Source organism: Dermacentor andersoni, chromosome 2 (assembly GCF_023375885.2).
Source record: "Dermacentor andersoni chromosome 2, qqDerAnde1_hic_scaffold, whole genome shotgun sequence".
Lineage (NCBI taxonomy): Eukaryota > Metazoa > Arthropoda > Arachnida > Ixodida > Ixodidae > Dermacentor > Dermacentor andersoni.
In genome coordinates, this window is record NC_092815.1 from 146454650 (window position 1) to 146522915 (window position 68266).

A 68266-nucleotide genomic window follows, 5' to 3' on the forward strand; every position below is an offset into this window, starting at 1 on the left:
CCAAAGTTTAAAATAAGAAGGAATGCGCAGCTGTCGGCTATAGTCACAATGGTGTGAGGAACTGCAACTGTGCGTAGGAGGAGAACAATGACATTAGGGGTCAGAGCATAGCCATCGTCAGGGACAGATGGGAAGCATGTCAAAAGTATATTCATGGCGGCTTGAGGCGGCAACCTACGAAGTCTGCAGAACATAAACGAGGCTCAGCCTCTTTTGGAGGACAGCAGTGACTAGGCAGCTCAAGTTGGAGGAGGCCAGCACTACAGTCAATTAGTGCTGAATATTGCGATAAAAAGTCGAGGCTGAAGAACAAGTCATGGGAATACTGCTGAAGAACAGCAAATAAAACGGAAATGTTGAAACCAGCATCAGTTATTGGGGCAGTACACATGCCAAGGATAATGGACATTGCTACATCGGCGACTCTGACAACACGGGATGGGGCACCTGTAAGGACTTACTTCAGGCGGCAAAGAAAATTGTTGCTCTTTACCGAGAGATATTAACGGGATATTGGCGCTGGAACATATACACCGTGAATTTCTAGATCGACTATATTGCGTATGGTCGGCAGGGTGAGACGTCGACAAGGCAGCGTCACTTCCAGGAGCTGTATCATTTAGTTTTCCGGAGGTACGCGCCCAGGTCGGAAAGACGGTGACAGGCGACAGGACTGGCGTGACCTGGACGACGGGCGACGACCTTGCGGCGCACGGGACTGGTGACTGCTCGGCACCGGTGAATGACGGCGCCATGTGGTCGTGCCGTCCGTGGCGTGCAGGTGCGGCTCGTATTGCGGCTGGAAATAGCGAAAGCTACCGCCTGGATTAGGGCTGTTCGAGAACGGCATCTAGGACCAGTGGTTGCGAGAGTACCGGATGACATAACCAACGCGGTAACAACTGAAGCAAATAGGTGGGTCATCCGGTGTTCGCCACTCTACCATGTTGCGAGAACCTCCAGGGACCCATTGATCTTGGGTATGCACGAGCGGAAGATGTTCGGTTGGCCGGGAACTGGTTACGGTGCGAATTGATAGAAAGCTGCCATTGGCGAGTTCTTGGCGCACAATAGCCTGAACAAGGGGAACCATGGGAGCGCATGTATCGTTGACAGGTGGGTACAGCGCCGCGGGACACATAGTTTTCAGCTCACGGCACACAATCTTCATCAGCTGCTCTGAAGGCTGTTGCTGCCGCGCAGGAGATTCCTGTTGGTCTTGACAAGACGATGTTGCAGGCATATTGGAAAGCTGTGCAAATAGCTTGTAGAAACGACGACTTTTCACCTGCTCGAAATGCTTGCACTCCGTGATAATGGGATTAACCGATGTACAGTTCTTACAAATCAGTAGAATGAAAGCGTCGTTGGCGATACCTTTTAAGACATGCCTGACTTTGTCAGACTCAGGCATTTCAGTGTCGGCCTTGCGGCACAGTGCCAGCACGTCTTGTGTATAGGCGACGTAACTATTGGTGGACGTTTGAACTCGTGATACCAACTCATTCTTGACGATGACTTTCCGACTCAACGGTTTTCGGAAGAGATATCGCCACTTCTTGCAGGTCTCCCAGTCACTGAGGTCTGGTGCGTGGGTTTGAAACCATACTCGCTCTGTTCCCGCGAAGTAAAAAAAAATGTTCGCCATCGTCACCTATGCTTTTCAACCTGGCCATGTCAAAAGTGGCAAAGGGATTAAAAGGGATAGCGGGCATTCACTTTACCATTTATGCAGACGATGTGACAATATGGACCGCTGAAGGAAGTATGGGACATGCGGAAAGCAGACTTCAGAAGAGCATCTATGAGGTAGAGTCTATTTTAGAAGACATGGGACTCAAATGCTCTGCTAATAAGTCTGAACTCCTTGTACTCAAGAACAGAAGAAGGAGTAGAAAACCGAGGGGATACGTTCCCGTGGAAGAACCCAGGTTAGTACTAACCACGAAGGCAGGCGAATCTATTAAGCAAGTAGAATCCATTAGAGTTTTAGGGTTATTCCTCGAGGCAAACGGGGCAAACGGAAGAACAATACGACACATCACAAGCAAGTCTGTGGAGGTAATAAGACTGCTAAGGAGAATCACTAACAGACACAGAGGGCTGGGAGAGGAGAGGGCCATGAGACTGGTCCACGCTTTCGCCTTGTGTCACTTTTCATATGTAGCTGGGATGCTCAGTTGGACACAGGCAGAACTAAACAAGTTGAACAGATTAATTAAAAGGCTAGTCAAAACAACAGTGGGGTTACCGATTAACACGCCGAATAACAAATTAATGAAACTGTGGCTCCACAACACAATAGCCGAGATAATTGAAGCTCAGCAAATTGCCCACAGAGAGAGGCTCTCTGGAACAAGACCAGGTAGAGCGATACTAGAAGAGGTAGGGTGGTGCCCAACCGAATCCAAAATTTCAGGTGAAGGCACAGTAGAACTAAAAGATAGCATAAGAGAGATAATCAATACGACTCCTTTCCCCAGAAATATGCACCCGGTGCACAGCCTGGAAAGACGAAAGGCAAGGGCCAAAGCTGTCCTGCAAGAGATAGGACACGACAGAGAACATGCGGCTTTTGTAGATGCTGCGTGGGTCAGAGGAAAGAAAGCCTTTACGGCAGTAGTAGATGCAGATGGTCTCACTCGGGATGCTATTACAATCATGACTAAAAACACGACAGTCGCGGAACAAGTAGCGATAGCATTGGCTTTAAGGAATAATAGGTGGACGAAGATTTACAGTGACTCTAAGATGGCTATTAGACACTTTACCAATGGCTTTGTAACCAAAAGGGCTGCACAGCTGATTGGTGAGTTGGACAGCCAAGAGATCGAAATCCGCTGGTTCCCTGCGCACATGGGGTCTGTCGATCCATCTCGGAAGAATTTAAACGAGATGGCTAAAGCAGCTGCACGAGGACGTACTATCCGTGCACTACGCGACCAGGACCTTAATAATATACAGGAAAAGAACAGGGATCAATTACTTACATATAATGAAATCACGAGGCATTACTACATGAACAGAAGGGAATTCCCAGTGCCACACGCTAAGCTCAATAGAGCTCGAGCGGCGACTCTGAGATTGTTGCAAACAAGAACTTACTCAAGTCCAAACTTTATAAACAAGATATATCCTGAAAAAGACATACCAATTATTTGCGAGAAGTGTGATGGCATCATTACTCTGGATCACATGCATTGGCAGTGTCCTGTGACTTTCACAGACTGTGACAAGGAGAGAGATTGGTGGCGGCGAGTCCTACACAGTGGAGTTCTTTTCGATCAAGTACAGGCCGTCCAGAAGGCCCATGATACGGCGGTAAGGTTAAACCTTACTGCCCCGACGTGGAAGCCGCCTGCGTCAACCTAAGGGTTGATCTTCAGGACATTAAATAAAGTTAATCATACCATACCATACCATACCATACCATCACTATGAGATCCCATTTGTTGTGGCTTCTCACGCGCTCATACATCTCCAGCCAGTCGTCAGCGTCGGCGCAATCGGTACCCCAGGAGGTTCCCGGATCACTCGGATGTGTGAGTACGAGAGTACGCCGGACGGTGAAACGGAGATGGACACGTGACACGAGGAACACTTGAAGCCCGTAAGCAAAAAAAATTAATAAAAAAGAATTAAAGGGGGCCGCGCGGGCATTCCTTACGTGGCTGAGGAGCGGGAAAAACGCATCTCCAGCTGTGCTCTGGAGACGGGAAGCGGCAGCTTCGAGAACCACGGACCATAATAGGGACGCTTGAGAGTTGGTCGGCGACAGCTTCAGCTCCTGAGCCCCGACGACGTCGCCATGGCAGTGCCCCACGGCCCCAGTCCGGCTCCACGCTGCCGTAACCGGCCGATTCCCAGTGCCCCGGAGGCAATCGCCTAACCACGTCAGCGGCACAACGCCCGACTGGCCCAAACAGCGTCCTATGCCATACTGGTTTTAGAAGAGTACCACAACCCCGTCGCTCGCAGGGAAGAGGAACGCCACCAGCGGCGGAGCAAAGCGGGCGCAACTCACATTGGCTGCGTGAATTTTATTTCACCATAAATGGTCTGAAACCGGTCCCCAAAGGTCAGTGAAGGTGTCCAGCAGCCGTCTTCACCTTTGTTTCCGAATTTTCCTACCGAAGTTTATGCCTGTGAGGTGCTTTTCCAACTGATGCGGCGGCCGCCGATCTAGGCCAACTTCCCGCCCAGCGTAACGAGCACCTCACCGCGACAGATGGTTAGGTTTTGGCCTAATGGCGTCTGTTCCGATCCTGTTCAGCGCTATGGAGCCGTCCGTGGAGATGGGTTGCTGTTTTCAGGGAGAAAATATCACACCAGAAGAGCTCGCATGTAACCCAGGTTGGGAGAGGGCCCTTGAAGCCCAGAAGGCTGCCTACACCAAGCTCCAACACATGGCGGCGAAAGCGCTCCCGGCGCCACCGGCCGGTTCTACCAGTAGTGCTGCCAGTTAAACCATCCTGCCGACGGCTCCACGGACTTTCGTCAAGCCAAAAGGGCACGCTCCTCTACCCAATCTGTGCAAAGTGGACCTCAAGATGATATTCAGACCCAGTGGCGGAATGTCCGTGCGACAGTGCAACGGCGGAGAGCTCCTCCTACTCGTGTGCACGGCAGCCCATATTGACCGCCCGGCAATAGGACAAACTGCGCCTGAACCCATTCAACAACTCGTTCACGGTCAGTTCCCCTGCCGAGGACCGAGCGAAGAACTACGTGGCTGTGGACTCTTTGCTACTAGGCACAGTCCGCATTTACGTGGACTGTGCCACTCCGCGTTTACGTGGCCGCCCCTGGCGGCACGGTACGTGGCGTAATTCAAATCAAACTCAAAAACAGATAATCTAAGTTTTGGTATCTATGAATAAGAGCTTCCAGTACACGATCACTGACGCAAGACCTCTAGGCAAAACCAACTCTATCTTAGTCAGCTTCATCAACGTTAAAGCGCTCCCGAAGCAGCTGAACCTCTGTGGGGCTCTATATGCCTGCCACCCTTTCAATGCCAAAGTGGAGGCATTCCACAATTGCTGGATGGCATGTCACAGAGTGTACGTGTGTCCGCACCCTAAAGGCAACCGCTGCCCGCGAGGCGGAGTGGAGTACCAAGTCATCGAACCACTCACCTATAATGCCAGGTGCATCCTTTGTGGAGAGGCTCACTTCACAGGGTCCAAAAAGGGTAAAATGTGGTTTGACCACACCGGCACTAAAAGGTGTTCACGCGACACCGGTACGTTGGCCCTAGTGACCGAGAAAAAGGTTCCCCCCGACTCCACCCAACAATGCAGCTCCCGCAGCCGCTAGAGGCTGCCCTCGGACCCCCGGGAGAAGACGGCCAGGGCCTCCCGCTCCAGGACGCAGTCCAGTACGAGGTCCAGATCCACTACAGGGCGTGGCCGGACTCGGAGCCGCTCCACCTCCTACCCTCCTCAGCCTGAGGCCGAGACTCAGTTCACTAAACAGGTGAGCTGGGGCCGTGGTCTCTGTCTTTCGAGATGGAGAAAAGAGAGCTCACTGCTCAGCTTCACAAAGAAAGTGCCGAAATCACCGAACTATGTGAACAAATTCAATTGCTGATTAAGCGCAACATGGATACGTGCAGAACAGAGTCCCCTAATTCACCAACACTCGTTAGGGCTGCCTCATGCTTTGGTAAGCTCTTCGAAGATATACTAGAAATACCCATCTCTTCCCTCACACAATGATTGGCTTTCGCGTGCATCTTTCCACGCTATACATTATGCGTGAGGTCCCTGAAGAAGTCTTGCCCCCCCCCCCCCCCCTCCCCCGGCATGCCAAACGCTCAAGAGCCATACCAGCACTCGACCTCACCAAGCCCTTTGACAATATGGAGCATACCGCAGTGCTGAACGCCTTATGCGATCTACACCTAGGCGGGAGAGCACATGCCTATGTTACAGCTTTCCTACAGACAAGGACTGCGGTCCTGGTTCGGAAAACTGACAACAAATAAGCTCTAGCTGGGTAGCAGAGGCACACCAGAAAGATCAGTACTCTCACCACTCTTCAACCTCACTCTAATTCCCATGACGAGAGGCCTGGCAAACATTCCCAACCTCTCGCACTCTTTGTATGCAGATAATATTACCTTGTGGACTACCACAGGAGGCATAGGCGACATGGAGGCTGCTTTACAAGCAGGGGCCGATGTGGTGGCAATGCGGTGGCGGATGTGGTGGCGGATGTGGTGGTGGCAAAGGCCTCGCGTGCTCCCCTACCAAGTCGGAACTTCTCTTCTCCACCCTCCAAGGAGTCGCGCAGACTCAACCCACGCCCCCGAACACCCGTATCAACATGGGGACGTGGTCCATTCGAAAGGTCACACGGCTAATTGTGCTTGGAATGGTCATGCAGAACAACGGCAAACACACGGCGGCCATAACCAAACTCACCACCCCAGTTCATCACACTATGCACCCGACCAGGCACATAGTAAATAGACACAATGGGATGATAGAGCATGACCTGAAAAGGTTAGTGCATGCCTTTGTCGTGAGTAGAGCAGTATACTCGCTCCCATACTTACATTCACCCGGGCGGAAACAGAAAAGGTGGATGGCCTTATACGTCAAGCATTTTAGACAGCGTTTTACCTCCCCAGGCACACGCCAAATGAGCGCTCCTTCGCATGGGGTTACATAACACACATCATCGGCTCACGGAAGTACACCGCACAGCCCAAATCGAGAGGCTGTCCTCTGCCACCACTGGTCGGCACATCCTGGACAAACTAGGACTAAGCCCTATCTCCGAGACAGATCTGACATGTTCCTTGCACCAGTTTGAAACATGCACCAGTTTCAGACACAAACCTTCCTCTCTCCAGCTTTTCTCGCCCTGCTTCAACCAGGCCTATATTGATAGGAATGTAGCCTCCGCGGCGCGCCTTGGGCCAACTTACGTCACATAATGTTCATATGGCCTGAGCTCCAGACACCCTCTGAGTGGCAACTCAGCGACGTCGAGGCATGGGAGACCGCGGTGGCTACCTCCGACCCAGCCGACCAAACACCACAAACTCCCGGCCATCCTAAACGCTCCTGAGACCCCTCAGAAGTAGTTGTGTAACATACGGCTCACGCACAATAAATGTTTACTGCCACCGCCACCACCACCTCACAACGGAGGTCGACGCCCACGAAGCGTCAGGACTACGCAGGCCAATGTTATAAGTTACGCTGGGCCAAAGTCCGACACGAGTGAAGCCGGTCAGAATGTTCTATTTTTAGTGACTTCTTGTTACTTCTTTAGTTGAAAGGAGCAACAATATTTATAGCCCAGCGCTAGTTTGTTAGTGATGTTTATAGCTAGTTTTATTACTTTCTCTTGCCTGTAGAGGGTTTATGCCGTGTGAGTTTAATTTGTTGTTCATTTGTTTTGGATTAATATAATTGTTTCTTGCGATAAATGTTTGATAAACTGTTTCCAATTCGTGACACTCGCAGTTGTGCCCACCGTCGTATTCTTCAGCTTCACTACAACTTGACAATATTGTTACGTAGGAAGACGCCGACGAAGAGCTATATACAATTATATTTACAAGGCAATACGCCGCACTTGGCCAAGAGGCAACAGCCCGCGCTAACCTCTAATCGTCGTCGTCTTCACCCTGCTCGCCTCTTTGTCATCGCAAATACTGTTCCGTAGCAATATTATCGTTTTTTTTCTGTCTTTCTCCCTTCTACGATGGATCAATAGGTGTTCAGAGGGCCTGTGTATTATCGCTCCGTGAAGATAACGGACGAAGGAAAGCACGGGAGTCTGCGCATTGCTTGAATGGAGAGACCTTCGTGACTTTTTTCTTGAGAGATTCGCAAGTTAGTACTGCCGGTTCAAGCGGGAGGCGTATATTGAAAATCTAGAAGGCACAATGCTATAGCAACCGCGGTTGAACGCGATTAGCTGAAATACCGATGGCGACGCTTCATGCCCTTGTAACCGCTGTGAGAGTAGGTGCGCTGCCTAATGCCTTTTACGCTAACCTAATATGACCTGTCCTAATATAACCTAACCTAACCTTGCGCTAAACTAATCTAACCTATCGTGCGCGACACGCAAAGGCAGTAATCCTCACGGCGTGACATCAGAGCGTCGCCGGCGGCGTTTCAGCCAATCGCGTTCAAATGCGGTTGCCAAGAAACAGCCTTCTAGATTTTCAATATACGTAAACGGGAGAGAGCTCTGGCCGTAGTTCCGTGCGTTGAGTACTGAACGCCATTGTACGTAATCAGCCCTCAGGGTTTGTTCGAAACAGCCTTCGTCCTCTAGCTGCAACGTCACAAAGCGCGCGGCGGAACTGAACGCGAGCTCCGAACAACGATCTCCGATCGCGCCCTAGTTGTCGTCATCCTTAGTTGTTCTGCACTTATCTGATAGCAATGGCTTCAGACTCTTTGGTACCTCTGTGCCAGGAGTTAATTTAATGTTCAATGCTCTGTAACTTCCCTCGTCGTCCATGAATTCCGTGTTTCATGTCCAAGTGTATCTTTTCTGGCACGTGCTCCCTGTGTGTAAAGGTTCAGTCTTATCTGCGCGGTAGCTAGCTCTTTCGCGGAACTTCTATTAGACGCAAAGGTTGCTACAAGGAATTAATCAAATCGGTCGCTGTAAAAAATAGAAAGCCTTATTATCAACTCTACAAGTCGAAATCGACAAGCCTCGACAATCGACCGACTCAAATTAGTTTATCCCAATTTGCCCTTGTCAGTAGAGGACGAGTGCACCTTATTTTACTCCGCTGGCTGACATACTTATCTGTACTAGCTCATAACGTTCGTTGATATTCGTGTCTGACTAGAGTGGCTACATAGGACTCGCGATACGATCGCGCAAACACAGCTGATAGAGCAGGGCGCGCATGGTACACAGGGTTCGGCTCCCGCCGGAGGCTGCTTATCTTTTCGTCAATTTTAATTTCGCTTTTCAGTAATATTTTGACGTTTCAATTAAGAAAGCGTGGTTACCTTCCCTAATGCTTTTATTGGCTTCATTGTTCAGTTGACTTTATGCGCTTGCAACAACAACAGCAAAAAAGAAAACACAACGAACACTTCGGTTTCTCGTTTAAACATGTAGTGTAGCACCACAAAATCAGTTTCGACTGGTAAAGGATGCGATAAATATTTACATTTATATCGAAAAACAACAATGTTCTATACTGTATCGGAAAAAGCATTGGCCATACTTGCCTTTAGGGAAATTGTTATTGAAACTGTTTCCATCCACGATGGCATCATACCAGCACTAGTGGCTTCGTGGCTACGGCGTTCCACGGCTAATGCACAACGGCATAGTCCTCGCGACTCTCCTCATTGTTGCACAGAACCCGCGTAAAGCAGGAAAGCGGCGCGGGCTATTCTCTCCTCATGGCGCATGAGCTGTGAGAACGGTCTATTAGCTCATCCGAGGCACGATATGTTCGCCAGCGCAAAAGGCATACGCTTTCTCGGTAGTCATCGCGCAAAAGGATTTGCTACTTATATTATGCGAATATCAATAAACAGCATAAACTTCTTTTGCAGGTTGCCAGATGCTGACCCGGGAAAGTTCATTCACGTTGATTTTCAGGAAGTCCAACGATCTAACGACATGGTTCCCAGCGTGGTCTATGTTCTCGATGTTTCAACGAGTATGGTGCGTGTGAAGTGCGGTGACTGAGCACGTGTGAAGTGTGATGACGCCAAAGACACACACACACAAACACACACACACCCAAACGGATATGACTAGAAAATATGAAGTTTTCGTGGCATTATGGTGATTAATATGAACAATAAATTGCTCCTTATGCATAAGGAAGGATAGGAACAATTATTTTTGCCACACAGTAGCTCGTGGTTACGCCAACAACTGTTAATTAGCGTAAAAAGCTGCGCTGAAAGACCAACGATTACGTAGTGCTGTCTGCAAAGACCCTAAACATCCGATGTCATTCATGCCGCGTTCGGAATTGCAGTTTCGAATCGTATTGCAGTCGAATGGCTTCTTTGTGCTCCTTGTGCTCAATCTTCTGTTCTTAGAGAAGGGAAAAAACACAGACACTATTAAAACAGACGCTTCCTTCATGTGATGTGGGTAACAGGGAAAAACACCTTAGGTTGAAATGAATATGCTGATTCACTCGCGGTGGCGAACCATGACTTTCCTGTGAGCCCTATTTTACCAACGTCGGCGTACGGCCATAAAATATGGTTAAATATCTCGCTGCTATCAATATCTCTGCTATATATTCTTTGTCGTTTTCTGAATTTCTGCACCTTAATTTTCCGCAGAACAGTGGATGCTGCCTCACTAGAAAGTTTGAAGTCTCGCTTACGAGAGTGCTTTGCCGTGTTCCACCCCGTCCATTCAATCATTATCTACAGAGGTCTGGTCTGGCTTTGTCAATGAGCCATTCCTGTATTCACAGCGTGTCGGTAGGGCATTTCTTAAATTTTCATGTTTTTTTTTCTGCTCAAGAGAAGAGACTTTTGAATGATCCTTTTAGCAAGCTAGTGCGGAACTGAATTTTTTTCGGGTGGCCTTTTTGTTTGTCGCTACATCTCAGGTGTATACCCGCGAGAAAGTTTGCGACGACATCTTCAGTTTTCTGATAGAGACAACAACTTTGCACTAAATTTACTAATTTCTCCTTTGTCAAGTTCTGTTACATTATTACTTCGCATTATTGAATGTATACAAGGTGTGTCAACCGTCATGCCCCAAGATTTAAAACAAAGAGTAATTGCGTTACTCGAACAAAACCTATTGCGTATTGTTTCCAGTACAGTGCAGTAGCCGCCATTAAATTTTCGTTACCGAGTATTATATAGGTAATTGTAATTAATTATTAAACTCGAGAAGTACTGTCCTAATTATCAAAGTGTCAATGAGGCAGTTGTAGGTACAGCCAAGGGATATCTAACTGCAATAAATTCAGCGTCGTACCAAGTGGGTGCTCATTTTTTCAGACTGATAGATAAACCGCGCCAGATAGAGAAAATACCACGTGATTTTACTCTCACCCGGATAACAAAAAGCGCCCTCGAACAGGCTCCCTTTGAGTTAGCTAGAACGAAATAAAGGAAATAAAGAGAGAAACATCGTGATCGAGCTAGTGCCTTATCTTCTATTCCCCGGCCGAAGCAACATGTCGCATTAGGTGTAAGTCGGAAGCAAGCTGTGATAGCTGTTTTTTACAGTAGATGATGTGCACGGATGGCCTTTTTTTTTGCCACAACACCTATTACTACAAAAGAGAATTGAAAGCATCAGTAATCAGATTTAAAGGTCCGTTTTGTTTCGTCAAGTCGCCATGTCTTTCTCTAGTGAGAATAAGGCAACCATGATCCTTACCTTGGGAACTGCATATGGCAACAAGTGGAAGGCCGCACTGAAATATCAGTCATGGAAGTGTGGTGGTAGAGCAAACGCATCGTCGATCATCGGAAATTATGAAAACCTGAGTGAGATCAGCATCTTCAAGGAACAGCGGCGTAAGACTCCACCTTTAAGTCCTAGCCAACGCACGGATGTTCTACCATTTATGGCCTCAAACCCTCATGCTAGCGTGCAGGACGTGGCCGCCCAGGTACCAGTTTACAAGTCATCAGTTTGGAGTATTCTAAACGACGGCCTTTCGCCTGCACCACGTTAACCAGCACCAATGCTTGAAAAATAGGGACCTGTAAAATCGTCTAGATTTCTCGAACTGGGTCCTCACAAAAGCCTATGAGTCATCGGACTTTTTGAGCAACAGCACGTCCACAGATGAAGCAAATTTTTGCAAAAACGGCCAGGTAAATTTGCAGAATGCAGAGTATTGAAGTGACTCCAATCCACACTTGGTAAAGTGCACTCGGCACCAGTACCAGTTGTCGTTCAATGTGTGGTGCGGAATTTACGCCGGAGCTATAATGGGTCCCGTCTTCTTCGATCGGGGACGAAGACGAAGTGTCTGAGAGCCAGAACGCTATTTCTCTAGCTCAACTGTCTTTTCCTTATTTCTGCGTACATCTTTGGAGAGTAGGCATGGTTCGTGGCGCGGATGCAAGTTGACGTCCCCGTGCCTCTGCCAGGAATGGCGACTTCAGCGGCGGCTGCGTCTAGGAAGCGGACCGGCCTCCAGAGCGACACCGACGGCGATGACACCAGCGTCTACTCGCTCAGCAGTGAGGACTTCTCCGATGACGCCTTCGAGCTTGTGCGGAGCCGCAAGGCGAAACGAAGACACACCACCAGGGCATCCATGTCTTCGAGCACGCCAACGGTAGGACCAACTCAGAATACCGCAGTCAGTACGATTCTATTTGTACCAGAACTCGCTACCGACAACCTGAGGCGACTCAGCAGACAGTCCGTATCGGTGCAACTTGAAGCGGTGGCGCCAAATCAGATAGCAGACGTTAGAGTCAACACACGAAAAAATGTGTTGGCTATCGACGTCACACATGAGACTGCGCTGAGAAATTTGACTACAGTTACAGAACTAGGTGGCGTTAAGCTCCGCTCGTACATCCCCCAGAACAGTGGTTCAACTACTGGTGTCATCTACGACGTGGATGTCTCCATCTCCAGCGCCGACTTGCCGATCCTAGCGAAGCCTGCCGTTGATGGCATCGCCATAACACATGTGTATCGCCTCGGCACATCCCGCTGTGTCAAAAATATATTCAAGGGCGAGACTCTCCCTTCGCACGTCAAGGTGGGCCACTTTAGACACTCTGTGCGACCATTCATCCCAAGGCCACTGCAATGCCGTAATTGTATGAGGCTGGGACACGTGAGTGCCGTGTGCGAGAACACGAGAGTTTGCTCACGCTGCAGCGAGCCCCACGCTGCAGACTCTTGTGCAGCCACGGTTCTCAAATGCACCAATTGCCTTGGGTCCCATGATGCTTCCTCGAAGGACTGCCCCAAAATTAAGAAGGAAAAAGTGATCTTGAAGCAGATGGCGAGAGACCATTCGTCTCGTCGGGAAGCTGTTGCGGCCGTTAGAAAGCGACGCTCCCGACGCAGCCGGACTTCAAAGAACGCTGATACTTCTATGAAGAGTACGCCCCATCCGACATCACCTCCTCCTCTGCCCCGTAGGCCTGGGGCAATTCCATCTAAATCGGACAAGGCCATGGCGGAGAACAATACAACTTGGTCCTCACTACTACAGCAACAGCCAAAGCCAAACCAACAGCGGAAGTCACAACCGAAGCCACAGCTGATGCCACAGCCGATGCCACAGTCGGTCGTACGGCCGATGCCACAGCCGGAGGAGATGCCACAGCCGGAGGCGATACCGCAGCCGATGCTACAACCGGAGGCGATGCCGCAGCTGATGCCACAACCGGAGCCGGAGCCACGTCAAGTGATACAGCTGCGCACGGCTGTAGAGCCAACAGCGCGAGTTCCTGACAAATTGCCTGAAGAAGACCGGCAAGTCATCATGATGCTCCGGTCTCTGATGAATACCCTTCGAATACTCTTAAATAACCTGCACACTCAGTCAGCGCGAAGTGCAATGCAAGTGCTAGATGCTCTCAATTCAGTACTTGCAACTCTTGAGTAAGCATCATGGCTCACCCGCATCATTATATTCGCACTGAAGTCAGAACGGCTGGGGTTTAGCTTAAAAAATATACTGTCACGCACTGCAACGTACTGCGGACGCCCAACGGATCCTTGGTCTTCACTGGTACCTTCAACGTGCATCACCAGCTATGAACGTATCGACGGAGCACTTGCTTTGACTTTACTGATTTCCAAGCACTTTGCTGCGTGCACAGACAGTGTTCCCTCTATCCCGCTTTCCTCTTTCTGTTCCCCCTTTCCCTTCCCCCAGTGTAGGGTAAAAAACCGGACGCTCGTCTGGTTGACCTCCCTGCCTTTCCTCTCTTTGCTATCTCTCTCTCTCTTCTTCGATCACACACTGACTGGACACCGTTACGTGGACGAAATCCTTGAATTAGTGGTGGATGAGTTTCTCAGCGAAGTCTTCCCCTTCTGTGGTATCAGCAAGATGAGGTGCCAGCACACAGCAGTCGCCTAGCACGAAGCTGGCTGGATGCGACTTTTCATGCGCGATAGATTGGAAGGCACGGGCCTGTAAATTGGCCGGCTAGGTAACCTGAGCTCTTTCCACTCGATTTCTTTCGTTGGGTTATGTAAAAGAGCGTGTTAACATGATCGAGACGGACATCAGATGAGCTCAATGCAAGGATAACGGATGTCTGCCATAGAATTACAGCGTCGGTCATCAAGAAAGCTACGAAAAATGTGACAAAGCGAACTCAGTAATGCGTAGCTGCAGAAGGAGACCTATTCGAACATGTCGTTTATAGCAGCAACTGTTGTTCAATGGCGCCTACGAATGCAATCATAATAAGGGCGCACTGAAACCTGATGTCATTATTTTTTGTGCAGACGTGCCGATTGACAATTCATTTGGAAGTGGTATATTAACTTTCTTGAACGTATCGCTTAGGGGGGGGGGGGGGGAGCATGTCCTAATGCTCAAAAACGGTGTCGTGCTAAGACTAGGGATAACAATGAAGCATTTCATATCCCCGTCGACGGCATATGAGTGGTTTTCCAAAAGCTTCGCTGGCCATCCACTTTCGCAGGGTAGGGATGGCGAATGAATTTTTTATTTAACTTTTATTTTTCGCTACGAACCTAACCTGTCTTTGCAGCACGTGTACACTATGATGAAAAATAAAACCATCACCTTAATTCTGCTTTGGTCTGAAGAAAGTGTCTGGCGCGAAACAGAACTGCGCGCTCACTCTTTCGATGCAGTACGAGCAGAGCCCGGATTTTGACACATCTTATGCTTATTTCATTGCTTTTCGCGTTTCGAACGCAGTGAGAGCGGCGCTTCGGCCAGGTTATCAAGGGGATCTTGTTATCAATGTGATCAGTCGGCCTTGAGAAACGGATAATTAGTGTGACGTAGAAATTCGAGGCCTTAAGGAATCTTTTTAGAAGTATGGTTGTTTAAGCTAGTTGGTTAGATACAGCAAAGGGGGTCATATCGCTGGAAGACACGGACAAGAGCGAGACAACGCTATTACAGTTCCAAAGGTTAAAATAAATATAGTATTTCCCAGTCCGCAGAAATTGCTCAGGTTACGCAGTGCCACGGATCCGCCTGCCAAAAAAAAGCGCAGGTTTAAAGAAGAATCATGCGCCCCCTCTTGTATCATGTGTAAATAATGTGGTGCATCGCTTTCTGTTATCGTGCGGGAAGGTTTACATTGGGCAGTCTGGGAGGTGCCTCAATGGGAGGTTAAGAGAACATAACCGAAAATTGAGCGGATACCGGGATGGCCATGTGTCTGTGCATTGCAGTGGTTGTGGTTGTAAACCTTTGTTTAAGAAGTGCTCTGTTTCGTATAGAAATATAGATAAAATTACACGAGAACTGCTTGACAGCGACGGCCACTGATGACTGCATCAGTTCCCCTTCAGCTGCTCTGAATACAAGTGAATTTGCGTTCCTGGTAGCGGCTGCTTTTCACGGGCGCTGAATGGGCCTTTTCGGTGTGCGGGCCTACGAATAAGGCGTTTTTCTGGAAATAAACGCTCAGTTAAAAGTTTGCGCTCATCCTGCTGTCTCGCTCTTGTCCGTGTATTCCTGCGCTATGACCCCCATTGCTTAAGTAACCGCTGTGAAGCCGCGAAACCTGCGGTTGGTGCTCCTTCTGTAACATTGTCAATCTGATGCGCTGTCGTTTCGGGTTTGCGACAGGTAAAGCTATTGCTTTTTATCTGCTCATTTAAGGGCGCTGCTTTATGATGCGGGTGGGAGCATAGTCACTTGGCATGTTTCATACTTCGTGGGATTTCTTTACCAGTCTGAAAAAACTCGTACACAAGTAGTACGTCGTTGAAAATATCGCAGCTAGATATCATTTGGGGGTGCCTGCAAATGCCTCATTGAAACTTTGATACTCAGGATAGTACTTCACGAGTTACGTAACTACAATTAAATAATTAAATCTCATTTATGAAATTAAATGCCAGGGGCTGCTCCCCTGTACTGGAAAAATAATGCCACTAGGTTTTCTTCGAGTAATGCAACTCGTCGTTTTTTAAAAATCTTGGTGCATGATAGTTGAGACACCCTGTATATCTCTGTCGGAGAGCTCGTAGATTGAAGGCTTCCCGTTCATTTCTTTCGCTCTTACATTTCTCAATATTATTTTATTCTCCTCGAACCATCTATGTGTTTTGCAGATTATCGGTTCATCTTTAATCTATCTAGATTCTTAGCTGATTTGTTAAAGTAGGTTCTACCCTTAAACACAGGAATAACAAAACAACCTACATAGGAAAAAAACTCGGCTAGCTAACACGAAGACAGGTGCGTAAAGATGCTTGTTGTAAGCCGAAGTCCAGTGCCACTATTTCGTAATGATTCTGTTTAGTTTCAGATATTTTGCGCTGTGTCGTTACCTAACGTGACTGCAGTATTGTATCGCGAATTTTTTACTACAATGAAGTCCGAGACAGCACCTGAACGTCTTTAATTTTCATTGTCCTAACTGTCCTTTCCACTGCCCGTGTAACTTGTGATTGTAATCAAGACCGGTACTGGTTTTTCCCCTGTATCTCACGATACAGGAAAATTCAGTTAGCCGTACACGCACAGTGACTGCAACGTCAGTATTACAAGCCTGTCCTGCGCCGGCTATCGCCGACATTTCATTTCTGACCTGCTGCGTACTTTCTATGAGCTGGGTTAAAGTGAGATACAGAAGAAGAAAAACAGAGACTGTAGAGAAAGCAGCATCAATCCAGGGCGGCCGAGAAGCAATATTGAAATTTAATTCGCTTGTCAATGACGTGCCTGGCTGTCTTGAGAATGCAACGCATTTTGGCTGAATGAGATCGTGTCTTGCTCGTCGAAGTGCCACTTTTACGCTTGGAACGCAAGCTGAAAAAGGTGGTGCAGTAGAAATGGCGCACCACGCCTGACTTATGGATCGTAATATGTGCTTCCAGTAAGTGATTATTTATTGTAGCCATTTGGCAGCATGTAGAAGCGCGCGCAGACATTTTTTCCAGTGTTTCCGAGCAGCTCAAGGGCACCATCGAGTTTTGTGCAAAATAAATATTGCGCTGTATTCTTGTAAATGTTCCTTTATGGAAACCAACGTAAAACGATTCCATCTAGTTTAAATTCTTACATTTGTGCTTTGTAGGCGAACCAAAAATGAACCATTCTTGCTGAACCGGAATAAAATTCTGGACAATAGTGTTTCTGTTCAAAACTCCGCGATTCAGACTGTGGGTGAACACTGGACCGTATTATGTTAGCTATTTAGTTGTCTCTACTTGAAATAATATTATTCTTTTTTTAGGGTGGTTCCAGACTGGACTTTGTGAAAGAAGTGGCGGCCCGTCGAGTGGACGATCTAAACGCCGGCTCCATGAATTTGGCAATTGTGGTGTTTTCCACAGCTGCTACAACCGAGCAGGAAATGAGTCTCGTAAACAACGTCACAAAAATTGACACTCTTCGTATTATCAACGGACTTTATGCTAGTGGATCCACATGCATTGGATGTGGACTACTTGAAGCTCTGAATGTAAGAAGCTCACTGAAACACATGTTTACCTTAAGTTAGGTTGAGTTTTGGGTTTTCCATCGCCAAGTTAAAGAATGCTGAAAGCGGGTGAATGTTGCTTCAATGTGCTTCACCTAGATTATGCCAGTTAGCCAGCCATGGAGCTCTTATGTGTCGAAAGACAGTGATACCTACATATGTCTGCACTACCATCTCTTCGTGACTAGGTGGGACACTGGCGAGGTGCCAGCGCTCTGTAAATCTTGCATTGCTAACAACAAACGCTTGGACTTGCGTCGGCCTGCACGAACGTTTCATAACGGAAATAATAAAGAATTTAAAAACGCTTTCTATTGGGGACTAGGAGTTGTCTAGGGTTCATTTAAGAACTCGTTCTTAAATTTGTTACTATTTTCGTTCTTTAATGTTCGAGCAAGCCGCTCCTGGTTTTCATTAAGATTCTTATAATGGCTTCAATCACAAAAACTTATGGCTAAGCTAGATGTCACTTTAGGTAAACGCCGAGTTGTAGACTGAATGAAAACATTAGTAACCGCTGTCTATTTTTGAAAACTAATCACCCGAGTCCCTCGACAGCTAATTTTATATCCAGATGTACCACAAAGTAGTGTTCTTGCTTCAACACTGTTCCTAATTTTTATTGATTATCTTGCAACCATTACTACAGATCACGCGAAATTCCGTGAAAGTGATTGTTCCCCGAAAGTGATCGTTTGAGAATACTGGCCCCGAATGACGTCAAGAAAAAAAAATCATGCTGACAGATGACTGAGCGGAGCACCTGCAGGTGTCTGGCTTGCGCCATAAAGTGCGATGGGCCAAACATGTTAGCCACAGATCAAAATGTGTCACCACGGATTCACCTGAAAACACTCATCAAATAGACTACTCACACCTCTAGCATAACGGATGGTAATATCCACTCCGCCTATGCGAAGTCACTTCGTAATGTATTCAAGTGCAGCTAAGGTGTTTACCTGTGTGTAGTGGGCAAGGTGGCCTTACGGGGCCCAAAAACTTCCATTTGGTCGTTCTTAGATTAGTGACGACGTTTATAATTTCTATTATAATTTTACTTGGCCAGAAAGTTACCCGCTAAACTCTTGACATCAGCAGATAAAGTGTGTTTTGGTAAAGAGCGTCGATGGAGGAAAACTCCAGTGAGCGCCTTCTTTATAGGCAAGACAAAACGTATCTCGTCGTGCAATCTTTTCAGGTTTTAAAAAAGGCTAACATGTCATCGAAAGGAGCCACAGTGATGCTTATGTCAGACGGGGAGGAAAACCAATACCCACGCATCGAGGACGTCCTGGGAAACATGACATCCACCGGAGTCGTCGTCAACACAATCGCTGTCGGTGCCGACGCTGACCGGGGCCTGGAGAAATTGGCGCTCGACAGCGGAGGAACCGCTTTCTCGTTCAAACAGCCGGACGGAACATTCTATCCGGAGTTGGACGCAACATTTTCACTATCCACAACGGCCCAGTTGGATGAGGCAGAGAGGCCGGTGATGGTTGGCATGCTTAATATCTTGATATTTACCATTGCGAGCAGATGCGCAAACTTCAGATGGAAGCACTCGTGCAACTATCGAAAATATAAGACATTCTTAGATGAACTTGAGAAACATTTCGTTATAAAGCGCCCTTTGCCATTGCTCACCCAGCCTTCAAGGGTTGCTCCTAACATCTCGGAGCACATAAGGTTCAAAAATACAAATCAGTTTTGGCGAGAAATTGCAGCTTATGTGTGCAGTGGGGTGCTTGCGTTTTAAACTGGCACTGAAGCAAACATTTGTCGGAAGGTTTAGCACGGGACCAACTGTGATTTTCGTTTTCAAGCTGGGAAATCGAAGAAAATGCAGAAATGTTTTCATGGGACCACAGCTGCACCGATTTGAATGTAATTTGCTTTAGACAAATTTTTGTGCATCCCTGAAGCAAAACTTTGATTTAGAGCGTGAAGGCTTTTACAAAAATTCCCCCAAGTTGCTAAGTTAAAAGATATTGAAACACGAAGTTAACAAATCCATTACTCTAAACCAAAAACAAATATCGCAGTTCTTAAAACAGCATCTCCTAGAGCATCTGAAAGGGGCACACTTGATATATGAATTTACAGATTGCGTGAAATAGGTGCGATGTTTGCGAGAGTTAAGCAAAAGTACCACTACTACTCACAAATGAGTGGTATGTTTCAGAGTGGTTTATAACACATCAACATTGTGTGCTTTAGATTTTCTTTCGCGGTGCAGTTAACAGGATTGTGATATTGCTTTTTATTACTGAGTCACAAAGTTCTGTGCTACATATTTCTGCTTTCTTTAATGTCGTAGGTTAAAAAATTCGCTTAAAAGCATCTCTCCATTTCCATGTGTTTAGATAGGAGCTCCAGAGCTAGGCCTTCCTCTTAAATAGGTAAAGCTGAAGTGATATCAAACTGCTGTATTGTATCCAAAGCATCGTATTTACTGGAACCAAACACTTGGGAGCGATAAAATGCAGCGCCACAAAATGCCTTCGAGGACAATTGCACGATATTCGAGAGGTGTGGGCTCTGTGACCAGTGCTTGCAGGAGCGAAACAATTGGATAACCTTCATCAGATACAGTGGTTCCTGTGACGAAGGACTCGTCTAAAAATATAGCTTCGACATGTTATTAGGCCAATTGTGGCAGAAGTAACGAAAAAAGGGTTATTGTATTGAATGTTCTGTTTACACCTAATTGCATATACTTTTAAATTGTGAACAGTTCTACGTAACTGGAATACAACGCTTAGTTGAATAAATGACTGATAGACACAGCATTGAATTCTTGCAAAATGTGATAATTTTGCCCTGGGAAAATACTAAATAAATGCCAATACAGGCGGGACACATGCTGCGCATGCGCTTCGAACTTCTGTATTGTTTACGCATGGAAGCTATTGAACAGTAGAACAGTGACGAACGTGCTCGCACTAGCTTTAGGAGATTTGCAATTCTCTTTGTTTCTCAGTACTGATTTATTAGTAGTAAATCACCGAATAAAAGATCAGGCACCTCTTCATGTCCCGCGGCTGTTACGCGAAAGTGTTTTCTGTGAACGATACATTGTGCCTGTACAACGCTTGTGCAATGTTTCAGATAATCAATTCCCAAGCATCATTTAGCGGTGCTCTGACGATAACTTTCCACCTAGATGAAGAATTAGGCAATGACACAGTGGTCTATGTGGTTCGACGAGGGAAAGACACGGCCACTACGAACGCCTCGCTGATAGACCCAGCACACACTTCCTGCCGCAGCTGCTTTAGTTATTCGTCGAACGCCACTGGTGAAACTAAGATCAAGATCCCATCACCTGCCATGGTAAGGAACCAGAAAAATAGCGGAAATTTCTTATGATCAACTATCACTGGCACATTTCTTTTTCCTCTTGGTTGTGTGCGTAACCTTGTATGTGCATAAGTTCGCGAATGCTGAGAGAGAGCGCAGGCGAGCGAGAAGGCCTTGACAGAAAAGGCAAACGTTTATAGCTATCCGTAAAGTAGAATTCGCGTTTGTATCGTCGGAACCAGCACGGGCGCTCCCTCCCCCCGCAAATGTTTCGGAACAGCCACTTTGACGCGTTGGTGAACTCGAAAAAGCGTTCTTCCGTTGGAAATGTTTGGTTCCTAGGCTTTCATAAAGTGCCACTGCTATAATACTTCCGGTTATAATTTTGTGCAATAAATGAAGGTCCTAGAACTCTAAACCTGATGAAGAATAGTGGCAAGCTTCAGAGCTTCGCTAATAATTTAATGCAACATTTATTCTACAGCCAGGTTAAGTTTCCTTTTTACAATACATCGGCGCACTGTACGTGGTCCCGAGGGAGCAGAGAATTGCGACGTTTCGACACTCCCTCCTACTCGCTCAATGGTCCACTATGCTGCTACATTCGGCCCTCGCAGCGAATGGCAGCACACGAGGTGACCGGGCGAGCCGAAGCTAGTGTCAAAACGTCGCAATATCTGGCTCGCACCTCCATCTTACCAGGGCCTTCATTTACCGTAACAAAACAAATAGCCAGAAATATCATGTTACACATTTCAAGGGCAAATGCGGGGATTTTTTTTTCCACCATGCCAGGGGGACGGCATCCTATGTTCCTGAGACCCTCGTGTCGCGCGTCTGGTAGCAGAGCGTCTCTGCAATGTGTTCCGAGCTGCCATACACTGACAGCTATGATTACGACGAAGTCAGTAGCCCCGAAGCGCTGTTTGCAAACGAATCACCGCCATGAGATCGAGTTGCCGAGAACGCCGGTCGCCCAGCGTAGCACATCGCTCTGCCAAGGCCAAAGGTAGCTGAATACCTAGCGGCTACTTGCTGTTAACGCGAAAGCGTTAAGGACCCCATGCCGCAGAAAACCCGGTGTCGTCGTCCAGCGTCGGACGTCATGTCGGCAGAAATGTTCTCGAATCATCCATACCCAGGCCCTCCATGTCGTGCACGGAAGTTACTGAACTAATGAGTTTCTCAAGCTAAAATATGGAGAAAAATCGTAAAGTGCGATTACATAAACCCTACACACACGCTGGCGTCAGATCGCAATTTGAATATACGAGAAAACGTAATTCTGTTACGCGAAAACTTAAATTCATTTTCCAGCGCTTCTACCATGCATAGACCGGCCACGGCGACCGCCATTTACGCGTACCGAGCGCGAATATCTCGGAGGACGCGGAGCGGTGCGCCCGTTTCCTTGAAACACTTCCAGATGACGCTGGCCTCCGCCGCATTGCAGCCCACGCAAGAGGCCGTGTTTCTACCAGAAAGCCCGCCTTCGTGCATAGCGTTCTCCGCGAGCGTTTCCCGGTAAACGTTACGGTTACATACGCTGCAGTTTACGGGAAGCGTGATAAGCAGTCAGGGATCTTTGAATGCTATCGCGTCCCACTCTTAAAGGCGAAACTTAAGCGCCCTCCAAATTTTTTAATGGTTTTACTCCTTATGAAGAAAGCGTTTTGCACACCTACTATAAAATGTCTTGGAACACTGCTGTCCAGATTTGCATGTGTACTTATACAGAGAATATGTACTTGTTATGCAATGTATATTCACTCAAGATTATGCATAGTCCAAGCGTCTACAGGTGCATTAGTTTACATCGGCTGGTACCTCGACCGCTCGTAGTTAGCTTGAAATATAAAGCAAGCCACGCATCGGTTACGTAAAATAATGCCAGCCCATAGAAAAACATGCATATTTGGCGCATTTATGCGCAGTCGTATTCCCCTATAATTTGTGATGGCATGAGCCCAGACACGTTCGAATAAAGCCAGCAGGGGAGAGTAGTACGCGCTTTTGTACTACCTACCTCTCATACTATGTGCTTTAGTTATGCACACAATTTATTGTTCTAGAAAGTAGATATAGATTAAGACTATGCGCGTATGATTGCTCATTTAGAGAACGCGTAGTATTTTTTTTTGGGGGGGGGGAGGGGGAACGCCGATGCCAGTAGTGGCATCGTTGACATCAGAACGAAGGGTTTGTTTATGTTGCTGCATCGAAAGGGGCATCGCTTTTGGTCCATTTGGGATAAGAGACAAGCTGTGCATCTTGGAAGTTAAAGAATGAGTCAGCATAACAATGCATACTAATGCACGCACGTGCGTAGCCACGTTTAATTTATGGAAGCGCCGGCGAGTGACTGGCAGCCTTCGAGAACGGCGAAGTTCAGGGTTGGTAGTGCGCCGTGTCACCACTTGTCGCTTTCTGTGTGTTTATTTAACGAAATCAAAAATAGTTTATTTTAAATCCCTATGCTCGAATATGAACTGTAAAAGCAGTTTTTCTCCTCCTGATGCTGGCTTAATCTTCAGGTCAGGTGCCCACCGGTAGCAGACATACGAACTCGGCGACTGTGCTAGGCTTACCTTCGGCTGAGCTCAACCGATATTGTCTCAAACTGTGCGTGCATCTGCGCAAGGGCTGAAGTTCATGCAGCCAACAATGCAACTACACTACTTGCCTTCCATCGCTTGCCCATCCACACAGAACGCAACTTCTTGTGGCAGCAGCATTTTCTCACCATCGTCAACTCCTGCACGCTGTCGCCTGCCATTAATTCCCAGCATCCTCTTCGCTAACCACCATTAAGGTGATAACATAACGCGACCAGCAGCGGAGGAGGAGGCAAGGCAGGTGGTTCGCGACAACAATACAATTCATTTGTTAAAAAAATGGGCGCAACACACGAGCCCGCTGTTTTGAAGAAATAGCGGAAGTGTGGAGAGGAATGTATACCAGCGAATTTCATCGACATCCGCCTACCCACAAAAACCGCCAGGATTGCCCTTTAATGTCCAAACGCAACGCAAGGCTCCGGCTGTGACATAAATTGTATTGGAAGGCGCCTGAATAGTTTCTGACATCTGGTATTCTCTAACCAGTGCCGGATGATCCCTCACGTGAGCGTTTTCGATTCCACGCCCATCGGAAGACAGCCGCCGCGCTCGGGAATTGAACTAACTGAGCGGAAAACCGAACGGAGGTAGCTGTTTTTGTTTTGGCCATGGCGGTCGCATTTCGATGGGGGCGAAATGCGAAAACACCCGTGTACATAGATTCAGGTGCACGTTGAAGAACTCCAGGTAGTCCGAATTTCCGGAGTCAGCCACTACGGCGTTCCTCATAATCAAATCGTGGTTCTAGCATATAAAACCCCATAATTTGTTTGCTTTTGTTTAGTAAATGCTTTTGTCTCGTTGAATCCAAGGATATAAATACTCTTCCATGTTTAGGTAGCAACATTTTAGTATAATATGCTCTCTGCAACGTGCTGTGCGTAAAGCTTTTCTATGTGTTTGTGTACGTACAGGTTTACATGTGTTTTCATCATTCTTTAGTTGTATGCAGTAGCGTATAGTTTTCCTTTGTATAAAACTGCTGTATAGCGCATGATTCAAGCTTAGCTGCGCATACGGTCAAGAACTATCCGTCCACGCATGCTGAATAACTAAGTAACGGATGCCCAGTACCATGTTAACTGTTGTTGCTTGAGCGGCTAGCCAAAGCTGTAACTGAAGTGTAATGGAGTTATGATCATAAAGATGAGGGTGGCCTAGTTATAAGTAGAAACACAACATACATACCCCTTGATCCACTCAGCGAGTTAGAGAATCCACTAAAAGAGGTTGCTTGCCATAGACATTGCAGAACCACACTGCTAAAGTTTTGAAAGCGATGACCGCTGTCGTGGTATACAGCGTGCTCGGACTTTTCGCAAAAGAAATTTCTACAGTTCTGTGCTTCGCCAGTTGGATCACTGGATACTGTACTCATTAGCATAAGCTTGAGATTCATGAGATCTCAAGCGCTCTGAGGAATAAAGGGACAACACACTATTACAAACACAAAAAAATGCACTTATTGCTCTTGTAAAAAAAATGTCAGCTAGCCGAAATACACGGAATAGTTCCTCTACGGAACACGTTCAGAACTTGATGAAGTTCTACTCATCTTACCAGGATACCAAGCGAATAATTTGGTGCCATGTTGGGCACGGGTGAGACGGGTGAGAGCCGAGCGTACCCGCACACTGGAGGAGCTGCAGCCTTTAGCAAAGTGTACTTTAGATGAAAAAGGACGTAGGGCGCACTGTCAACAACAGTTAAAGAAAAGAAAAAACCTTGATAAGGACGATCAAGGAGTAAAAAAAAAAATCACCGACTATTAGGTTACTCCCTAATGCGAAATTTGAGCGCAGCTCTATACGTGTTTTCATTTCGCGATTATTGGCTGGTGCGGACAGCCTTAATGCCAGAATACATGGAGCGAACTTTCGCGACGAAGTTCGGGCGGCAGAAAATCTGCCGCGGCTCGGCGCCGTATGTTCGTCGGGCTGCGCTACATGGAGCGAAGACACGGCGGCAGCCGCCGGCGAGTCGCTGCGTTGTTATCAGTGTGGCTAGACGAGGCAAATGCGCTGTAGTGAAACACATGACACACACAAAAAAATTTAACGACAACTATTATCGCTTTTGAACTGCGGAACACTCTAAAAAAGCGTAAAATTTTGATTAGAAATGATTTATAGTGTTTTTTATGTGTTTGTGATATTCATGTGCCGTTGTAGTTTAAAGAAAGCGGCGATGCTATGCGTTGTGGCAACACTGGGCGGGTAAACAACTTTCGGCTCCTCCAACTCTGCGGCTCTGTTCTGTGGCTCAACGCGCGCGCGGCCGAAGCAAGCAGACCCGAAAGTAGCGGACGTGAGCTTGTCTATAACCATGGCTGTTATTAACTTGTTAAATTCCAGCCGCGCCGCTTTGGATGCCATGAATACGAAAAGTGGGAGACCGGCGTGAACGATAGAGCGGGATCGGGATACACGGACAAGCGGGGAAGCCTAGTCGGAAGTCGGGGAGGTTAGGGAGACCTCATTGGCTCGCCTTGGGGCGCCACTCGTTTGCCGCTTCCGGTATCGTCGACGCCCGACGAACTTTCTGCGCTAGCTAGATCGGCGGATCGTCGCGCGTACGCCGCCGGGCGTCGAACGCCGACTATTCGTCGCATATTCGCTCCATGTATTCCAGAAACTCCAGAAACTATGAATTGGCAAGAATCAGATGTATGCGTTAAGAGACAAAGCCGGCAATATCATTACTAATATGGATGAGATAGTTCAAGTGGCTGAGGAGTTCTATAGAGATTTATACAGTACCAGTGGCACCCACGACGATAATGGAAGAGAGAATAGTCTAGAGGAATTCGAAATCCCACAGGTAACACCGGAAGAAGTAAAGAAAGCCTTGGGAGCTATGCAAAGGGGGAAGGCAGCTGGGGTGGATTAGGTAACAGCAGATTTGTTGAAGGATGGTGGGCAGATTGTTCTAGAGAAACTGGCCACCCTGTAAACGCTATGCCTCATGACTTCCAGCGTACCGGAATCATGGAAAAACGCTAATATAATCCTAATCCATAAGAAAGGGGACGCCAAAGACTTGAAAAATTATAGACCGATCAGTTTACTGTCCGTTGCCTACAAAGTATTTACTAAGGTAATTGCAAATAGAATCAGGAACACCTTATACTTCCGTCAACCAAAGGACCAGGCAGGATTCCGTAAAGGCTACTCAACAATAGACCGTATTCACACTATCAATCAGGTGATAGAAAAATGTGCGGAATATAACCAACCTTTATATATAGCTTTCATTGATTACGAGAAAGCGTTTGATTCAGTCGAAACCTCAGCAGTCATGGAGGCATTGCGGAATCAGAGTGTAGACGAGCCATATGTAAAAATACTGAAAGATATCTATAGCGGCTCCACAGCCACCGTAGTCCTCCATAAAGAAAGCAACAAAATCCCAATAAAAGAAGGCGTCAGGCAAGGAGATATGATCTCTCTGATGCTATTCACAGCGTGTCTACAGGAGGTATTCAGAGACCTGGATTGGGAAGAATTGGGGATAAGAGTTAATGGAGAATACCTTAGTAACTTGCGATTCCCTGATGATATTGCCTTGCTTAGTAACTCAAGGGACCAACTGCGATGCATGCTCACTGACCTCGAGAGGCAAAGCCGAAGGGTGGGTCTAAAAATTATTCTGCAGAAAACTAAAGTAATGTTTAACAGTCTCGGAAGGGAACAGCAGTTTACAATAGGTAGTGAGGCACTGGAAGTGGTAAGGGAATATATCTACTTAGGACAGGTAGTGACTGCGGATCCGGATCATGAGACTGAAATAATCAGAAGAATAAGAATGGGTTGGGGTGCGTTTGGCAGGCATTCTCAGATCATGAACAGCAGGTTGCCATTATCCCTCAAGAGAAAAGTTTATAACAGCTGTGTCTTACCAGTGCTCACGTACGGGGCAGAAACCTGGAGGATTACGAAAAGAGTTCTAGTTAAATTGAGGACGACGCAACGAGCTATGGAAAGAAGAATGATAGGTGTAACGTTAAGGGATAAGAAAAGAGCAGATTGGGTGAGGGAACAAACGCGAGTTGATGACATCTTAGTTGAAATCAAGAAAAAGAAATGGGCATGGGCAGGACACGTAATGAGGAGGGAAGATAACCGATGGTCATTAAGAGTTACGGAATGGATTCCAAGGGAAGGATAGCGTAGCAGAGGGCGGCAGAAAGTTAGGTGGGCGGATGAGATTAAGAAGTTTGCAGGGACAACATGGCCACAATTAGCACATGACCGGGGTAGTTGGAGAAGTATGGGAGAGGCCTTTGCCCTGCAGTGGGCATAACCAGGCTGCTGCTGATGATGATGATGTATTCTGGCCTTTAGTCGTGCGGCACGTTGCGAACGGAGCGAAGTGCGGCGTGACTGGCTCGCTAATCGGGAGATGGTGAGAGGCAGCGCGTTGGTGACGAACGGGCGCGATTAGCAGCAGCCGCCACAAACAGACATTCGCTCATGTAGTGCTTTGTTTCCATACAGACGACGCGTGCTACTCTGGGGCCATTTCGTAGCTGCCGTCGCCGCGAAGCCCGTCTTGCGCGGCACCACCCTTTTCTTCTCACGCTTTCGTCATGCCCTCCTCCCCCACTTTCCGCCTTATGGTCTCTCTGCACCCTCCTCCTGGGCTCTCCTCCTCGCGCTGTCTTCGCTGTCACTGTCTCTCATCCGTGCTCCACGTTTGCTCTTTCATCCTTCGCTGTGTTCGTTCGCTCGGTTACAAGGGACAATGCAGACGATCGCCAAAGGAACAGCCGCCTAAGAGCTGCGCTCTAAAATTGGCTGGTCCTTTTTTCAGAGTAATTGGTCATAACAGTAAAGTGAAACATTTCTTCCAAGAAGCAGTGGAATTATGTTGCGCATTCACAAATACAGGTCCCCTTTAATGTGCGCAGTCCTTTATATTATTAATTGCACTTTCGCTAGAAGGGTCAAGCAATGACTGTGATATCAAGCATGCAAGGCGTGTGTCACTGCGCCGAATAAACAGCACCTAGATGATACCAGTCGTCATAGATCGATCCGACACGGCCATGTGTGCGTATGTGGCAAAAGTGAGTCTTTAGAGGGTTAGAGCTCCGTCGGAAGCGCGCGCGCTCACCCATACGCATGTTTAGGGAGCCGCAGAGGCGTGAAAACGACATGAGCCACCGCGGCGCTACCGATCGGGGACGGCAATCAGGGGCGGAATATTATAATGGTTCGGAAACGGTGCACTTCGGCGCTTGCGTCACTAAACGGGCCGCTCCCAAGCCTGGAGATGGAAGACGGGAAGGACGCTGCCAAGAGACGAGAGGGTACCACCTCTGAAGTCCGCGTCATCATATCGCGCGTGGGACTGGCCAATGTTTCTGCTTGATAATTAGATATAAATTATGAATTAAATATTATCTGGCAAGTTATAAAGTGTAAACACGCGGCGACGGGCATTTACGCAATGCTTGAAGTAATTTATTAATGTCATTATTTTTCATTCTCAGCCGACAGGTGGCATCGCAAGCATAAATGAATGCAGCGCCATGTCGTCTGCTACCCGGAGCTTGCGCAATGCACGCACCAGGAATGCACTGCCCGCACTCCCTAACTAATGGGTGCCACCGAACCGTGAACTCGGTCTTAGAGCGGACTTTAGTAGCGGTCTATATAAATTTTCATTCCTTTTTCGCTCTTGGTCGTCGGCTCGCACATGACTCACACGCCGTCGCACTGCCATTAGTGCTGCGATTTGTCGCAGGGCGCGTCGCGTGATAAAGCAATGGAACATGAAATCGATCATTACAATATACGTGCCCTGCATTGCTGTCATGAGGTGCACATGCTGTGTCACGAAAGGGGAAGACAACAGCGACGACGATGAGGGCGCGAGCATGATCGTGCAATAGCAACCGCAAAAGGAAAAGAAAAAGAATAATTACCGGTAATGCTCGTGGCGCGAGCGTGGTACGGGGGAGCGGCGCCATTGTAACGGAGGAAGCCAAGAGAAGAAGGCAACAACGGCGGAAGAAGCAGCCTGTCGGACCATGGGCCCGGGCTCTTGCCTGCGCTTGGTGTTCCTGAGCCTACGGCTCAACGTGTAAGCCTTGTGTTTGTCTGTGGGGCATCCAGCGGAGCACCAACCGTGGCACAGTTTCTATGGTCCCGGCCTTCTCTCCTGGCATACGGTCGTGCCTCGTCGTGCAACGTCGTCTCGCCTCCCAACTCCAGCTAGGATATTTCAGCAGCAGCCCACTCGTCGTATGCACCATTCCGGCCGTGACCTTGTCCAACGCCCCACACCGAATCACGTGGTAATGTGTGACCTTTGATGACTTAATTTTATAGTTTGCAGGCTAGTTATGGACTCCATACTTAGCAGTGGTCCATATTAGTCTTCGCTACCAGTTATATGTTGTTGAATTGATATAAAGCGTTGTTTGTGGATGTTCGACAGAGATTATACGCTTCGTATTTGCTTTCCTGAATCGGCCTGTATTGACGACGTTAAAGAATCGACTATGGTGTAAAACGAAATCTACAACGTGCGTGCTATACTGTGAAACTGAGGACGAAAGTGCGGCATTCCCGAACTACAGGAAAAACGGGCCGCCAAATAACAGATATCTGCAGTCTTCTCATCCTTATTCTGCAGTTTTATCAGCCGAACGAAGGAAGCGCTGGGGCATCCTAGATTGAGCCCTTCTGACTGCTGAATGGTGATCTGCTAGCTATTCACGCTAGCGATAGCACGGGGAATGCGACGTCACCATGCAAATATCTCCTTGGCATTGGCTGTGACAGCCGGTCATATAGGAAAGCTGACCCAATCCTGCTACCTGCCAACACAATAATTGCGAGAGCAACTTCGTGGACAGTGTTGGCAACAGAGATCTTGGTCATTCCGATTAGTGCTTCGCTTCCGACAGACCTGCAGGCCGATGGTGATGAACCGCAGCGCGCAAATAGTTTGCCTCCGAGGAATGGCCACTGGTACGCTTGTACCCGAGTTTCCTCCCGTTCGCAGCGCAGCCTGCAAAAGCTGTTCTTAGAAAGCTGACAAGGGCAGTGTAAACGATTTTCCTTCATCTCTTCGAATGCGTATCGCACTTCGAGCCGTCGTCGACACTGAAAAAGCAACGCCGATCAGACAAGGGCGAGTGACAGATTCCGAAACAACCAACGCACGCGCGCGCGGCGCCAGCGTGTCTCCGGGGCAGCGCGGCCGGCGCTCGCGGCCACTGTCGCAAGCCAACAGCCATGCCGCAGCCCATGAACCCAAAGCGAACTGCGTCTTCGCCGGTTCCGCTTTGCGCTGACGACGGGTTCTCTTTGAAAGTGGTTGACACGTGCGGGACGTGTTCACAATTTGCGGTGCCACCCCGCAGTCTCTGACAGCCGGTGACGCAAGCACAATTCTGACCAATCACCTGAGGCCAAGTGAACCGTTCGCTTTCCGAACTATTATAAGATTTCGCCCCAGGCGTCGGGTTAAAAAAAAAAAAAAAGAAACGCCAGGAATATGGCGCAACCCTTAAGCCCGTAGACGCCGACTGACTTTTCGATCTTTAGTACACTTATATGTGCGCAAGCTGCCGGCCTTGTTTTCTACGTAATATTTCAGCGAAAAAAAAACACAAATTATACCGAATATCACCATTAAAACAAACAAACGTCGCCGTGAGCTCCATTTCTTTAAGAAATGAAACCTTTCTCACCTTTCTACGCCTTGTTTCCTCACCATTAGGTAGGCATAAAACGGCAGTCTATCGCCCATTCGCCGATTGGAGTGAGGATGATTGCGTGATGTGCGTACATATGAAGCCATAATACTCTTCCAGGTTAAAAAGATGAACTCAGTCATGATGGGATCAAGGAGTAAGGACAGGAAAGGAGGCATGGGTCTCCGTTTTCGATATGAAGACCAATAAAGGAACAAAGCCTGCCATAGTGCGACCACAAAGTGAAACGAAAGCTATAGTACGCGTGTAAGTGAGACATATGCTATCGGTGCAGCAGTACAGCTACGTCATCTTGTGACACAATGCTAGACGCGCATTTGAAGACATTGGTTCCTTTGGGGTGTGTCTTGGTAGTGTAAATTTGACATATTGATGGTTATTTGACATATTGATGGATATCGGGCCTTGGGATGCGCCCGATATCCTTACAGGCGTAGGAGCCTGCTTCGTAGAAGTTTACGAAGCTAGCTGAATGGCACACTGTAAATACGTAAGAAGAATACACATTCTTTTAAAGAAAATGGCTTCAGATACTAAATAAGGTATAGTAAAGGGATGTCGCAAAGGTCGCAAATATCTTAGTGAGCGCAGGTAGTAACGACGCCTGCAGAGGCATTTACTGTTTGAACAAGTTGGTGTAAATGAATATCACAGGCTGTCGCAGACTACCATGATCTTTAACTGTTACTATACACATGGCATGTACTTCATGCGTGCATGCGCCCTGTGCCTGCGCCTTGCACGAAGTCGTGTTTCCAGATCGATATGATATAGCCCGTAACGACTTGACGCCTTTTTCTTGCTTATTTGATACACACTGATTTGGTTGTACTGCTGCATACAACAGTGAAAATACAAAATGTGCTTTGTCGGAATGATTGCCACATCTAAATGTCAGAGTGAGACCGCCGCTGCACAGCATAATAGACAGCGGGCAAGACGAGGTAGCAAGACGAGGCCTTCACTAACTTGAGATCCATGGATATGTGAATTTCTTGAGTTGATAATTACCTAGTAAAATGCTAGTAAGGGTCTGTGAGATGTAGTAACTGCTGAAGTACTACTGTGAAGTAGCTGCTGGAGTAGCTGCTGTGGCTTAAGTGCACATCTTTATTTTTCTTTAATGGCTCCGTGATGTTTCAGGGGTAACGTCTGACGTGTTCCTTCTGAATTAGCGTCTCGAAGGCACGCCGCATGACTTGCATGGCGACGGCGCACACATAAATAAAATTCCCGGACCTAAGATGAGTTGTTTGCTAACGTCTTTACCCCTACGTGACATATAGCAAGTAAATGTAGTGAAAACTCTGGGTGATGTTAGCTGAGCCAATGAAACACCTACGTCATCCGAAGTGCTGACGTTGCATGGACATTCTTTTTTTCTTCTCAGCCAGGCAACTGGACGCTGGTCCTATCGAGTCCCAGTGGCGAAGTTGTGAGCGCTAGCATCCGCGTGGAGTCGTGGATGAGAGACAGCAGCGTGGAACCAGTGCGCCTAACGTGCAGGGTACAACATTTGGTGCGGAGCCCCAAGCAGGCCACGATATACGCGCACGTCACCAAGGGCGTCGCTATCGTGCTCAACGCAAACGTCGAGGCGGAAGTACTGACGCCCACCAAGACACACGCTGTGCCAGTGCAGTTGCATGATGATGGCTTAGGTAAGTTGAGGCTATGAATACAGACTTGCGCTTCAGTTTGGCGTGGTCCTTTTTTTTTGCACGGGCAGTGATGTAGGCAGGAGATGCTGGGCCAATATTTCTGTTTCCACAAAAGTGAACTTCGACCCAGTACTTTTTATTATTGCCTGCAAAGCAGTGCTATTTACAACGGTAATTTCTTTGACACGAGTCAAACTTAAGACGAAGCTTCCAGTTCTGAATCTCCAATCTAAATGAACGGGAATAGAGAAACCACTGGTTCTGACGAGATTTGTTACAATTAAAAGAAGTTAAAATTTTGTAAGTGTGGAAAGTGGATCTGCAATTTATGTCATCAATTGTTGGTAAACGAAATTGCGAATTAGAAAAATAAGAATAACCAAAGCATCGAATTAACAACTTCCTAAGTTTGCACTGAAACATGACGTCAAAAATCTGTACACTGCTCCTCGTAATACATCTAAAGTGGACAAAGTAGATGTAATATCAACGCTCGAAACGGAGAGTCAATTTTTACGTAGAACTGTTGAAAATCCCTCGCAAAATTGGTAACAATTTCGCGTGAGCTGTTAACTCGCACATCAGATTTGTTCGCTTCAGATATTCTAATGGGTGGACTATACAGAACCGCGATTACGGTGCAGTGTTGCGGATTCGTAAACCTTCTACTTTAATTTTCTTGAAACATGCCAATTTTTTAAAATTGCTGTTAAACGTGTGAAACGCTAAATTGCAATTCTACTTCATACATTTGCTAGAAATTATTTCTCTTTCTCCAATGCAACACATTTTAGTCTTAACAGTCAAACAGCTATGCGTTTCGCGCGTATAGACAGACGTCTGGAACAATGGCGATAACCTTGTGCTAGCGTTGGGTTCCTGCCACCATCATGGAGGGTTGACGTGCGGGCGAACGGAGGACGGCTGTGGGCCGCGCGGACTCTGCACCCTGTACGCCGATGATGCAACAACCTGGGTGACCACAGGGCCGGACGGCAGCATTCAAGACGCACTACAGGAAGCAGCAAACAGTGTACAAGAGTATGGAACAGCCGGAGGACTCGCCTGCGCATCTGATTAGTTTGAACGCCTGCTTGTATTAAAAAAAAGCAATAAGGCCGATATTCCACCAACCATCACATCGCATCTTAATGGCAACCTCACCCCAAGGGTAGACAGACTACGTGTACTAGGACTTCACATACAACACAACGGGAAGGCCACACATACCCTACACATACTAGGTCAACAAATCACCCTAGTAACACACACGATAAAGCGCATTACAAACCGTCGACAAGGACTCCAAGAAAAAGGTGTACTCCGAATCGTGCAAGCTCTCATAATTAGCAGATTAACGTACCACCTCCCCTATCGTAACCTGACTCAGACCGAGAGGCACCAGATGGACACCCTCCTCCGTACGACACTAAAGGCAACGCTGGAACTACCCCAACATGCGTCCACGCAGCTCCTACTACGACTCTGGGTGCACGACACCATCCGGGAACTAATCGAAGGTCACCATATCAGCCATTTGCAACAACGAACAATGCAGGGGTACCTCATTATATCCTGGCTAGGATACCAAGAAAACCACAACAGGAAGACCGCGCACATTTTTCGCTTGGCATTCGAAACAAAATTCACCCAGCCCCCATTCCCCGGGATATGCATCCTGACCGTCATAAAAGCCGAAGGCAAGCAAGAGCACAAGTTCTGGCATGACTCTTTAGCGATGACACATAGGACACACCAGTCCTATGGGGCTCTTGCATTGCCCAGAGGGCGCTGCGAAAAAGGTGCTAAAAAGCGCCCTCCGTCCAAAAATGGGTCGTACCAAGCTCTGTCGTCTGCTTCGGAGAGCACGTTTACAATATGGACCCGTCACTTTCGGTTGTGTTTTATCACGGCCTGCAGCGAATATCGGGCGCTGAAGATTTTTTTCAGGGGTGGCACGCTGCGTAAAGGCAAGAAATTATGCAGTGCCGAATACGTGTACGCCGTTTAAGAATTAAGCGGCGAAGTTTTAGCGCGGTGTCAATCGCAAGTGAAGCGAGTCGCGTACGAAGTAGAACTTCACGTAAGGTTTGCACGCTGCCCGATTCAGGCGCACAAACGCGAGGAAATGCTTGCTATAAATGAATCCACAGCAGCAATAAGCAGACATCATGTGTACGGAACTGCTCGAGCACACGACGGTACGCGCCGCGATGTACGAACTGCTCGAGCGCACGATCGTACGCGCCGCGACGGCAGCGGTCTTTCGACATGCCGCGAAACGGCAGGCCTTCCGCAATCTTTGTTGACTGCATGCCGCCAGACAAGTAGTTATACCTGCACTGTGGTAGCAACCATCTGTCCCTTTAGCTTTGATAAATAACTGATGCAATGCATATGAACTCGCACGTATACGTGCGAATCGCGCTGCAGCGCGAGCTCGTGCGCTGCTCGCTTGATGTAACTTTTAATGACAGCGCTCGAACATCGATCTGCTGTAATCAATACTACATTGCTGCGCTGCCTCAACATGCTGGCTTGAGGTCAAGTATGAGCACATTTAACTTTCTAACCTGTACTGCTCGTAGTGGGGTAGTGAATTGTCACCGAATCAGCCCGGCCATTTGTGGTCATTTGCACACACCTGGTCACTTCACCACTTCGCATCGGTCGAATTGTTAATTGTCGCTGTGGCCGGGTCTACAATCGTGAATTACCAGCCATGCCTGCTGCTATGTCGGTCTGCTGTCGGGACTGTAGGTGCAAAAGACCGAAATTTAGAACGCAGATAATCAAGCAAGCTTCAAGGCAGGCGAAACAGTCAGCATGGCGCGAAGTTTCGCTTACTCAGCGCGACGAACTGCAGCTATGCAGCGCGCCCGTAAACTCCACTTCGCGAGGCCTTGAAGGAAAACGGTAGAATCTGATGTTGGGATTCAGGCCTTCTTGTTCATGGCAGCCCACAACGCAGAAGTAATGACGGTGACGCCTTTTCGTGGCTGGGCTAGGTCTCTCCGGACCGATTCCTTCTGCTCCCAGCATTACATCCCACTGCACACGGAGAGTCCGTTTTCGTTAAACTATAGGCTGCGGCGAGCTCGCAGCGTGGTCGGCATGGTCTGTGAGAAGTGACGAGCCTTTTCGCACTCGCAACAGGGCAGAAAAAAGTGCGAATCGACGCAAAACTGGGCCTAGAAACGTGCTTCGCCACAGCCAGGGCTCAATACGACCCAAGCTGGTACGACCCAGTTGTCGTTTCCCGCGCCGCCACTAGGCGCCGCTACTATACCTCAAACTCCAGCGCAAGACTCCCATACACCAACGTGGCCCGGCAACAACAAAGACGTGCCGTGTGTCTAGTTGCACTAGATAGTAGCGACATTCTGAGGGCTTCGGCCATGCTCAACAATGTGGACGGTGACACGGCGGAAGAAGCTGCTATCGCCCTAGCCATCGTATACGCTTCAACCATACCGGCACCGGATGGACCCATCACAGTGGTCACTGATTCACAGGCCACTTGCAGCAATCTAGCAAAAGGAATGGTGACGCCCTATACACAACGCATCCGTAAAGCATTACACCCCACAGCGTTACACAGGATGCGCATCGTCAGGACACGTGGACATACCTCTCTCCGTGGTAATCAAAGCGCTAATGCGGTAGCCCGATATCTCGCTAACTGGGTGCCATTGGAAGAGCTGTCCAACCCAGTCGACGCACTGACAGAACCACTGAACTACACTGCAACTCCACAACATTACAGAGCTAGCAGGAGACACTTCCCCCACCACATAATTACCTTAATAGAGAAAACGCCGTCACCTGGCGACAGCTTAAAATTCACAACCCTGTCTCTTTTATCTTCACCCCTTCCACCTCACTGTGATGCAGGTTCTTGTGTTCAAAGGTTCTGACGGTGCTCTGAGGCGGAGCTTCCGAGAACCTAATTGAGGACAAAGCCGTTGGTTTCAAAAACACAAACACAAACTTTTGATAAAACTAGAAAGATGCATAAAATAAAGAATAGAAAGAAGGCATAAAATAAACACTCAAACAGACCCCGCGGTAAGAAACACACTTAGGGCTAGGGTGGCGTTAACCAGTGCGTGAGTGCGGGCTGTCCACGATGGCAGGGGCACTTAATAGTCTCGACGTGGAGACGCGGCGACAAGATGACTAGAGAAGTGGCGCCGGTCTCACCAAAGGTCGGGCCGTTGGCCCGTTGATCAGGTGACCAGAGCAGGCTAGCTCTGGCTGGGAGAGGGAAGGCAGGCGGCTTGGCGGGGCAGCTGGGTGTAGAATTCGGGCCCGTAGTCCGACTGCTCTCGTCCTGCCCACGGGCGCAGAAGCTCGCCGGCCTTGGGCAGCTGGCGGCACGATCGGGTAGAGTGGCGACGCACAGGAACGGGTTGGCAGGAGGCCCCGGTCGGGTGAAGTCCTGGTGACTCGGGTTCGGAACCCGACGGCCTGTCTTCAACTCCCGGTCCGGTGGCCGACCTTCTCCTGGTGTCGCTTCCTGGAACGCTCCCTGCGTCTCCCCGCTTCTTCCAGCGCATCAGACTTTTGCTCCCGCTCTGGCCGATTCGTCATTTTCTGATTGGCTGTTTGACGCTCCGTGGTTTCTCCTAGTTGGGTTGGCGTTTTTTCTTTCAGTTCCTGTCCTTGCGCCGCGTGTTCACGTGCCGGACGCTCTTCGGCGTTGTCGTTTACTTTCCAGCAGGGAATTCGCCTCGGCGCGAGCACTCCTTGCCGTCTGCTTCTGTCCTTTCCGGCCACCGCACCATGTCGCGTACTACACACATCACACCCACACAATATCCCTCATACTGTCTCTACTGTGGAGCAAAGCCCACAGTAGCAACACATTGCACTTGAGAATATCCACACCCTCCGGGTTACTCCCAATTCCTTCACTTTCCCCCTGGGAGACTGCGCTGACCATCTTAGACCCGCAAGAGCAGCAACGGCTGATCCGGCGGGCAAGCGGAGTGGCGCGAGCCAATACGGCCCTGAACTAAGGGCTCCACTCAACGAGCAAGTTTCCCCACCTCATAAGAAATAAATGTATTTTCTCTCTCTCTCTGCTACAGGTCTCCCTGGGAATGTTGTGATGTTCTGACGTACACAGCGTGTTCGATGCGTAACATATAATTTCGGCACGTTCCTGCCCTTGCACCACGAAGGCGTTGTTGAGTGCTACAATGCAAAAGTTGCGACGGGAAGAGGCCTTGACTGCTGAAGCTACAACATTTGTCCAGTCTGACGTCGTTCACGATTCTATGAGGGCAAATTAGAAAAAGAAAAACTCAGTACTCTTCCACTCTGTGAAGAAGGATGACCAGTGAAGCTGTGTATGTGGGCTCCTTAATTGCGAACTACGCCTCCACCGCGGGCCGGCCCGGCATTGCACTAGCTTCGGGATCGGCGCACGTATGGGGAGTGCTTAACGCCTGTTCCACCTCCGCCGTGGGTGGGCCCGGCATTGCACTATCTTCGGGATGGGCCCACGTATGGGGAATGCTTAACGCCTGCTTCACCACCGCCGTGGGTCGGGCCAGCATTGCACTACCTTTCTGATCGGCCCACGTATGGGGAGTTGTCTGTCTACACACGTCCTGGGGGCCCTTGCACTTCACAGCTTCGCTGTAAAATTGGCTACGTCTCTGTGTTTCTTAATTAATAAATTAAATAATATAATAACGACGACCAACGGGAAGCACTGACACGAGCGCGTTCGCGCGGTAGCACCGAGGGTCGCCAACGCGCCCGGTGTGGAAGAAGACGCTAGATCCAATCCTGATGAAAGCTTTTTGTTAACGCACCAACACCACCCTGAGGAAAGTAGACCTTAACAATAAAAGCGCAGCAGGTTGCGATAGCTTGTGTGCTGGTGCAGCAATGCAGCGCCATCATCTAGGATGGTCGATACGGCCTCGGAAGCGCTATAAAGCATTCGGCCACATTATCGGGTCACCGGGTCAGCTTACTGTCGCAGCCACTGCTGCCCGCCATATAATCCTTGGCTGTTGGAACGCTGATCCTTGGAAAGGGAATGCTATCGACTACACGGCTTTCGACGAATGACGCACAGCTCACGATCCCACTGTAGCTCATGACTGTGAAAAACGCGTAACCATAATTATATGATGGTTAAAATCAGTCTGAAAAATGAACGTATGGTGCACGCGGTCCGTAGCAGGGCCCGCGCGGCCCACGAACTTCCCACGCACATACTGCGCTCACTCTCAACGTCTACCATACACGTTGGTGGCGCAAACCCAATGGGCGCACAGGGTTGTCGGCATTATGCAAGACGTCCATTTGCATAGGAAAATTAGAGTCGACCTTGAGCTAAACTTTCTGTTTATGGATAGAATACCATCTTTATCGTAGAGGTGCTTGGTAATGAGAAAAAGAGAACAGGGCTTTTACGAGACAGTTCCGTCTATTTTGCTAGATAAATGTTTTATCTGCTATGAACTACTGCATAAAATGCTTCACGAATTCTGCGCAGGTGCAGACAACTTGGCAGACGATGGCATATACAGCGGTACCTTCGTTAATTTCGACGGCCCAGGAAGGTACTCGGTTACTGCTCGTGCAAGCAGTTCCAAACGAACGCACTTGGAGTACATTGACCGGAACCCTTCCAGTCTCCCGTTCTCATGTGCCAAAGGTATTCACTGTCATCATCTCACCTCGTAACATCTTGTCATTCGGTTACTCTAGATGAAGGCTGGGTGGGTTATCAGCATTATAAACAATGTTTCAAGCTAGAAGGAAGACGAAGTACAAACTCCAGCGCCCATCCATGTGCATTTCGTGGTCAGGCTTCGTCTTCGTTAGCACTGTAAACATGCTTCATAATGTCAGTCGGTGCTTTGTGCTCATGTCTTGGTGGCAGCGATTTTGCAGCGGTGTTTCTTGCAATGCCACTTGTTGTCGCGATTCGTCAGTGGTCGGAGCGATGCTCCGCCCGCGTTGTTAATGGGATCAGTGGCTGTTAACGGTGGATGATAAGAGTGGGCATAGAATCGAGCGGAACGCATTGCTACATTACACCGATCATTGAAGCATGGCTGTGGAACCGCGTCAAATGCTTCGGTAAACTCGAGAGTTCCTGTGGTTTGTGTCACATTTCAAATGGTACGCGTCTCAGACGACGTGCAGTCTTTTGCGCGTGTTTCCTCTGCCCGCAGGCCACATGGTTGCCGGTCACTGGCGGTAGCCAGCGAAGTCAGAGGAGGAGATACTACTCAAAATATGACATTAGCAGGTATAAGCACAGTATATAGGGTAAGGCATTAGTAATCAGTCAGCATATGAAAGAATCACAAGGCAGCTGTTCTGCATAAAACTGCGGGAGAAAGATACGCTTTCACGCAGCGAGTTGGCATTGTGCACATCGTGCGTGCACGTTGCGTCACAGATAACACGAACTCTCGCGACGCGCCAGAAGGGTTTCGAAAGAAAAGAAGCGTTTGACTCAATTTGCCTTCTTGGCACTGTCAGACCATTTTTTTCGGCTATATATCTAATTAACCAAAATTATGGACAGTGCATTCTGAAAGTGTTGGCCGGTACCGTGGGTACGGGCTGCTGTTTACGCGCCGCTCTTCATTGAGCCTGCTTGATACCAACTTGGGTAACCGGTTATGTGAGAGAGGAAAATCTTGGTGATTGTACAGCTTTTAGTATGGATATCGAGCACCTGTATTATTCCTTGCCGCATGACGGGTTGCTAAATTACGTGAAGGAGTGCATTGAAGAACAAGTGCAAGAGTCGGTTTTTATTGACAGATGCGGTGTTTCCACGGGAGCTTTTCTAGAAATTCTTTCAATGTACTTGAAGTCGACGCTGATTGGGTGGAAAGATGGCGTTTTTCTACAGAAATCAGGCATTTGTATTGGCTCAAAGGTTGCCCTTATTCTTAGCAATATTTACCTGAGTAAGGCTGGCAGCTGCTTAGAGAAAGCCTTACGTGATAGCGTTATCAAGATATTTCGTTACGTTGGTGATTACCGGACTTTCTGCAATAGGGAAGGATTCGAATCCGCTGCTACCTCAGTAAGTGAGGAATTTAAACTTTATGGAGGAGCATTAATGTTTACCAAGGAATTTGCTCAGCGACGCGTAATTCAGTTTCTTGAAATTTCCTTGGTCTTCGAACAAAATCACGTTGGTTGGCAGTACTCCCCAAGATCTTCGAAGCGGTTGCTAAACTTTCAATCCAAGCATTCCAAAGAAGTAAAAAACGGAATTGCTATGTCGTGCCTTAAGTCTTCTCTCACCAGATCCTGCATGCACAAAATTAGCGCCAGTTTTAATGCGCAGGTCCGGCGCCTATTAGAAGCAGGTTATTCTAGTGCAGCAGTGACCACTGTGGCTGAGCTCCTAAAGAAGTCGGTTTCGAGTGGGACGGGCGTGATTACAGAAAGCAGTAATAGCAATAAAAAGAGTAGTGGCTATTCCGTACATTCATTCAGTGTCGCACAGGCTTAAAAAAGTTGCAAGTAGATATGATGTTAATGGTGCTTGCACTGCTCCCAATAAGCTTGGTAAGTAAAACACTTGCTTGAGCTAGTTGGTTCATGCTTGAATTAGTAAAGGCAAGGCACAGAAGACCAGGACTCAAGAAGAAGAACACAAACGACAGGACAGGCGCCGGTCCTGTCGTTTGTGTTCTTCTTCTTGAGTCCTGGTCTTCTGCGCCTTGCCTTTACTAATTCAAGCTAGGTAAGATATGCGCTGCCGTACAGAGGAAAAATGAGCAGGTAAAAGGCAAAAAAAAAAGAACAGAGTTTTGTCCAGTGAAGCACAATAAGAATAAGTTTTACTGACTGTCGTATGGGTGTGGTTTATAAAATTCCCCTTAGATGTGGCCAGTTCTACGTAGGGCAAACGGGAAGGTGTATCAATCAGAGGCTAATGGAACATAAAAGGTAGTTAACCGGCGGATCGCCTTCTAATCTTCCCCTACATTGCCAAGATTGTAACCGCACGCCAGAGTTAGATGAATGCGCGATAAGATGCGCGTCTTATGGTAGAGGCATGGCATATCTATGATGGTGGAAGTGCATGCGTGAGTCAGCCTTCGATTACTTTACATAAGGAAGAGATTAAGTGCCTTAACAGTTATCTCTCACGTAGACCGGTATATGTACCGGACTGACACACGGTGATACCATTCCTGAGCTTGCGCAGATTTGTTTTGTGGCTTCTTTCTTTTTTCGCCTCAGTGCTCTCTTCAATTGATAGTCGGCGTTCGTGTTGTCCACTTCTATACTCTTGTGTCCTGTGTGCACGCCTCACCTCTTTTTTGCGTAATGAATCCTTACCAAATAGCTCAGCTTTCTGGCGTTCTAAAATACATAAGACTGTTCATAATACCTTACAGGCACGCTGAAGGGCATTAAGAACGGTGGGTGACCATTTCTACAGGACAGAAAAAAATTGAGGACGCTTAAGCTTCCCTTTTAAGAGTGGAACGCGATAGCATTCAAAGATCCTTGAGTGATTTTCACGCTTCCCGGCAACGTTCACCGGGAAACTCTGGCGGCGAATGCTATACACGAAGGCTAGCGTTGTGGTTCTTTTTTTTCAAGCGATAGCTTTACTGGCCGCGAACTTGCGATTTCGCGGTGGCGATGCTCTGAGGAGGCACATGACGTCACAACGCGCCCCTCGCCACGCATATTTCTCTCTCTCTCGCTCCGTAGTCACTACTGCGCATGCGCCGCTAGTAGCACCGTGCCACAGGTGTTCCGCCGCTGCCCAGCGCCGCGCCTTTAACCCGCCTCCATTTGGTATGACGTCACCCCGCGTTCCTCGTCGTTGCGCTCGCCTCTGCTCGCTTCGCCAGCTGCATCGCATGCCTGATAACATGTCGGAGGATTGAAAAGGAGAGCTCGCGTGTGCCGCAACCAATGTATGGACGGTGACGATTCTGATAAGCAGAAGGAGGCCTGGAATCGACATCGGAATGCGATGGAGAGCGAACGAATCGCCCAGGAAACAGACGAACAGCGAGCCGAACGACTGTCTAAACGCCTAACAAAGCTAGACAACCAGACTAACCTGGACTTGCAATCAAGTTTAACCAAGGCTAACCATGCTATGCCTTAGCTTTCGCTACGTATATCCTGGCATAGCCACTACCCTGGCAAGCCTGGCAAGCCACTGGCAAGCTGGCAAGCCACTGCCATTTTTTTTTTTATGGTGCGCACTGAATCGAGGGGTTCGCGCTGCTGCTACTAAGACCTCATATGGTAGCCGGAAAGCGCTATCGCGTTAAAAGGGGTTTGTGTTTGAATTTCCACGTAAAAGAATTATGTTTTCTCGTCTATTCAACTTACAATCTGGCGCTATCATGTCTGTAGGTATTGTGTAAGTCGTACTTTACAAATTTTCTACGTACTGTACCTTGAAAAATTCAATTAGTTAATTAATTTCCTTGTGCCACATGGAGGGCCTGCGTAGTTGGGTATGTGTGGAGGAGGAGGAATAAACTTTATTTTTGCACAGCAGATCTGAGACTTAACGGCCTCGACCCCTTGGGCCCTGGCGGCATCTTCGGCCTGCTGGATTGCCTTGAGTTGGTGTTTCGGTGCCCAGCTGAGCAACGCGGTATCCCACTGCTGTCTAGTCTCGTTTATTTTATTCCGCGTGGGTGTCCGAGGACAAGCCCAAACCATATGCTGTAGGTCCGCCCTTTCTTGGCCGAATCTATCCGTGTAAAGGCCCGGGTAGTAGCGGTGGTAGGCCACCGGGTTCGGATATGTATCTGTTTGTAAGAGGCGCCATGCCGTCGCTTGCCGTCTACTGAGCGAGCAGTGTGCCGGGGGGAAATGGGCCCATCCCAGTTTATAGTGTATGGTGATCTCTTTAAAGCTGGTCATCCTGTCTGTCCGTTCCCAGTATTTGTTGCTTGTCACCTGCTCGGTCCGTCAGTTCTCGAGCCAGGTTGTGCGCTATTTCGTTCCCGGGAAGGAAGGAGCGTGCGGGTGCCCATATAATGTGAATGTCTCGATCTTCACGAAAGTTGTTTAAAATTAGCGCTTTTGGCGAGATTGTTCCTTTTGCATTGTTCTTGACGGCTGTCTTGGTGTAGCTTACTACGATGTTAGCCTCCGTGGAGGCTATTGCCAGCGCTAAGACAGCCTCCTCCGCCACTTCCGCCTTGCCAGTTTTTACCGTGCCGCTAACTCTGCAGTCACCCTCTTTGCTTGTACCAACTATCGACATACTCTGTCTATTTGCGTACTCTGCGGCGTCCACACAGACCCCGTCCCTGGCATTACGGAATATTCTGTGGAGAGCTTTCGCTCTTGCGATTCTTCGATCTTGGTGAAACTCCGGTTGCATGTTTGTGGGGATTGAGGGTATTGATAGTTCTTCCCTTATTTTCCTTGGGACGTCTCTCCGTACTCCGTGCTTTGTTTCGTAGGTTATTCCGATGTGGTCTTCCCGTCAAACTCTGGGTATGCGTGGCTCGAAATTTTTTTGCCGGAGGGATGTCCGACGCTGGGGTGCCGTCGCCGGATTTTCTACGACACGGGGCCCTTACCGCCATCGCGTTGACAAGTTAGCATCAAATAAAAAGGTAACGAAACAAAGGCTACAAACAGTACTTCAGAACATCATTTGCAGTGCTATCAAATAGCCTATACAGAAAAGTTTTGCAGTTTGACATGGATGCGATGTGGTCCGGAAGATTGTTCCAATTTGGAATAGCGCGAGTCAATGATGAGTTAAATGCCACCAATTGACCCTGTACGTGCATCAAACTGAGCCTGTTGTAAAAGCGTCCTGACGTGCGCACAGGTACCCGAATCGGCAGACGGAGGGATTTATTGATATGAATGTACGTATGAAACAGACATAAAAGAGCGATCAGACGGCGAGTTTCTAATGACTAAAGTGAAATGTCTATTTTTTTCGGATAATGCTAGAAAGATCGTCGTAGTTACGCATGATGAATATGACTGATCTATTCTGAACAGCTTCCAACACGCTGATAAGGCACTCCTGATATGGTGATTATGTAGATGAAGCGAATTCTAGTAGCGGACGAACATAGATTATATGTGCTAATTTCCGCACATTAGGTGTGTTGCGCAAGTTTCTAAGCCGATAACCGATGGACTTAGAAGGTAATAAAAAGATGGCTGGTACACGCGTAGACCTGAAAAGATACGGTATAAGGTGGACGCCAAGTTATTTGTACGATAAGGTATTACAAATTACGGTATTAGTAATCGACCAGCAAAACCCTGAGTATCTTTTTACATAATGCAGACTCTTGGGGCCAAGCAGGTGGGTTGTTTCAAAATTACAGCCATAATACAAAAAGTCACAACAGAAACCGTTTCGATACTACTGTAATAACATACATAATAAAGCACGAAATAAGAACACTGGAATATGTTTCAAGATTAGTGCAATAAAATGTAATACCATATAAATGAATGCAAAAGAACAACGGAATTTGTTTCTAGACTAGTGCAATAATAGCGCTACGATAGCAGAGATGTGAAATGGTGCAACACTGCTAATTTGGCGTAGTAGGAGGGACTAAGACGACACCTGGATTAATTCGTGCCAATTGTGTGTGGAAATTAAGTATCCTTGTAGGTGTAAATTCTAGCAAAATAAGGTGTTAGTTAGCCTCATGGTGCTTTGCGGGTCTGGTTAGGAACGGCAATATATACGGTGATGGACGTGTCGCAAGTTCTTGATTAAGAAGCAACAAAAGGAAGTCGATTCTGAAATGCCATTGGCTATCATTATTTCCGACGGAAAATCAGTTCGTGTGAATTTGTCGTAAATAAACGAGACTGATTTAATCTGTATTATTTCAAGGCACCTAATGTTTAGTTGCGTATACGGGTCCCATGCTGCACTGGTGTATACTAATTTGGGTCTGATTAAGGAATAGTAGCATACTAGTTTAACATTGCTTGGGGTGGTCTCAAGCTTACCTTTTAGGAAGCAGAGCCTTCGAAAGGCAGATGAGAAAATATTAACATGTATGTTCCAGGATAAGTGAGTTGTCAATGTAACGCATAAGTATTTGTGATGATCGACCTTTTTCAATCACTATGGACGAAGTGTGTGTGTAAACGGCAGACAAAAATTTCTTTCGACATAAGGCAGCCATCTGCAAACAGTTCAATTTGCACATCAGCAGTTATTGCATTACAATATTGTTAATGCAAGCCAAAAAGAGCAGGGAGCCAAGGACACTACCCTGTGGCACCCCTGACGCGACTTGGAGACTGTCAGAGAACGTTGTGTTATGCAATGCTAGTGTGTTACTTCTTGTTAGTCAGGTATACGGAGATCCAGTTGATAAAGATTTGAGGAATGCGAAGGATTCTAAGCTTTAAAAATTATGGGGTTTTACGTGCCAAAACCACTTTCTGATTATGAGGCACGCCGTAGTGGGGGGACTCCGGAAATTTCGACCACCTGGGGTTCTTTAACGTGCACCTAAATCTAAGCACACGGGTGTTTTCGCATTTCGCCCCCATCGAGATGCGGCCGCCGCGGCCGGGATTCGATCCCGCGACCTCGTGCTCAGCAGCCCAACACCATAGCCACTGAGCAACCACGGCGGGTGATTCTAAGCTTTAAAACTCGTTTATCATGCGGGACCTTGTCAAAAGCTTTGCTGAAATCAAGACATATTACCTCTGTTTGACCGTTGTTATCAAGAGATAAAGCGAACGAATTAACTAGCGTTACTAGTTGGGTTATTGTTGAAAACCCTTTTCGAAAGCCATGGCGGTACTCTATAATTACACCATTATGTTGCAAAAATGTGTACATACAATTAGAAATAATATGTGGTACCAGTTTGCAGCATTGGGAGGTTAGTACTACCAGACGACAATTCTGCATAAGTAACCGGTCTGCCATCTTACACATCGACAACCCGGGCAGCTGTCCACTCATTTGGCAAACGTGCTGTCATGAGTCAGACACGGAATAAAATCACATGAAATTCGTCAACAAAGTTCGGCATATGGCTTGAAAAATATGTTAGGAATTTCGTCAGGACCATAAAAACTCTTCTTTTTCAAGTTAAACAGCATACTACGTACACCAGCGTAAGATATAAAATTCACCTCTGTTAAATGGGGCAATGTGTCGAGGCCGGAGCTAAAAGAATAAAAAGAGCTAAACCATAAACAGAATAAATCACGTAGCTCGCATGTGAAACTTACGCTTGCGAATATATTTAGCGAACTGTAAAAAGTTAGTGACTGTAAGTCATGTCCATGTCACTGCTTGATTACATTAAAAAAAATTTCATGTAATATTTGTTATTGAATGTGAGAATTGTAACTTAAATAAATTCACGGACTTTAAGTGCCAAACGCATGATTTGACAATGAAGCACGCCGTAGTGTCTCATTATCAGAGAGACCGTCCTGGACTCTCGACAACTTTCGATCGCCTAGACTTCTTTAAAGGGCACCCTTGCACTGTGCACAGACGTTTTTGTAATTGCGGCCACATCGAGATGCGGCCGCCAAAGCAACTAAGCAACCACTGCGGGCGATGTGAAAGCGCCAGCAAATAGTTTGTTTTATTTACTTAGTACTTATGGTAAGGCATGTTCTGCTCTATCGGTTCTATAACGTGTTCGAGAATAAAAGAATCAGTCGGTTAATGCCAAGAAGGTACGTCGCCGAATTTCTTTTGAGATTTGATAGTTCGAAAGGCACGCCCGTTTACTCTAATGTTGCACTTTTCTAAGTGCGTAATAGTTTGTATGTGTAAATGTCTATCAGCATTGTAACTTTGTTTGTGATAAAGCTTTTCAGCACGGTCCAAGGCTGACGCATTTCGGATTGTGCGACGCACTTTATTTCGTAGTGAAAGAATGGCTAGCCAGCAGATTTCGAACAAGGCTAAGGAGTGGGTGCCGAAACAGCTTATTCATTTTCTGCGGTTGGCGCAACGTTTTAATCAACTTATGATTCTTCGGTGTCGAACTGATTCTATTAAGCTTTGTTGATGTTACCCCGAGATCAAAGCACAAAAATATTAGTATGAATTTAGGAGGGCATAATATAGATGTTCTTTGTTTTGTTTAAAGAAATAGGAAGTGTCTCACGATCACGAGTAGGAATAACAACTGCGTTACTTTAGCAATAATTTCTTTACGTGGTCATTCCAGGACATGTGCTCTGATGATATGACACCAAGTACTGTATACGCAATGCCTCGTGACCTAGAGCGTACCGGAATCTTGGAAGAACGCTAGCATAATCCTAATACATAAGAAAGCGGACGCCAAAGACTTGAAAAATTATAGACCGATCAGCTTACTGTCAGTTGCCTACAAACTATTTACTAAGGTAATCCCAAATAGAATCAGGAACACCTTAGACTTCTGTCAAGCAAAGGACCAGGCAGGATTCCGTAAAGGCTACTCAACAATAGACCATATTCACACTATCAATCAGGTGATAGAGAAATGTGCGGAATATAACCAAGCCTTATATATAGCTTTCATTGATTATGCGAAAGCGTTTGATTCTGTCGAAACCTCAGCAGTCAGGGAGGCATTACGGAATCAGGGTGTAGACGAGCCGTATGTAAAAATACTGATAGATATATATAGCGGCTCCATAGCCACCGTAGTCCTCCATAAAGAAACCAACAAAATCCCAATAAAGAGAGGCGTCAGACAGGGAGATACGATATCTCCAATGCTATCCACAGCATGTTTACAGGAGGTATTCAGAGAACTGGAGTGGGAAGAATTGGGGATAAAAGTTGATGGAGAATACCTTAGCAACTTGCGATTCGCTGATGATATTGCCTTGCTTAGTAACTCAGGAGACCAATTGCAATGCATGCTCACTGACCTGGAGAGGCAAAGCAGAAGGGTGGGTCTGGAAATTAATCTACAGAAAACTAAAGTAATGTTTAACAGTCTCGGAAGAGAACAGCAGTTTACGATAGGTAGCGAGGCACTGGAAGTGGTAAGGGAATACATCTACTTAGGGCAGGTAGTGACCACGGATCCGGATCATGAGACTGAAATAATCAGAAGAATAAGGATGGGCTGGGATGCGTTTGGCAGCCATTCTCAGATCATGAACAGCAGGTTGCCATTATCCCTCAAGAGAAAAGTGTACAATAGCTGTTCTTACCAGTACTCACCTACGGGGCAGAAACCTGGAGGCTTACGAAGAGGGTTCTACTTAAATTGAGGACGACGCAACGAGCTATGGAAAGAATGATGGGTGTAACGTTAAGGGATAAGAAAAGAGCAGATTGGGTGAGGGAACAAACGCGAGTTAAAGACATCTTAGTTGAAATCAAGAAAATGAAATGGGCATGGGCAGGACATGTAATGAGGAGGGAAGATAACCGATGGTCATTAAGGGTTACGGAGTGGATTCCAAGGGAAGGGAAGCGTAGCAGGGGACGGCAGAAAGTTAGGTGGGCGGATGAGATTAAGAAGTTTGCAGGGACGACATGGCCACAATTAGTACATGACCGGGGCTGTTGGAGAAGTATGGGAGAGGCCTTTGCCCTGCAGTGGGCGTAACCAGGCTGATGATGATGATGACTTTGGCGCACTTTTCAACTTTATTTGTGTATGGACCTAGGACAACGCAATCACCGATTGAAACCAAGGTTTCAGCCGTACGAAACTATACACGTGTGGTTTTGTATTGGTTCAAATCAACATATTCACATTGCACTATCTCTTCAGCATGCGGCAAAAAGAACTTTCCTTCGTTATAACATTTCTAATGTCAACGGCGTCGATTAGTACTGAACAGTCATCAGTGGATATACATATGTATTTGCTTTTCTCATATATGGTAACTATGGCATTGATATAAAACGGAAGTGTCGTCCCAGATCGCTTCCCTGGACATAATGAGCGGTTTATGAGCGTTGTTTTTGGTATATTGCGAGTGGGCGTTGAGGCGTGTTTGAATAAGTTGAAGTGTGCTTCCACGGATGCGACAACACGCCACTTAATGGTCTAATAGTATTTGAAGCAGAACTTGATCGATAGCTTTAGTAAAGTATGAAAAATACCCATTATCAGCAAATTCCCTACGGAAAAGTAACCGGTATGTCCCGTAAGTTCCGTTCGTATCCGATAATTCCATATGATCTATGGGTGAAAGGGGGTTCCCAAATCGCATCTCATATGGCTTCTTATGACATTATTAGAAATGGGAGCATTGGGGCGCATTGCTTTTCTCCAGTATCGATGCTTTCAAAATTCTGTAGTATTGTCTCTCTTTCAACAAGCAATAAGTTTTCATAGATGCGCTCTGTTCTAAAATCAAAGTGATGTCATTGTAGGTCATGTAACGTGCAAAAAAGTTATTGGAGAGATTTAGGGAAAACATGGGGAAGGCTGGAGAGGAAAATTAAATACGATGAGGAAAATGAGAACAAGGTAAAAGCAGGAGCTAACGTTTCGACAAGTGGACTTGTCTATTTCAAGGCTCCGCCTTGAAGATGGCAAGTCCACTTGTCGAAACGTTGGCTCCTGCTTTCACCTTGTTGTCGTTTTACCATCATATTGGAGAGATGTGATTCTAAAAAAAGACGGTAGAAGGTATACAGGACGATAGCTCCATATCGAGTTTTTTATCACCACCATTGCAAAAAATTGGCAGTAGCTTAGCTCGGCTATGCCAGGATATACGTAGCGAAAGATAAGGCATAGCTTGGTTAGCCTTGGTTAATCTTAATTGCAAGTCCAGGTTAGTCTGGTTGTCTAGCTATGTTGCGGCGCTTAGGCAGTCGTTCGGCGCGATGTTCGTCTGTTTCCTGCGCGATTCGTTTCCTCTTCCATGCCTCCTCCTGCTTATCAGAATTGCCGCCGTCCATACTGCCGCCTCAACTGTGGTTGCGGCACACCGAAGCTGTCCTTTTCAATCCTCCGACATGTTTTCAGGCATGCGATGCAGCTGGCGGTGTGAGCAGAGGTGAGCGCAACGACGAGGAATGCGGTGTGACGTCATACCAAACGGAGGCGGCGGAGAGGCGCGGCGCTGGGCAGCGGCGGACCACCTGTGGCTCGGTGCTGCTAGTGGCGCATGCGCAGTAGTGACTAGGGAGCGAGACAGAGAGAAATATCCGCGGCGAGGGGCTCGTTGTGACGTCATGTGCCTCCTCGGAGCATCGACACGGCGAAATCGCAAGTTCGCGGCCAGTAAAGCTTAATAACAATGACTCTAAGGATATGCATGTTGGCAGAAGAAAAGTTCGTTCGAAAGAAATGCGTTAAATATCTGCATTTGTACCGCTGCGACTAAATGTAAAGCATGCCTTAGTAGCATAAACTGAGGGTCCTCCACATCTCGATTACTATTGTTCTTTAAACCCTGCAAAACTGTCAATATTTCCGAAATGCAAATAATGTACTTGATAACTTTGAAATACACTGTACAATATATTAAAGCGCATTAATTGTGGGGTCCGCTGTCAAATAAGCGTTGTCGCTGGATACTGAGCTGTCAGTGTAAAGGACTTGTGCCGCGAGTGCGCGCAAACGAACGCGTGAATGCACCGCGTTTGCTGCAGCACGCCAAGCGCTATTTGACGAGTGCCGTGCGCTTGCTCTTTTCGTCTGCAGCCTAAAATGCCCCCACTAGACACGTAGATCCGCCCGCTAACTAGATAAGGCACACTGTAGCCTGGCCACGTTTATTGATCGTTCAGGACCGACGGTGTTCCCGACGCACGCATGAGGCAACGGGATTTCTGCCCGCAAGGCAAGTCGGTGCCACGGCATCTGTCACATTCCGCGTTTCTACTCAGCCGGTGTAGCGTTCGGAGAGCATTTCGTGCCAGCAGCGCTATTGGCTGCGACCACTCTCTTCATTCCTATCTGTCATCTTTCCGTCCCATCTTCCCTTCCTTTCCCACACTTATGACCGATGTTAACGTGCCAGCCGCGCGCTAGACAGTTACGGTGTGGTCGGCAGTTCTTCCCCTTCTTTTTCAACCGATCTCGCCCTCTCTCATGATGGTAATTGTTTCCTCAAAATTTCTCTCTCTGCAGGATATCAACTTGCGTCAGCGGAATCCACGTCGTCGAATCCACCGCGCAGTGCTCGGTCGCGTCGGTCTGCCCCATTATTACTAGTGCAAAGGTTTGCGGTCGGAGGCAGCTTTCAAGTGACTACTGAACTGAACGAAATGAGCGTGCCGCCAGGGAACATACGCGATCTTCGTGTAATTGGCAGTTCAGGTTCGTGCAACGGAACGCTCAGTGTTCGTCTCTCATGGACGTGGCCTGGCGGCCATCTAGACACAGGCACAGGTGAGTGTTCGCGAGCGCTCGTCTTCGGGCAATAATATTAAGCGATGTTTATTTCTCTCTTTCTATTGACCTTTTGCTAATCGGTGTGATTATTGCTTTAATATCAGCTGACACAGCAAAAATGAACAATGCCAATTAATGAAAACACGTACCATGGGACACACACTTTCTGCCAGCTAGAGCTGCAAGCTGAACTTTGGATGCAGGCGAAAGCCAAGACTACGGCGCCAGCGCATAACAGACGCTACGATATACAGATGCTAAGGAAAACAACGATTATCCAAAAAACACCTGTAAACTACTAGTGAGCGTTCGGAAAAGAGGAAGACTAAGGAGAGGAACATGCTGGAGTTACTATAAAACATGTGCGCAAAGTTTAGAAACATACAAATATATAGAAATAAATCGAACGAGCAGGCAAGGGAGCAATTTGCATAGTAGAGCATTATCAAGGAAATCTGAATGTCTCGTATAATTTATCGCCGATACCTCCGGAAACGTTCTTGTGCTATAAAATATTTACGAGGTTGCACGAAGAATGCAAGAAGACTGCATAAATAGAACCTAACACTGCTAAAAAGGCGGTCTAGCAAAAGTTTGGCTTTTCTCATTTTTAGTCAAGCACTCTTAGCGTAAAAAAAAACGAAATAAATAAGTAAGGAAATGCAGCAAGAAAGAAGGCAATGAACATTTTGTAAAAAAGTAACACTGAAGGAATTATCAAATTGTTTTCATTCGATTCTCGTTATTTTCACCAAGTGTCATGTGCTTGTTTCATTTGTAGTAGTACTGTTAAAAATGGAGCAGGTCACGGACCAAGGTAAAAAAAAAAATTAAATGACGCTTCGAAATTCGTACAGATGCCTTGTTCACAATGAAATGTCGACTAAGCAGAGGGTTCCTGAGTAGCGTTGAGCGTATGACGCACAATTCAGGAGTACACATGGTTTCAGTTGTGTCAGAGGATCTATTGACTGTGGTATTTTTTGGCCGCCTAGACTCGCATTGTCCTAGCTTATCTCGCGACCCGTCTTCTCGGCGTGCTCCGCGAGGGCCTCACGTGACAATATTCTTGCGTTGCTTGAGGTGCCTGCTGAAATTTCCGCTTCCACCGATATACACCGATTAGTCGTCGCGCAGCATCCTGCATACCACGCCAGGAAAACATACCCGAGGAAGAGGACATTGATGAAATCGCCTTTAAGCTTGCTTGTTGGCATATGCGCGATCTGTACACAACGTTTTATAAAAACACGAGTTTCCTAAAAGGACTTTCTCTAGCCCACTTCTCCGAATGCCGGCACGATACCGGTAAAGCCCATCCTACGAAGAAGCATCTTTATTTTGACCTTGGTCGGTGAGCTGCTTCATTTCTAACAATGCGTTTACCTGACCTCACGGTATTCCGTCGCACTCCTGACTACGTTTAGTAGCGTTGTACGAGCTTATGTTGAAGCGAAGTACCTATTCCTCATTTAAAGGTTAAGGCTTGCTAAACCATATGTCTTCAGCATCATGACATGTGCGCAGCAAATTATTCTGCCCGAAGATGCGTCTCTAATGACTTCATAAACCGGCACAGACCATAGGCTGGCTGATTAAGCTCTGTGACTATGGCGCAGGCTACACCACGTGACCAATTGTCAGGCCATTTGACCATGCCTAGGTCACAGAATCATCATGGGTGTGTGCTGTGTCATTTGTCTGTCTGTACATGGGTGAGCCCGCGAATCCTGTAGACTAGCTCGGTTATACCAAACAAGCTTGTGCATTAAAAATAGTGTTGTAGACTGTAAAAAAATAAATGTAAAAAGAAAACAAACAAAGAAAGCGGAAAAGTTCCATTCTTACTACAGGAAGCTTTTTCCGTTTGTGGTGAAAGACAATATCTTTGTTCATCTTTAATAGAATTAGTCCTCATACGGTAAGGCGAAGCATTTGTCATCCTTACTGCGAGCTAAATTATATTTTTTTGTTTCTCTATTATCCTCAAATAACATTTGTGTGTAGGTTGACCAGCCACGAAAGTATACACAGATAGATCTCGTATATGCGAGCCAATTTCTCTTAGTCCCTGAATGCACCTGTAAGGTACAGCTGCAATCAAGGCTAGTTATCCCACTCATAGCATGGTTATATAAATTCATAGAGTGGATACTTGGATGGTGTCGCGCAGTGCCAGCTGTCTCGTCACCAAATGTCCTATTAGTGACCCCATTTCATATGTTGTACGTAGCGTGTTTGTAATTCTATGATCTATTAACAACCCCATCCTAGCGTTGGACTCTTTCGTAGTACATGAGACCTCCAGTCATGAGGGAAGTAAACGTTATTTTCCTATGGGAGTAAGCTATGACGGTTCTTTCTCCGAAAATCCGGAAAAACAATACACAGATTATTTTGGCCAAATCACAGAAGGACAAGCTAAAGGGAAACAGAAGAAAACAGAAAAGATATGTTACAAAAATGGCGGTAGGATCTCTTCCTCATAAAAATTTTTTTTTACATACGATATATCCAAACTTGCCTTTAATGAAGGTTTGTGATGAAATAATGATGTACGAGTGCTGAAAGGAAGCAAGGAAGAAAGTAATTTGCTGAAAAGAAAACTACATGTATAGTAAGCAGCAAGTTTTGCCTTGCCTTACTGTTTCGCAAGCTCACAACGAATGACGTTCGCGTTGCTCGAGCTTCTGCAGAGCTGATGTAGCCCTGAATGTCGGAACGGTAGCGGCGAAGAATACCTATCAAACAAAGCACGCGCTAAAGGGAAAGCGTGACAAAAAGATCGCAGTTTCGCCTAAAGGGCAAAGCACCGATTTCGATAGTAATTTAGTAGATAGCTACACGAAGTCAGGATGGTAGTTTTATCGGCCGTAGAAACATTTAAACATGAACTCATCTCGCTCGATGACCGCGGAAACTCGCTTTAAAAGCGCTGGAGCGAGGAATCGCGGTAGCAGCAGCGAGCGAATTAACCTTAGTGAATCTCTCGCTTCAACGCGAACGAAACGTCGAAAGCAGAGCGCATACGAAGCTGCCGACACTACGCGCACTCTGCAAACATCACAGATTGCTTTAAAGATGAGACCCGCGCGGGCGCCCACTTTGGCCATGTCACAATCGCTTTCAAGATACGGCGCCCGCACTGCAGCACCGTAAGCTGCAGCCGCCGGAAAAGAACTTCCCCCCTCGCGCTCGCCTCACCTCCGTGCCTCGCGCGCTTCACAAGAGGGCGCGCTTTTGCCTCACCTTACTCGCTCGCCCACGCGAGATTCAGCCGCGTCCGACGCTCGCCCTCGTACGCTTTGACTCGCGCATACAGCAGACGGCGCGCGGCGAAATCTTTACCGCCGTTGGACTTTCTGCAGCACCTCACGGCGACGGCAGAAATCCGTCTGAAGTGTCGATATAATTGCTATCGCAATAAAATACAATAAACTTTCATCCATTAAACCGTGCAACGGAGCGGTGCAAGAGACGCTATGACGCTTGCTGTGGGCTCCTCGAGTTCAGTATATCCAAAGTTCAGTTTGTTATGCGGCCGTTGTTCCACCCCAGCATGCGTCGTAAGTTCCACTGCTTCAATAAAGAAAGTAAGTTGCTTTATACAGTTTCCTAATATACGGATGCTAGGGTATAACTACTGTTACACGTTACAGCGACTAACTCAATGACGAGCATTCTGGCCTACATCAGTTCCGGTATAATGATTGGTATAAAATACATTACAGAGTCGGCGACGGAAAATAGCTGACGCTACTTATAGAAATGGACGGAATAAACGAATTTTGCGCCAGGACCACACGCGCAAGAAAGGAGACATCACGGGCGCTTACTTCAACTATTTAATGAGCGCAAAAGCATCCTACATATATTGCCCTCCCAGACCCGAGCGCATGCTCACGCGTACAAGGCATCAAGCAAATTCGGTTGAAAAAGCACGTTATCTGAGACATAAATGTCATTGAAGGAAGGGGTTGATGTGATCGCTTTATTGCGTCGTGTAAAAACGAATAAGCAAGAATAAAAAATATTACCACCACGTCCGACTTTGATCATCTGCTGTACGGAGGAAAGTAACGTCGAAATTAAGTAGCACTCCGGCCCTTGCCATTTTCTGATTGAGAAGTCCAGAATAGTACCTTCGACATGCCGGGTGATTATTATTATGTGCTACAAAATTTAAAAAGAAAATGATTGTTGCAGATAGCATAATTGCACTCCTTCAGTTGGATTATTCGAAGAGGCGGACATGACTTGCATGAGAAATCGAAACATATAATCAAGTAGCTGAGAAAACTTCTCTATTTTTTTTTGTATTTACGGCACATATAGCTGTAGCTATATGTGCCGCGAATTGTATCCAGTGAACTTGCAAGACGTATCCACTAGGAGGAAATTTTCAGGATGGCACGGGTTTAGATATATGCGCCATCAAACTCGCGGTGAAAATGCACTGTCCCGATTACTTAATTAAAAAAAATGCTTGTTTAAGCATGTATTTAGTCGCTCCCGTTGGCAATGAACACTTCGAAACAGACGTCATCCTGAAAATTATTTCTTAGTGGATACGCCCTGCGAAATCACCAGCTACAATTCGTAAATTGCCATATCTGCCATGAAGTAAATAATTAGGAATTCAATTAGTAATTTGTGTTGATTAGTTGAATGTGTGTGTCGCTTTGTAGTCTAAGTAACGAGCGCTTCCTTCAATTATCGAGCTCAAGGACTAGAATTGTGCTATGTGTCAGACGCTATTTATAGAAATTCTGTAAAACCTAAATTAGGATCACTTATTATGGTCGTTATCAGCAAGGTTGCGAAGAATGCCTGCTGTGCTAAAGCCTACAAGCGTATTTGTATATACATATATATATATATATATATATATATATATATATATATATATGTGTGTGTGTGTGTGTGTGTGTGTGTGTGTGTGTGTGTGTGTGTCTATCACGCAGCATTAACCCAACTCGTCTAATATCAGCTTTGATAGCAGTTGCTGTGAGCCATTAGTGAAAAAAAAACAAGCTTTGGTAGCTCCCACATTACTAATGAAAGTACTATTGGCTATTTTTTTCGTCTGTTCTTTCAGTCGAATTCGTCCAGCTGCGTGCGAGTACCGACTACACAAGCTTGTTAAATGCATTCGAAGACCAAGACCTCTTAACCGAAGCAAATGTGCTTCACGGTGATTTATCACCAAGACCGTCGAGAACATCACATAGAGTTGAAGTGGCGCTGCCGGCCTCAATTTTTAAGATATACGAAGGAAAAGACGAGATGGGGAAAGTGTACCTTTCAGCAGTCGTATTTAACAAATTTGGGCTCGTGTCCGATATGTCCAATGTCGTTGTCGTTTCCTCCGCTCGGAACAGGCAGGAACATTCCTCATGGAAGGAATCGCCCGTTCTTGTAAACACGATATTAGTTGGTTTTGCAATAGCAGGTTTCGCAACAGCGCTAGTTTCGCTTTGCGCACTCGCGATCTGGCGCAAGATAAAACGGCGCAGCAGCATTCCGATTTCTGAACCCAAAAAGGAGTAACGATGGCCATGAATGTTGAGACGCAATTATTTTTGCTTTATTATTGGATTCAAGAGTGCAATGTGCATTGTAGCTACGCGTGTTAACATTCTGAATTAAAGCTTACCATGACTGTGACGTAAATTACTGACCGTAGATTTCCTTAATCTTCCTCGAGGAAGCAGTTGCATTTGTCTCATGAACAGGTTGGCAAACAGCTTGGTTGTGAAGGGCATTTATATTCACGTTTCTACTTGTACAATACTATCAATAAACCTTTTTGATAAGCCGTGGATGATTCCTTGGTTTGATGCTGGAGAGAAATACCTGTGTATAGGTTGACAAAGAAGCCGGAGACCAATAAAAAATTGCAGTTTCTCTTAGTTAATGTGTTAATGACATGCTAATTTATCCTAAAATATTCATAGGAGGTTATACAGAAGTTCACGTTCATTACTGGGCGGAGAAAACTGAGCGCGGGCCCAGGTGGCACGTACTGTAAATATCGCCTCCCTTGCGGCTGACGCGATGGCCGTTGCAATAAAGAAGGCTGAAAAATTCGTCCGTAAAAGTTATCTTTGACATTGACAGATTTGATTTTAAATCGCACATTATAAAGCATTACAGTCTAGCTTTGCCAATATTTTCTGAAGGTGTAACCCAAGTGAAACAAAAAGCCAGTAAAATTCTCGCTGAAAAGAATGAAGTGAACTTTAAGAACGTAGATATTTTGTAACAACCTAATATAAGCTAATGTGAAGTAAATCTTTTACATGGACGTTTCATGTTGCTCTAATGTCCGCGCAGCTGAAGGAAAACCGTGAATTTACTATAGGGTGGGCGCATAATGAAAGTTTGGCATATAAAAACAACTCAAATATCCCGCTACAACCGAATGTTAACATCGAGTTACTGTCTTCCACCTGCTGAACAAAGTATCGCAAATTCTAATTATCAGAAGTAAAACAGCGACAAAGTTTTGTAGCAATACAGAAACCAAATCGATAATGCAAGCTTTGGTTTAGCGGTGGAAGTGCGCCATTCGTTAACACTCTTTGGTTAGATCTTGTGGAAATGCATAAATAACGAAAAATGCATGGTCGGGGGAATTGCCGTAGCCATTGCACGATTAAAGTGCAACGCGCGCGTAATGCGGGGGTCGTGGGTTCGGCTGTCACAGTCAGCAAGTTGTTTTTTCCTCCATTTTCCTTTAGCTTATCATTTTTACGCCTGAATTAAAAACGACGAACAATTTCTCCCTTGCTTTCTTTTTATTTTCTTCATTATAGTTGGATTTATGTGGTTATGACTAACAAATGTGTGCGAGCGTTCTTACAAAAAAACATTGCCCTTCCAAAACTGGGCCCTTCGGTTCTCCTTTTTCTAATCCAATACATGGCAAACGGTTATTTTCGCTTCTGGCATGCCAATTAGTCTCTTTGCAGTCTAGTATGCAACTTATCTTTTACTTTACAACCAGTGTTGTCTTCCTTGTAACATGCCCTTTATTGTGCACAGGGCACACAAATACCTAATTCGCATTTTCTTTTACTTTTCCATAACTTCTGATATTTTCTCAACAACTATTTATTTTGTGTTTTTGGAAAGACGGCCATACAGGAGCCTGTCATTCCTGGAAAGCTTGTTTTCCCCCAGGCTCTAAAGGTGTCAAACGGCTATTCATGCAGTTCGTTTCATGATGATTGCAGTGATCGTGCGGGTAAAATGATCCTCATTCTCCGTGAGAGTTGACTGTCTATTCAGTACAAGCAGGTACATACCTAGGATTTCTTTTCGGGAGGCGGGGGTTGGGGGGAGTGGCAACCCAAGGTAAATTTCTGTCCAAATGAGGAGGGGTGGTGTGGGACATTTTCTAGTACAAATGTGAATAATGACCACCGTTCGCCATAAAGACGCGTAAAGCTGCAAAAGAGAAATGAAATAAAGCGTATCTCACAGGTATACGCGTGTGAGATACACCTCTCCTTTGCTTGACAAACAAGAAACCACATCGAATGGACCCGCACAGGAAACAAACGCACGGAGAACATTGCCAAGAACACGTAAACAAGAGAAAGGGTAAAATAAATATTTCTAGTAGTTTTTTATTTAATTTAGCTCTGGGAGAATTATACAGAAAGATATATTTGCGCAACAATCGCAGTTCTTTTGGATCTCTCGTTTACTGCTGTACCAAGTGCCAAAACCGACTCGTTTGTTATTTGGGAAGTTGCGCAACGATGCGTGGCCGCCAGTCCCGTACAACAGCGCTGCGGTTCTAGACGTACTGCACCCACCGCGGAAGGTTAGAAGAATACCCACATAAGCGCAGCAGAGAAGTGGCTACGTCAGGCGGCTAGACTGATAACGGTGGAAGCGTTGTTCCAAACACAAGGAATCATTCTCAATTTCCGGCGGCGTTTTCTCTACTTGCTTTTTAAATAAATATATGTTGTTCCACAAATATTTTGACAAACATACCCTGAAATTTTGGACATACGTTCAGTTTCCTTTTTCGTCACCACGTGTCGTATCGAGCTTACATAATTGACATTCGGGTACAACTAAACAAAACACAATAAAAAGAAACAGACCCTGAGACTGTTGTCTCACCTCGGTACATGGAAAAGAGCGCGCTTATGTAACAGCCTTATCTCGAAGACGACCAGCTACTTGCTCTACTGGATATGAATCGGCGTTTTTGCTAGACAGCTTGCAAGAGAACTCGTCGGCATTCCGGGTGGGATGTCTGGCCGAGATAACGGCTCCCTCAAAGCTTCCCGTTGGGTTTTCTTTCCTGATTGTTTTTTTTTAATATTTGTGCACCACTGCGGCCGTGGGCTTACGTATAGTCAGCGTTATGTCTCGTGGGTTTCCTATAGAGCCGGTGTGCTGCAGTAAAAGGAAGCTTTAGCTCGTGATCGTCTTTGATGCCGGCTGCTCGATTACATGTAAAACGCATAACCGATTTTATCAGAAAACCGCTCAACCGATCTAAGTGATAATTGTTGCAATTAAGAAAGAACGTTAACTCACAGTGATTGCTGCAATAATACTTGTGATTTAGGCTATGGCATATTCGACAAGAATGGTCGAAAATCCGTAAATCTTAAAAGCAATAGAAGTATGAAGTTTGCAAATCCGTTAGTTGACATGAAAACTAATATCGCATCTCTATAAACTGGACCCCTTGGAGCATCTCAATCGGACAAATTTTACGTGTGCATTTATGACTTATGTAAGTTTGTTACAATGCTTGTAAAGGTTTTGCGAATGCCATATTAAGAAGTTAATTGAGTATTTCAGGGTGTCATATATCATTTTTGTCCGCATTAAATGAAATGTTAGGTGCAGCTTACCGAATTGCGATATCGTTTTTAGTTGCTGAGGTAGAGTTGTATACTTCAAGCATTGTTTCTTGAAATTTCGCAAATTTCGGAATTTATGTATAAAAAGGTTAAACTTAAATAAAAAATTTGCTTTCTGAAATTGCATTTTAGCTGTTTCTTTGAAAAAATTGAACTTGACTCATTAATTTCGGTGCAGTAGTTGTCAGAAGGAAGGATTGCTCATTTGCCATGTAGGAGCTAAAGCTTCCCGCTTGGTTCGGTTTAGAATAATATTGTTCCTGAGAAAAGGAGCAAGACGGGTAACGTCTTAAGGACATGGCGGCCGTATATCGATGTGGGCGAAATGCGATAACATCTGTGTACTTAGATTTAGGTGTACGTTAAAAAAAATTGGCTGGGGCTTAGCTAAGGTTAAGCCTGGATATCTCGAAGCGAAAAGGCTCGGTGATGCTTATGGTTTAGCTTATGGTTATGCTTTATGATTTAGCCTATGGTTATGCTTACGGTTTAGCTTGTGGTTATGCTTTATGATTTAGCCTATGGATATGCTTACGGTTTAACTTATGGATTTGCCTATGGTTTAAGTCATGGATATGCTTACGATTTAGCTTATGGTTATGCTTTATGATTTACTAGCCTATGGTTATGCTTATGGTTTCACTTATGGATATGCTTTGGTTAGCTTATGGTTATGCTATACGTGTGCCATGTGTAGTTATGCAAATTGTTTATCAATGATATATACCATAAGTTATGTAGGATTATTAAACTTCTTTATTCATCATTGTTGGGCACATTGTCTTGCGATTTCTGTACAGCCATAAACACAGCTCTCTACCGGTAGCATCACTCTTTTCTCCTTCCATGTTGAATGCGCACGCCGATTCTCTGGCAAGCGGTTATATAGTCGGCCTCCGAGATAAACACGCGATTGCGGCGAACGTCAAACGATGACACATTGGGGGCGAGGACTTACGGAGTCGCCATCCGTCGGAAGCGTCTCCCTCGCGTAGTATGAGGGATCACGCAGCGCGCTCCTCATAGGTTTGGCTTACGGCGCTCAATAAAAACACCACGCGGCAGCCCTCCTGCACATTTATGTAAGTACTCTCAATACGAAGGAAGTTTTTGACTCTCGATATAATAATCTTGGGCAAAGTTAAAGAACAGAAACGTTTACAGACGCTATCTCTTTACCGAATAAGTACAGTGAACGCCACCACGCGCGGACGCCGCGATGGAGTCCCCCGAACGGGCTTCTTGCTTGAAAGGCAGGCTAACACCGATAGTAAACTATGCGGAATATTTTGTTATAGTGGGTCGCGTGTATAACCACATGGAGCATAACAGAATGAAGCCTCAATGCAGCGATCGCATGGGTTAGCAGCGACCGACTGCGCGTCTGCATGCACGTCCGCGCACAACGTTTTGCTTTCGCTATGAGCGCTTGTTCGCACCGGGTCGTGAGCTTTAGGCCGCAGCATATGAGCATTTGACAGTACACTAGCAACCATTATTGCGTGGACGCTACCAGAACTGTTCAAAAATAATTTCGTTGTAGAGACTTCGATGCCTACGGCGACTGTGATGTGCCGTCGCGACGATTCAATTTTTTTTTTTGTCTTCTAAGTTCTTGGGCATTTCAACATTATTTCTCAAGTTTCGTCGCACTGTATATTTATCGGTCTTCTCAGCATGCCATTTCCCTCTGCTTCTTTTTCCTAATCCAGTGCATTAATTCATAACACAAATATGACCACATATCATGCCTTTTTTTAATGTGCACCTTACCGCTCCCTTTCCGTTTCACTGAACTTGCCAGTATCTATGCTCCGTTTCATGCGTCAGGTACAACGCTGTGGAAGCTATGCAATAAGTCTGGTCACCAAAATGTGTCCTTCCGCTCGCTTCCGTCTATGCTTCGCGGCGCGCCAGCGGTGCTTACTCGCGCGAGCATGCACGTGAGGCTGCCGCGACGGGCTGCAATAAAAAAATAACGAAAAGCAAATTGATTTACAACAACGTGTTAGCCGCCGTATAAGTACAATAATTGTTTGTAAGGGTAAATTCCCTTTTTTTTTTCACTCGGAGCTGAGCTTATATAAAGAAAATTTTCACAAAAATCGGGTCAAGAAACACCGAACTATTTCTGAGTGTGAACGCAGCCACTGAAAAAAGTATCTCTAGCCTCAACGACGTTGCACCTGATGTATGAAACGGAATGTAGCATGAACAAGTTCATAGACGAAACCATCATGACATTAGCCGGGCAGCGGGCGCGGGCGAGCTTCTCAGTGCGCGTTTCCTGCTACTCACCGAACACCGTAGTCGCGTTGCCGTAGCAAGAATCTTCCTGGCGTCTGTGCTTGCTGCATACCCGAGTTGTAGCCGATGGCTGTCTTCCGGTTCTAAGTTTCGCGAGCCAAGCTTCACGCAGCTCCTTGTTCTGCGGCTAATTGTGAATAAGGCTGACACCGGGCTCTGTTGCATACGTCCGGCACTGCGACACCGAGCAGTAGCCTATCATGCTGTACGCTTCCAAAGGCAGCCACTATCTATTATAGTACTTTCAAATGTTGTCAAGCAGACAACCAAGGCGGTAAAGCCTCACCACTTAATCAGAACCGCAGCGCAGGTGAGACTTTAAACTTTCGTTTTCAGCTCGCTTCGGCGCTTCCGAAGCAGCCGACGCGGCCGCTGTGTCCACGTGATCCCTCATGCGACGTCACGCCGACGGTGGCGCCAGCTTTTCCAGTGGTGGAGCTCGCCCCGAATAGCGCGTGGCAGTGGCCAGATGCGCCGACTCCGAACACGCTTACGGAGTCAATTCCGACATAAGCCTGTTTCACATGATGCGATTTTCGTCGCACCGGAAGTGCGATTTCCGTCGTTTGCGATGAAAATCGCAGTCGCAGTGCCGACCCCCCGATTTTCGGCTGCGACCAACCGGTTAGTCGCACCGTCGCACGGATCGCTGCGATTTTCCGTCGAAATTGCGCGGAGAGCTGTCAACGGAGCTATTTCGCCGGTTTGATTTGGAAAATGGCGTCTGGCACTACAAGTGCAATGCGCGGAGACGTGGATTGTCGAATTCGGTACGTACGCGAAGGGAGAATAAAAAACTTGTACCGCATATTCGATTCTCCCATTTATGTACATTTGTCGACACGGTACGCAGCAAATAAAGTGCATTTTCACGTTTGCTTCGTACGCCTTTGTGAGTTGTCAGTGCTAGGAGGTGTTCGATCCCCAGCAGACGACGAGGTCGTCACAATTTTCTTTTGTTGAGTAGCATGCAAAAATCGCGCTTACGGAGCAGCTTGAATTATTTCAACCTCGGCAAGGGCAAATGACAAGACAGCAAAGTACCCGAAGTTTCAACGTTGCGCTGAACGCGGTACCCTTCAGTTGCATTTTCTTGTCGGTTTTCAAGCATGAATTTCCCGATGCATCTTGAAAGCTTATCTTGCCTCTTATTAAATTTGACAGAGCAAAAGTGTGAGCTGTCGTAATGAATTTGCTACGATATCATTAAATCCGTGGCTTGAATAAAATATTACATGCGCGTTAAGTTGCACCTCTTCTCTGGAGAATTTTTTTTCCTTGCACAGAAACCAATAAACATTGACTATGTTGCGGACTTTGTATCCTTACTGCATCTGTATGAACACTTGCTCAGCAACGTAATTAACTGTACAGCTAGTAGATTAAGTAAATTGCTTGCTATAGTGGCACAGTGACAACGTACCCTCCTGCACAATCATGTAGAACTCGTGCAACAATGCGAAAACCAGGCAAACAGCCTGTTCTTGTGGGGATAAAACAGTATAAAACGACACGCTGAAGAAAAGTAAATCAAAACTGTGCAGTGAAGTCAGCCAGTAGAAGCAGTGCTTGCACGTTCACAGCTGATCGAGTGTGCAGAAACATTCATGCCTTACATGTTTCTAGTAAATTTCTAATAAGTTTGTGATCACATATATTAGTGTGTAAACCCATGTAACGATATCCGTTGCGATTACTATCTTTATAGGTAATGAAATACCATGCTACTTGCAAGAACATATATCACCCGAGGATTTTAGAAATTTCTGCATTTCAACTATACACAATATGTGGTTTATTCAATAAAAGACCACAAACTGGGCTTGTTTGCAGTGACAAACTTATTCCAAACTTTACTTACATACAGGCAAGAAAAAGAAATTATAGACAGACATATCATTCTTCAATTTGTTCACCTGCCACTGTGGCTATAGCATTCTGCTGCTAGCACAAGGCGAGGGGTTTATTTGCCAGCCATGGAAGTCGCATTTTGATGGGAGTCATAGGCAGTGGCGTAGCAATAGGGGGGGCCGGGGGGCCGTGGGCCCCGGGTGCAAGGGGCCAGAGAGGGGGGGGGGGTGTCATATACGTCTGAAGACACCCCTCTTTTCGCCGGCTACACCCGGGGAGGGGGGTGACAGAAGACCTATGGGCCCCGGTTGCCAGACGACCTAGCTACGCCACTGGTCATAGGTGAAAAAAAAAAAAAGCTCTTGCACTTAGATTTAGTTCATCACCTTTCACTGAACCCTTACACTTCAAAATACTATTGCATAGGGGGGCATGCTTATGCACCAATAGAAAGAAAAGGGCAGAATTGTAAAACAACCATCTGTCGTGATAATTCGAGTGTGTAAATATTCATTGGATCAATATGTATTGTTCAACAGCACTGCACAAATAAGCATGATCAGGTATAGCAAGTAGGAAGCTGGTTCTACAGATGTATAAATGTCAAGGCATGAATGCTCATGCTACGTCGCACACATAGCACAAAGAAAACCTTTTTCAAGAGTTGTCCCTTCTGGCAGATATGAGTGGGCCATAAGCAGCAGAAACTTTATTGCAGGACATTGTGTAATACCGCTTATGAAGGAATGAAGAGAGTGAAGAGGCTTTTAACAGCAGTACCTCATGCTACTCTGATAAGAACGATGAGCAAAAACATTTCTGGTAGAGCACTTAAACAGTAAATTTCTGAAAGACAGAAAATTCCAGGTGAGAGTTGGAGGTACATTTGGCCCACACACACCAACAACGCGGGCATACTACAAGAAACACTACAGCCTATGGTGTATTACAGTCTGTGGGAAAGCTATCTTATACGGAAATCAAGAATGATGCAACAAGCCCTCAACAACACTGCAGACTTTCTTGGCCAGTCTGGCCTCTCGCTTTCTGATAAGTCAGCTCATATTGACGGCGGAAAAAAAAAGACTAGAATCAAGAACTGCCCCAGATTACACATTGTGATCCACATAGCTGGACAAATATGCCTGCAAGTCAACATCTACAAATCCTCAGCTAGTGTAAGCCCATGACGGCAGAGCCAGCACGTGGGTGAAACAATTATGCAATGCCTGGACGCAACTTCCACACCTGGTGAAAAGAATAATCTCGAAATAATGGGGGTGTACGAGTGGATACTATGGAAAATCACAGATGCTGTGCTTGTGTCCAAGGTATAGTACGGTATGAATTACCAGCAGCACACAAAAAAGACAACTGATCGAATACAGGCATCAGGTAGTAAGAATAGGTCTTTCCAACTTTACCATGCTTGAAGACCTCTATGAGAAAGAGCTGACGAACAAGCACCTAGACAGAGTAGAGTTGCAGCCTGCAGCAAAATTCTTTGTCTCACGAGCTCAGAACCTCGTCCCAACATATTATGCCAACTAGCATATGAGATGCAAAGATGACTACCCCTCCCTTCAGAAACACAACCTCGGGAGTACCTGAACTTGAAACACAACAGGCCCATATCGTGAAATATGGGGGCAAAAAATTAGGCCAGGAGACTATATACAACTGCCAAACACACAGAGGAGGTTGCTAATCATGAAGATGCAAGCAAACATAAGGCACATATAGTACACTGATCTGGCAATAGCAGTGTAACAGTAGTATGACACTACATAAAACTAAACCCCATATAAGTGAGTACCACTCCAGGTCATCCTACACCTATAAAAACTGAAATGAAAGCATTCAAAGCAGCACTTGTAGTGCAGATTACACCCTGTACAACACCCTGCATGGATTCACCAGAAACTGTCTGGGCCTGCACATCATACAAGATTGTCAGGAAAATCAGGAGATTGACACGCGACTTGCAAGCACATGGCCAGAAATTAAATTACAGGATACATAGCCATGCAGATATTCCAGGACACAAGCGGGCTTATAAGCCCGACATAATAACTGAAAACTAGATGAGTTTGTGTGTATTCATTATTAACTAAAGCGCAACAGATTTCCCCAGAAAAAGAAATACATCTTTGAAGGATAGATAAAGATTGGTGCTTGATGCAGCCAAACATAAATAAAAATGCTACAGAAAGAAAATAGAGAAAAATTCCAAGTGCAGGAAAAAATCATTACAATTGCCAATCCTGCATGCCAGCACCTTTCAAGAAACACTGTTGTTATTCCAATAGACAGACTGACAGCTTGCTGATGCAAGCACATTCTTCCAGTTCCATGCCATTGGGAAAAAAATTAGTTTCCTGGAAGGTAGCCACATGCACACTTGGTGATCACAATGTTGTTTTTTCCTTGGACTTGTATATCTATATGTATTTTCTCCCTTTCCTGCTTTTATGTTTGGTTTCATCAAGCACTAGTCTTTATCAGGTTTTATTGCTGTACTACTTTGTGGTAACCTTTATAGATCACTGCATTTTCACAATAAACCTTTTAATTAGAAGTTAACGTACCCTGTTCTTACTGCTTCACACTGTACAGTCTTGCTACATTGGCCAAATAAAAGATTTTATAAGGTATCATGAGGGCCATTAAAGTGACTTGTTGCAGTCTAAAAAAAATATGAATAGCCTGGCTGCAAATGGCACCAGAGAACACATAGGACGAACAAGAAAACCGAGATGATCTAACAACCAAAAGTTTAATGTACACTCCGAGTAAATGCTCGCTGACAAGCAATAGACTGAACATACACGAAAAGGAGAAGCAAAAATTCATGTGCGTTTCCCGACAGGAAATGCATCCATTTCTAACGGAGGCCGTGCTGACAAGATTAACCCAGCATTTTTAGATCTACAGCTTCCGTAATTTCTCTAGGCAGC

General features: G+C 46.5%; 1 protein-coding gene across 1 annotated transcript; it reads left to right on the forward strand.

Annotated features, from left to right (window-relative positions):
* The first annotated feature begins 28586 nt into the window (after positions 1-28586).
* Positions 28587-58076, forward strand: LOC126540953 (calcium-activated chloride channel regulator 3A-1-like). The gene is made up of 5 exons (XM_072286173.1): positions 28587-28607; positions 32659-32929; positions 39447-39608; positions 51991-52251; positions 57353-58076. Exons 1-5 carry the CDS (start codon positions 28587-28589, stop codon positions 57802-57804), a joined length of 1167 nt encoding a protein of 388 aa, XP_072142274.1. The 3' UTR covers positions 57805-58076.
* The last annotated feature ends 10190 nt before the right edge of the window (positions 58077-68266 follow it).

Excerpts from the sequence above, each read along its gene's own strand:
- LOC126540953 (XM_072286173.1), top strand. The coding sequence starts at position 28,587 with ATGTGTGCGTATGTGGCAAAA. Across the intron at positions 28,608-32,658 it reads TGTGTGCGTATGTGGCAAAA|CCAGGCAACTGGACGCTGGT; the intron begins GTGAGTCTTTAG and ends TTTTCTTCTCAG. Across the intron at positions 39,609-51,990 it reads CCCGTTCTCATGTGCCAAAG|GATATCAACTTGCGTCAGCG; the intron begins GTATTCACTGTC and ends CTCTCTCTGCAG.